Source organism: Narcine bancroftii, unplaced genomic scaffold (assembly GCF_036971445.1).
Source record: "Narcine bancroftii isolate sNarBan1 unplaced genomic scaffold, sNarBan1.hap1 Scaffold_221, whole genome shotgun sequence".
Taxonomy (NCBI): Eukaryota; Metazoa; Chordata; class Chondrichthyes; order Torpediniformes; family Narcinidae; genus Narcine; species Narcine bancroftii.
In genome coordinates this window covers 34,375-94,880 of record NW_027211956.1, presented here as the reverse complement: position 1 = coordinate 94,880, position 60,506 = coordinate 34,375, and the positions used below count along the sequence as shown (strand labels likewise).

The 60,506-nt window shown below is 47.8% G+C and overlaps 1 protein-coding gene, 1 long non-coding RNA gene and 1 pseudogene across 2 annotated transcripts in view; all 3 read right to left on the bottom strand.

Moving 5' to 3' along the window:
- Positions 1-9,490: 9,490 nt before the first annotated feature.
- LOC138750681 (uncharacterized) lies at positions 9,491-32,847 on the bottom strand. The gene is made up of 6 exons (XM_069912753.1): positions 32,823-32,847; positions 32,000-32,069; positions 31,420-31,548; positions 26,674-26,843; positions 18,639-18,736; positions 9,491-9,893 (listed from the first exon to the last, which is right to left on the bottom strand). The coding sequence occupies exons 1-6, from the start codon at positions 32,845-32,847 to the stop codon at positions 9,813-9,815; spliced, it is 573 nt and encodes a 190-aa protein (XP_069768854.1). The 3' UTR covers positions 9,491-9,812.
- A 122-nt stretch (positions 32,848-32,969) lies between these two features.
- On the bottom strand, positions 32,970-33,981 carry LOC138750680 (uncharacterized; annotated as a pseudogene).
- A 25,331-nt stretch (positions 33,982-59,312) lies between these two features.
- LOC138750678 (uncharacterized) overlaps positions 59,313-60,506 on the bottom strand; it is a 16,753-nt gene continuing 15,559 nt past the window's right edge. Inside the window, exon 5 of the long non-coding RNA XR_011349462.1 lies at positions 59,313-59,373. This is a non-coding gene — a long non-coding RNA (uncharacterized lncRNA). The remainder of the gene's footprint in view (positions 59,374-60,506) is intronic.

The window sequence follows — 60,506 nt, the reverse complement described above, 5'->3', positions numbered from 1 at the left end:
CAGCTTGTCCAGACCCCCACCGCATTGTGTAAAATCCTGCCTCACTTCTCTCCTTTCCCCCTCTCATGTTCAATCTAGGCATCGTAGTATTTTTTACATTTCCCACGGGGGTAGGGGAAGAAGAAATCTACCCTCTATGGGACTACAATAATTTAATAAGTTTCAACCAGTCATTTCTCAGCCACCAATGCTCCAGAGAAAACTTTCCAAATTTGTCCAACCTCTCCTCAGAGCTAATGCTCCAACCCAAGCAACACCCTGACAAACTCCTTTTGTAATCCAGCAACCAGAATTACATGAAATACTCAAAATGTGGTCTTAGCACATTTGTACTTTAAGCCCTGCTCAATAAAGAATACTTTCTTTAACACCATACACTTGTGTTGCCACTTTCAAGGAGCTAAGACTTACACTCCAAGGTCCCTCTTTGCAACACTACAGCAAGTCGTCTCAAAGTGCAAGACACTTGTCCAGATTAAACTCCATCTGCCATTTCTCTGCCCACATTCATAAGTTATCTGGTTTACAATGGAGAATACGAGGGGACGTGGGTGAATCAGCAGGAGATAGAATGAAACGTGGGTGGGGGTTGGGCAGGTTACCATTGAGTCAAAGGACTACACAAATGAAATAAGAGACGGTTCTTCTGGATTTGACCTCACCCGGATAGTGGAGGAGGCAGAAGACAAAGGTCAGTGTGGGAATGGAATGGAACTTAAAACAGCTGTGACCATGAGCCAAGATGGCCATTGTGATCAAATGGAGCTCAACCAATCAGTCATTTTCTCTGAATTGGATTTACTGCCACAGAGGAAGATACTTGAAGAGCACGGACATGGTCAGTAGAGATGAAGGTGAAACTTTACCCTGCAAGAGAATGGTTGTTTATGTCCCTGGATGGTGGTGACTGATGCAGGTTGGAGGAAAAAATGCCCAAGAATGGAGAGGAAGGTGTGGGGAGAGATGAGCGTACTAGAAAGTCTGGATGAAAGCAGACCCTGACAAAAACAGAAAGTGGGGAGGGGATGATGCAACTCCATCGTGTTGTAGTTGTCCGAAATGATCAAGTTACTGGCTACAACACATGCTGGGGATTGCATATGGTAATGAGGAGTCTGTAACTTGTTGAAAGATCTGACTGCTAAATTCATCACCAATGAGTAGGAAAGCAGCTTCAGTCCACTCACCCACTCAGAAAGATTTAGTTCATAAACAAAACAACCTTTCAACAGGGACAGGCGCAAAAGGGCTCTTCCTTTTGTCTATCATTCAACATACTTTGAAGCTCCCCACTGTAAATGACTCCAAATTCAATTCTGGTGGAAGAGTAGGAGCCAAGGCATTGCCACATCAGATGAGCCTTATTCTGGGTATCTATTTTGACTTTCACACCATTAAATGCAAGCCCCAGTTGTTGATTCCCAACCATTTTCTACACTTACCCATACCCTGCAACAAATACAAATTATAATTTTGCAACCACCCCACCTGAAATTGAAACAAACAACAGCTAATTTTTCCAGGTATAAATTACATATAAAATAATTTCCCCACATTTTAACTTCACTGTGGCCATTCATGGATAACTTCTGACATCAGGAAACTGCACCAGACATTATTGACTCTTCTCCAATGTTACTGGCAGACATGAGATCATATTTAACACGCACGATATTTCTTTTCTCACTGACCAGAACTCTCAAGCACAGTGTAAAAATTAGAAAATCTCAAGTCAACCACGAGATACGAACTCCCGTCCGCAATGTTGCTGAGCTCATTTGTTACAATATTGAAGTGTTTACGACAGATATTCACAGTCAAGCAATAACAGAAATAACAGAATATTACAGCATATTAGAAGCCCTTTGGCCCATGATGTTGTGCCAACCAAGATATTTCTACCAAAAAAACCAATTCTCTTTCATACAAGTATGCCCAAGAGTCTCTTAAATGCCCCTTACGTGATATCTGCTTGGATACTGACATTGGGCCTGTTCAAAGTAGGACATGGCTTCTACCAGCAGGAGTTTCTATTTGAGGAAAATATTGATAGATGGCTGACCATATACGTTTCCTAAAAATAAATACCCTCTCCCTCTCTACAACACATTCAACCCGTGGCATCTTCCTGCATTGCATTACTGGGATCACCAAAGACCGGACCCATTTCCCATCTCTCCTTGCAATGCCAATATGGCAGCTGCCATTGAGAACTGACCAAACACATTTTAATTCCGCAGGCAAGATGAAATTCATCCTGACATCCTGCTTCAAAATAAGGCTAAACAAACCTTCCCAATTTTGTCACTTCATTTTTAATTCGATTCCCATGGCACATTAACAAAAAATGTCCCATCCATTTGCTCACCAAATGAAGAGCAAAATCATGATCCCTGATCTTGAAATCCCACAACCTTCAATGTTACACAGATAATCAAGGAAGTCTTCTGTCATAAAAGTGAATGAAACCTTGAAAATATTACCCCCTCACAAACGCTGAGATTGGGGCGAGCTGAGCCACCGCGAGCAAACAGTCTGAATCACCGCAAAACGCGGTCAGTCCAACAGGACACAGGCTCCCCTTCACTGCAAAGAAGGAGCCAGCGCCTTGCGCTATGTGCGGGGTAAAGAGCCCTTCACTTCCGCGTTGCAATGACGTCACTTCTGGAAGTTGGGAGGATAAGTCACCAGAAGTGGGCAGGCCAGCGAGCACACACGGGGAATTCAAACGAATAAAGCCAGTCTTTGTTTGACACTCAGCTTGTGTGGACGTCTCTTTATTTGGAAGCGATGCCGCTGCGGACGCTACAGTATGATGGATGAAATTCTTACTTGATGCGACCACAAAGGTGTGCAAGTTACATCAACCTCAATAGAAAAAATGACCAGAAATGCCAGAGGTAATAAACTCAAAAGGATTGGTGAAATCTTTACTATGTTTTGTCAACACCAAAGTCCCTGTCGTTTTCAAGGCATTCTGACAAGTAAGTTGGAAACATTACATTTTAAACACATGATATGTCAGGATAAGAAGAATTGTTCAAGGACACAAGTTTAAAAAATGACATCTAACTTTATTAAGAATGGAATACAACAACAGGAAAAACGGATTGAATCAGACAAATTCTATGAGCATTGTCGAGCAGAGAAAAATGGATTAGTTTTCCATCCCTTACGAAGCTCCCCCATTACCATTGAAGGTACTCCCTGTCTTACGACCGTAATTGATACTGAAAGATCAGTTATATCTCAAAATGGGCGCAAGTTCGAATTTTGTCCCTGTGTGTGCAGCACTGAAGTTTTAGAGCAGATTTTTAAAATCAAATGTCGTATTTGACATAGCTTAACAGGAATACAGGGCACGTCAGAAACAAAATGTGCGTATTTACTTTGTTAGTCAGTGTCTCGAGGTCCATAGGCTGGGTGCAGCCGTCTTGATTCCTGTGCACATGCACGAATCTTCACTTGGTGCTTGCACACTGGGTTCGCTGATTGGAACCCGTCAAACATGTGCCAACTGATGGAGAGCGGGATTTAACTAACAAAGTAAGTACGCACCTTTTAGCTGACGTGCCCTGTATCCCTGTTAGAGTTTGTCAAAAACACTGTCAATTTTGTATTTTTTCTTCAATATATTGATAAAAATTTGGTCGAATATGCGGATTCACGCAAGTCGCATAGGGCGCAAGTCGGGGAGTCCCTGTCATTGCTTTGGAGCAAAGGAAACTGTGGTACCAAGCCAAAAGAGTATATGTTATAGGCCTAGCGAAAAGGAAGAGAGAGTGACTACAATCTCAATCTATTGAATGAATCAGTGGGAGAAAAGAATGGGAAGCAATTCAAGGCAAAACTCTTCATCAGAGAACAGGGTGGGAGGCCTGAGGCAGGGACTCTCACAGAATTGGCAAACCAGGCCAGGGTAAGACACAACAGAAGGAGTCAGAAGGAGTAAAAATAAGCAAGTCTGCAGGCCTAGTGATTGGAGTTAATAATGAAAAGGACTGGAGAAACCCAGCAGTTCCAACAGCACCTATAGTCGGCCAAGATATACGAGCAATGTTTTGGGCTAAGTTATGAACAATTGCTGGCAAGCACCGGAATTAAAAAGGTGGGGACAGGAGGGCAGGGGAAGGGGAGGGAGGGAAGCACAGCTGGACATGGATAATAGGGCAGGACTGAAAAGCTGTGAATCGATGAGGGGACAGGTGGGGGTCTGTGAATGCAGAGCTGGATGAAAGAAGTCAAGAGGGATAGGGAAAGAGAGAGAGACACAGGGTGGGGACTGTTCGAAAGGAGACATGGGGTGAGACAAAGAGACAACAGCAGTGAGATGACAAAGGGAGACAGAGATAAAAGGTCCAGTGGGTAAGTGTGTGAATAGGATGGTGTGGGTGGATAGAAGAACAAAGGCAACCTGTGTGAGAATCTGACAAGTGGAGGTGAGAATGGGAGTAGAAAGAGAGAATAGGTCGAAAGTGAATCCCTGGGCCAAGGCAGTGTCCAACCATTTCACAAAACTCACCAGGCTCGGACTGTTACCTGGCACAGATCAGGCTTCAACTTTATGACAAGTCACTAGAAAATCTTTCTTGTCCTCTTTGGGGTATCCTAAAGAAGAACATTTGATGTATTATCACTGTTGCAACAAACAAAACATCACTGTCCCCTCCACCTTGCCTGGACCCCCTCCCATCCCCTCGCCCATCACCCCTCTCTTGCGCAGCCTCCTTCCACTCACCATCCCCCTAGTCCCCCTCCCCTCCACCTACTCTTTGCACGGCTCCCCCTCCCTCCCTCAATATTTCACATTCCCCCCTCCCTTCTCCCTGCCCTTTCCCAGCCCCTCATCCCCACCCCCAGCTCGTCCTCCCCTCCCCGTCCCCTGCTCCTCCCTTCCCCTCCTCTCCTTCCCCTAACGCGCCCCCTCCCCTGGATCCTGCCCCTCCCCTTACCTTGAGCACTCCTACCCTTGAACCCCGCCCACGCGGATCCCCGTAGACTCCCTCCCATTGACCAGCCATCCTCGGCACTCTCACTCCCCGGCCCCTCCCCTCCCTCTACCCGGCCCCTCCCACACCCCCTACCCAGCCCTTCCCACTCCCCTTGCCAGGTCCCTCCCCTGCCCGGCCCCTCATCTTGCCCAGCCCCTCCACCTCCCCGTACCCCCGCGGCCTCCTGCTTCACCCTGACAGCGACACCATGCGGCGCACCGACGCCTCGACACCACCCCAAATCCCCGCCGGCCCGGCTGCTCCCAGATGGGGCCCGGCTGCCTACGGTTCACCCACTTTCCCTGAACCGCGCGGCTGAGGAAGGTGCCGGTTTCCGCCGCCAACTGCTTCCCGTTCAAGTCCACGGCAACGCGATGGACCTCGAGCAGACGCAGCCGCCGCCAACAATCCGCCTGCCCTCTCGGTCCCGCCCCCTCAAAGGAAGGGCCAATCAGCACGCGAATCCTCACATCAATCCAACCCTGCTTCAGCGACCAATCCAATCGCCGCCTCACTGAGTCAACCCATTGGCTCGTGCCACTGAACCAACCAATCAGCAAGTGAGGGAACTCACAGGTTCACCCAATGAGAAGCTCCAGACAGAAAACAGAGGCTGGCGAAGGAGACCCTTCGGCCCTTCCACCTCAACTACCCCAACAACTCAATCCCATTCTGGTGAAACTCAGTTTCTCTTTATCTGAGCTCCAGGATTCCTCTGATATCAAGAAATACATTGAACTCCAACTGCAAGTGAGACTATTGATTCTCTCCCTTTGTTCCTTTTTATCACCACTTTCCATTTCATGTCTTCTACTTTTGTCCAAGTCTCTGCATTGAAGTTCCATGCATTTGTCCCCTCCAGGAATGTCGACGGCAATAAACTCATCACAAGTCCATGCAAACCAATTTCAAACCTCCCGGATGGAGAATCCCAAGGATATTACATTTTTATTCAAGACATTTCTTAAAGTCGAAGCAGCCGAGAGGTGATTTGTAAATTGGGACACTTAGTTCCCGGCTCCTTTGCATTATCATCACTGGATCTGTGTTGGATTTGTCCTTTCTGGTTTCAAATTGATCAATAATATATGTTTTAAAACGACCAGAGGTTCATCCACAGGACCACGAGGGGCCAAGAGTAACAAAGGGGACTCCCTCCTGCTCCCCGCCCACCCAAATATCAATGTGATCTACCAGGATCGTTTTCAAAATCGTCGAGGACCCCTTCCACCCGGCCAACAACATCTCCAGTTGTTCCCCTCGGGAAAGAGTTCCAAGAATATCAGAGCCGGTACAAGCAGCCCCAGGAACAGGGCAGGGAGAATGTTAAACGATTGATGAATTGTTCAGACAAATACACCACGATTTTACTATTTATTCAACAACACTGAGTTATTCTTCTGAATGGACCTCACCTGCATCATTTGTCTGTATGTGTGTCGATCTGGTTGTGTGTTTACATGGGCTTCCCCCAAGATCCCTGTTTCATCGGGTTGTACTTGTGCAATCACATGGTAATAAATTACCCCAACCCCAAGAATGGATTTTATTCACAAATTATTTCCAAAGAGGAAGACCGTTCCAAGATTTTTCACCTCCTCGTGTTGCATCCAGATATTCCCTTCACTGCACGATGCTGCATACGGACTCTGTTTAGCTTCATTGCCACCACCTTGTGGTTCCAATGTGATTTCCCTGCCTGAACCATGCAGATTTGGTCTGGGTGGATCATCTACACTAAAGTAGACTTGACTCGATTGGTAGATGCCTTGGACTGGATTTTAGACTTGGCTTTTAATTATGATATGGGTCTCCAACTGCAGATACACTCCTTAAGACAAGGGTAATGATGCCCTTCCACATGGTCTGACATGCTGCCTGCCAGAAGCAAAGCATTGTAGAATTCCTCTCCCAGATGTGAACAACATAGCCAGTCTCCCCGAGCTGGGGGTTTCTGTACTGCACCTCATCTCCTGCAATTGGGGCATTCTTCTCCACCAGCCCCACAAGACAACCCAGATTCCTGGACAGAAGGCAGAGTTATGGAGAGATCACGGATAGCTTGAGAAGGGTGGAGTCTATCCAGGAGCCCAATAACAGCAGGGAACCCAAGTGGAAGGGGGATAAAGTGCATTCAATGGTGTGCCAGCAGGACGTTGCTGAGGGTGTGGATTCCCTCGGGCTCTGAGGAGAGAAGGCGCTGGTCGTTCCAATGGTTTAGGTGAGGCCAGGGCCCAAATGCGAAGGGGCGCAGGTCATCAAGGGCAGACCTAACAGTTGACTGGAAGTGTTGTGGGGATACTGAGGGCTGGTAGAAGAGCGTAAGGAGGGTGCAGTTGTGTTTTGACAAGGGAGTGCTGAGGGAGAGGCCACATAGTTGGGACTTCGAAGCAATGCGCCTCTGATTGTCTGCAGGGATGGGACCTGTCAATAAAACTGCAGACATTAAGCACACAACGTCTTTGTCCCATGATCATCAGGAAGGAGATATGTAGGAACAAAATCAGGACTGCCAGGCAGGGAAATAACTTCTTCCCACAGGGTCTGATATGAACAATGCAACGTGAGTTGGATGGGTCCGTAGAATGATAAGGTGTCTTTACAAAAATGAAAACATTTTATAAATTTAATGACAATGGTAGAGAATAAAAGAGACAAGATGTCTGCCAAGCAGTGAACGTTGAAGGCACTTCCTGAAACGGAGACACTGAAATCACACGGATGGTTCTGGCCAGAATGAGGACGCCTTCATCTGGAAGAAGGTGAGGTGAACCAGGGGTAATGCGGAAGGCAGTCAGGGAAAGGGCACAGGTAAGGGGAAGGTGGAGAAGAGGGCTTAGGGAGGGGGAGGAGTGCTGGTGGCGTGGTTGGGGAATGGTTTGGGGATGGTGTTGGGGAGGGGAGGGGAGGGGATGGGGAGGGGGAGACGGAGGGGGAGGGGAGGGGGAGGGGAGGGGGAGGGGAGGGGGAGGGGGAGGGGGAGGGGAGGGGGAGGGAGAGGGGAGGGGCGGGGAGGGGCGGGGCGGGGAGGGGCGGGGAGGGGCGGGGAGGGGCGGGGCGGGGCGGGGAGGGGCGGGGGCGCGGGGAGGGGGCGCGGGGAGGGGGCGCGGGGAGGGGGCGCGGGGAGGGGGCGCGGGAGGGGGCGCGGGGAGGGGGCGCGGGGAGGGGGGCGCGGGGAGGGGGCGCGGGGAGGGGGCGCGGGGAGGGGGCGCGGGGAGGGGGCGCGGGGAGGGGGCGCGGGGAGGGGGCGCGGGGAGGGGGCGCGGGGAGGGGGCGCGGGGAGGGGGCGCGGGGAGGGGGCGCGGGGAGGGGGCGCGGGGAGGGGGGCGCGGGGAGGGGGCGAGGGGAGGGGGCGAGGGGAGGGGGCGCGGGGAGGGGCGCGGGGTGGGGCGCGGGGTGGGGCGCGGGGAGGGGGCGCGGGGAGGGGGCGCGGGGAGGGGGCGCGGGGAGGGGGCGCGGGGAGGGGGCGCGGGGATGGGGCGCGGGGAGGGGGCGCGGGGAGGGGGCGCGGGGAGGGGCGCGGGGAGGGGGCGAGGGGAGGGGGCGAGGGGAGGGGGCGAGGGGAGGGGGCGCGGGGAGGGGGCGCGGGGAGGGGGCGCGGGGAGGGGGCGCGGGGAGGGGGCGCGGGGAGGGGGCGCGGGGGAGGGGGCGCGGGGACGGGCCGCGGGGAGGGGCCGCGGGGTGGGGGAGCGGGGTGGGGGCGCGGGGAGGGGGCGCGGGGAGGGGGCGCGGGGAGGGGGCGCGGGGAGGGGGCGCGGGGAGGGGGCGCGGGGAGGGGGCGCGGGGAGGGGGCGCGGGGAGGGGGAGGGGGAGGGGGAGGGGAGGGGCGGGGAGGGGCGGGGCGGGGAGGGGCGGGGCGGGGAGGGGCGGGGCGGGGAGGGGCGGGGCGGGGAGGGGCGGGGCGGGGAGGGGCGGGGAGGTGTGGGGCGGGGAGGGGTGGGGCGGGGAGGGGAGGGGCGGAGAGGGGAGGGGCGGGGAGGGGCGGGGCGGGGAGGGGTGGGGCGGGGAGGGGTGGGGCGGGGAGGGGTGGGGCGGGGAGGGGAGGGGCGGAGAGGGGAGGGGCGGGGAGGTGTGGGGCGGGGAGGGGTGGGGCGGGGAGGGGAGGGGCGGAGAGGGGAGGGGCGGGGAGGGGAGGGGCGGGGAGGGGAGGGGCGGGGCGGGGAGTGGCGGGGAGGGGAGGGGCGGGGAGGGGAGGGGCGGGGAGGGGTGGGGCGGGGAGGGGTGGGGCGGGGAGGGGATGGGCGGGGAGGGGAGGGGCGGGGCGGGAGGGGCGGGGCGGGGAGGTGTGGGGCGGGGAGGGGCGGGGCGGGGAGGGGCGGGGCGGGGAGGGGTGGGGCGGGGAGGGGTGGGGCGGGGAGGGGTGGGGCGGGGAGGGGAGGGGCGGAGAGGGGAGGGGCGGGGAGGTGTGGGGCGGGGAGGGGTGGGGCGGGGAGGGGAGGGGCGGAGAGGGGGAGGGGCGGGGAGGGGAGGGGGCGGGGAGGGGAGGGGCGGGGCGGGGAGTGGCGGGGAGGGGAGGGGCGTGGAGGGGAGGGGCGGGGAGGGGAGGGGCGTGGAGGGGAGGGGCGGGGAGGGGTGGGGCGGGGAGGGGTGGGGCGGGGAGGGGATGGGCGGGGAGGGGAGGGGCGGGGCGGGGAGGGGCTGGGAGGGGAGGGGAGTGGTAGGGAGGGGAGGGGCGGGGAGTGGTGGGGAGGGGAGGGGAGTGGAGGGGCTAGCTCAGGGGATAGGGTAATTGGAAGGGGGAAAGGCAATGGGAAGTGTAAGGAGAATGGGTGAAAATGGGGTGCTTGCTCGTGGGAGGGGAAGGGGGAGGGGTTCAGGCCGTCATGGGGTTGTCCATCCCTCTTCACTGCAAGGCCAGATGGTTGTAGACACCTGGCTCATCTCCATAGTTTGCTCCTTCTCCTGGGAACAGAAGCATGTGTTAATGAGGAACTGTTTCCTGGACCTGACCACGTTGACTGAGGAGGATCCAAATCACTCCCCCCAATCCCCACACTGCAGCCTTTCCAGTTCCACTCCTTTTGATCAGGTGTGTGTGAGGAACCCACGATCTTGTCTCTTCTGCTCAGGCTCCACTTCATGGCAGCAAAGTGTTGGACAAATCACGGACTAGTTGAGCCCCTTCAGCTGATCCATCCGAACCTACCCCACAACAATATAACCCTTCCTTCCCTCACATGAATTTATATTCACGTACCTATCTTCGAGTCTTTTCAATATCCCTAATGTACCAGTTTTGACCATCACCACTGCAACGCATTCCAGGGACCCACTACACTGTGTGACAAAACATAGCGCTCTCGTCTCCGCTAAACCTTTATCCTCTCATCTTATTTTGGAGTCCTCTGGTATTCTTGCCCCAGAATAAATGTGCTGGTTGTCAACCCAATCTGTATCTCTCCTCATCTCGTGGGCCTCTATTTCAGTCACCTCTCATCCTTCTTTGGTGTCCAGAGAAAAGCCCTAACTCTGCTAACCTTGCCTCATCAGACCTTTTCCAATCCAGCCACCATCCTCGTAAATCTCCTCTGCACTCTCTCCAAAGCTTCCACGTCCATCCTGTCATGAGGCAACCAGGAATGCACACAACAGCCAAGTGTGGTCTGACTCAAGATTTAGAGTTCTGCAACTTTACCTCTCCGTTCTTGAACTCAATTCCCCTGATTAATCAAGGCCAGCACACAATACTCCTCCTTAACCAACCTATCAATTTGCGCAGCAAACTTGAGAGATCTATGGAGATGAACCTTAACATTTCTCTGATCTGCCACACTGTTAATAATGCTGCCATTCACCACGAACTCTGCCCTCAAATACAACCTTCAAAAGTGCATCACTTCACATTTCTCCAGATTGATCACCATCTGCCAATTCTCTATGACAACTTTCTACATTGTCCACAACACCTCTACTTTTGATTCATCCGCTGACGTACCCACCCGTCCATGCCCATCGACATTCATAAAAAAAACCACACAGCAGGGGTCCCAGGACACCGGAGCATTGACCTCCAGGCATCATATGTTCCATATCATCATATAACCATTTACGGAGCGGAAACAGGCCATGTTCAATCTACTACTACTCTCTCCTTTCTGCAGGCAAGTGAATTCTGAATCCAAACAACCAAGGCTCCATGGATCCCATGCCTCAGGACGTACTGAATGAGGCCACTGTGGTGACCTAGCCCAAAACCTCAAAAAAATCCAAGAGTAGCACTTCCACCCTTTTACCTTCCTCAATTTCCTTCATCATCTCCTTGGAAAACTCAATCATGAACATGGGGCGAGCCCGAGGACTGCGGAGTGGAGGCTTCCCTAAACAGGGAAGGCACTGTTCAATGGAGGAGTAACAAGCCTCCACTCATTCTCCAGCCCTGGCCCACACAAAGACAGGAGTGGGGTTCCATTCACAGTCCAGTGACCCATCATCCATCTCAGCCATGTTAACGGCTCCACTCACCAGGAAGTCCCACCCTCCAAACTCTCCCTCTTTCCCTTTCCACTGCCCATCACACCCACCGCGTCCTCCTCCAGTCAGAGAGAAACTTACGCTGTCCTGACCATCTCCCGCTTGCTTCCACCGATCCCCTCATAACCCCCCCTTCTCCACCACCAGCATCCTCCAATCACCTGCCAATGCCCTCTCACCAGCCTCCTGTATCAACCAATCACTTGCCAGTCCCCTTTCCCTGTATCGACCAATATCTAGACCGATATGTCGAGGAACAAACTCGGGAGCAGGCCATTTTAGATTGGGTATTATGCAGTGATAAGGGGCTAATCGACACTCTTGTTGTGCGAGGCTCTTTGGATTGGAGTGATCACAATATGATCGAATTCTCACTCGACATGGAGAGTGATGAAATTAAAACCGCGACTAAGGTCCTGAATTTAAATAAAGGGAATTATGATGGTATGAGACGGGAGTTGAGTAAGATTGATTTGGTGGTTTATGGGGGAGTTGACTGTGGATAGGCAATGGAAAGCATTCACAGATCTAATGGAGAAATTGCAAAAATCGTTTCTACCGGTTTGGCATAAAAATAAACCAAAAAAGGAGACTCCATATAACCACTTACAGCACAGAACAGGCCAGTTCAGCCCTACTAGTCCAGGCCTTAGCAAATCACCACCCTCCTAGTCCCACTGACCAGCACCCGGTCCATACCTCTCTAGTCCCCTCCTATCCATGTAACGATCCAGTCTTTCCTTAAACGTAAACAATGATCCCGCCTCAACCACGTCTGTCGGAAGCTCATTCCACATCCCCACCACCCTTTGCATAATGAAATTTCCCCACATGTTCCCCTTAAAATTTTCCCCCTTCCATCTTCAACCATGCCCTCTCGTTTGAATCTCCCCCACACTTAATTGAAAAAGCCTATCCACGTTTACTCTGTCTGTCCCTTTTAAAATCATAAACACCTCGATCAAGTCCCCTCTCAATCTTCTACGATCCAGAGAAAAAAGCCCCAGTCTGCACAACCTTTCCCTGTAACTCAGACCCTGAAATCCTGTCAACATTCTCGTGAACCTTCTCTGCACTCTCTCTATTTTCTTTATATCTTTGTAAAAATTTGGTGACCAAAACTGTACACAGTACTCCAAATTTGGCCTCACCAATGCCTTGTACAATTTCATCATAACCTCCCTACTCTTGAATTCTATACTCCAGTTTATGAAGGCCAACAATCCAAATGCCTTCTTCACCACACCATCTACCTGAGTATCAGCCTTGAGGGTACTATTTCCCATAACTCCTAAATCCCTTTGTTGCTCTGCACGCCTCAATTGTCTACCATTCAATGTATATGACCTATTTAAATTTGCCTTTCCAAAATGCAGCACCTCACATTTATCTGTATTAAATTCCATCAGCCATTTCTCAGCCCACACCCCCAGATTTCCTAAATCACCTTTTAATCTACGGTAATCTACCTCATTGTCCACAACACCACCGACCTTTGTGTCATCCGCAAACTTATCCAATTCTCCACCCCTACATCCAGATCGTTTATATATATAACAAATAATAGTGGACCCAGGACCGAACCCTGAGGAACTCCACTAGTCACCGGCCTCCAATTGGACAAACAATTTTCTACCACGACTCTCTGACAATTCCCATCCAACCATTGCTGAATCCATTTCACTACCACCTTATTTATACCTAATGCCTCTACCTTTTTTCCTAACCTCCTGTGGGAAACTTTGTCAAAAGCTTTACTAAAGTCCAAATAGACAACATCCACAACTTTCCCTTCATCAACCTTTTTTGTAACCCCCTCGAAGAACTCAAAATGTTTTGTCAAGCATGATGTACCCCTGACAAAACCATGCTGATTACTCCCTCGCAATCCCTGAACCTCCAAATAATTGTAAATACCATCCCTCAGAACACTTTCCATCAACTTGCCCACCACAGACATCAGACTCACGGGTCTAGAATTCCCAGGTTTACATTTAGACCCTTTCTTAAACAGCGGAACAACATGCGCCACCCTCCAATCCTTTGGCACCACCCCCGTGGCCAGTGACATCCTAAATATCTCTGTTAATGGCCCCACTAACCGTCCACTAGCTTCCCTGAGTGTCCTAGGGAATATTTTGTCCGGTCCAGGAGATTTATCCACCTTTATCTTTTTTAACACAGCCATCACTACCTCCTCGGTTATCCTTATATGCTTCATGATCTCCCCACGATTCTTCTTTACTTCAACTGGTTCAACATTTTTTTCCCTAGTGAATACCGAGGCAAAGAAATCATTCAAAATTTCCCCCATTTCCTCTGACTTCTCACTCTGCCTTCTCTCGCTATCTACAAGGGGACCAATTTTATCCCTCACTAAACTTTTACTTTTAATGTACTTATAGAAACCCTTTGGATTTATTTTTACTCTGTCAGCCAATACCTCTTCATGCCTTTTTTTGGCCTTTCTAATTTCTTTCTTAAGATTCCTTCTACACTCCTTGTAGTCCTCCTTCAACTTCTCAGCTCCCTGCTCTTAATACCTCTTCTACACCTCCCTTTTTCTCCTCACCAAATTTCCAATATTCCTCGAAAACCAAGCCTCCCTATGACTTCCAGCCTTTCCTTTGATCCACACTGGGACATAACTACTCTGTACCCTCAAAATTTCTTATTTGAATATCCTCCATTTGTCATTAACATCCTTACCTGAAAATATCCTGTCCCGCTCATTACTCCCCAAATCCCTTCTTATTCCTTCGAAATTTGCTCTTTACCAATCCAGAACCTCAACTTTAGGCCTCTCCTTGCTCTTCCCTAAAATTACCCTTAAACTTACAGAATTATGATCACTAGACCCAATTGGATCTCCAACATTAATGTCCGCCTCCTGACCTAGCTCGTTCCCTAACAGGTTTTCCAGTATCACACTATCCCAAGTCGGTTCTTCTACTAACTGATTTAGAAAACAATCCTGAACACATTTAACGAACTTCAGCCCATCCTGCCCTCTAACCGTATGTGTATCCCAATCAAAGTTAAAATCTCCCATGATCACTAACCTATGATTTTCACACATATTCGTTATCTCCTTACAAATTTGTTGCTCTAATTTTCTTGGCCCATTGGGTGGTCTGTAATACACCCCTATTAGCACCCTCTTGCCTCCTCCACCCCTCAATTCCACCCAAGCAGCCTCACTGGTCGATCCCTCCATACCATCCTGCCACCTCACGGCAGTAATGTCCCCCTTAACAAGCAGAGCACCTCCTCCTCCTTTTTTACCCCCTGATCTATCACATCTAAAACAAATGTATCCTGGAATATTAAGTTGCCAGTCCTGCCCCTCCTGTAGCCAGGTCTCACTAATTGCCACAATATCGTGACCCCAAGTATACGTCCATCCTCTCAGCTCATCTACCTTGTTTTCTATGCTTCTTGCATTAAATATATGCATCTCAGAGAATGACCCTCACATATATTCTCGTTTTTACCTCTACCTTTATCTCCATCCTACCTTTCTTATCTTTTTTATTCCTATCTAGGTGGCATATTCCTTGGACACTGCTCTCACACTCTGTTCCCCACCCCCCTGCCAAACTAGTTTAAACTTTCCCCCACAGCTCTAGCAAATCTGCTTGCCAGCACATTGGTCCCCCTCCAGTTCAAGTGGAGTCCGTCCCTCTTGTACAGGTCCGACCTTCCCCAGAAGAGATCCCAATAAACAAGAAATCTTATCCCTTGCCCCCTGCACCATCTCATTAGCCACGCATTCATCCTCCACATCCTCCTATATCTACCCTCACTAGCGTGTGGCACGGGCAGCAATCCAGAGATTACCTCCTTGGAGGTACTGTTTTTTAACTTCCTACCAAATTCTACATAATCCTGTTTCAAGACCTCATCCCCACTTCTAACTAAGTCATAGGTCCCCACAAGGACCACGATTTCTGGCTGTTCTCCTTCCCCTTGCAGAATTCTATGCACTAGATCAGAGATATCCCTGACCCTGGCACCAGGGAGGCAACATACCAACCTGGAATCCCGATCTCATCCCACAAACCTTCTATCTGCCCCTCTGACTAATAAATCCCTAACTACAAAAATCCTATCCTTATCCTTCTTTCCCTTCTGAACCTCAGGGGAAGCCCCTGTGCCAGATACCTGACGCCCACGACTCGTCCCTGATAAGCTCTTCCCCCCAGCAGTATCCAAAGCCAAATACATGTTGCTGAGGGGCACTTTAACAGGGGTACTCTGCACTGGCCCTCTCCCTCCTTTCCTCACAGTCAACCAATTCCCTGACTCCTGCCTTCTAGGGGTGACTGTCTCGCTGTAACTCCTCTCTATCACTGCCTCTGCTTCCCTTATGATCCTCAGTTCATCCATTTGCAGCTCAAGCTCCCCAACACGGTCACCAATTATATACAAGTGGATGCACCTTTTGCAGATGTAGTCGTCAGGAACAGCTGTGCAGTCTCTGATTTCCCACATCCCACAAATGGAGCACTTAACTACCCCAACTGACTCCATTTCCTCCTTTCTTACTATAATACCCTTGACTAATAAGTTCCTTCTTAGCCCCTGCTCACCGAAGTCCCTCGAGCCAAAGTCCCCACTCCTTCACTGGGCCACTCCTCGAGCCAAAGTCCCCACTCCTTCACTGGGCCACTCCTCGAGCCAAAGTCCCCACTCCTTCACTGGGCCACTCCTCGAGCCAAATTCTCCACTCCCTCACTGGGCCAGTCCTCGAGCCAAAGTCCCCACTCCTTCACTGGGCCACTCACTCACTGCGCCGCTCCTTGCTGGCCGCTCCCTCCTTTTCTACTCCTTTTATTAGCCCCTTACCAATTAACCCCAATTAACTCCCGGTTCCTCCTCCTCCTCCTCTCACCTGACACCAGGCACTGACTCACTGTCTCCTCCGACCCCAAGTCTGACCTGACCGTGGATAACAAGGGAAATTGGAGACAGTATTAGGTCCAAAGAGAGGGCATATCAATTGGCCAAAAAATTACCACAACCAAACACTGGGAGCAGTTCAAGATGCATCAAAGGAGGACAAAGGGATTAATCAAGAGAGCAAAAATAAATTACGAAAGTAAGCTTGCGGCAAATATAAAAACCGACTGCAAAATCTTTTATAAATATGTCAAGAGGAAAAGAGTGGTCAAATCCAGAGTAGGTCCTTTGCAGTCGGAATCAGGGGAATATATAATGGGGAATAAGGAGATGGCAGACCAATTAAATTTTTACTTTAGTTCTGTTTTTACAAGAGAGGATACAAATAACCTCCCAAGGATGTTGGGAAACATAGAGACGAATGCAAGGGAGGAACTGAAAGAAATCAGTATCTCTAAGGACATGGTCTTAGGGAAATTGATGGGATTGAAGGCAGACAAATCCCAAGGGCCTGATAATCTACATCCTAGGGTACTCAAGGAAGTGGACATTCAGATAGCAGATGCTTTAAGAATTATTTTCCAGAACTCAATAGACTCAGGATCAGTACCCATGGATTGGAGGGTAGCTAATGTTACCCAACTATTTAAAAATTGGGATAGAGAAAAAGCAGGGAATTAAAGGTCGGTGAGCCTTACATCAGTAGTGGGCAAACTGATGGAATCCATTATTATGGATGTAATAGCGGAGCAAATGACTAGCAGAGAAGGGATCGGACGGAGTCAACATGGATTTACAAAAGGTAAATTGCACTAAACAAATCTATTGCAAATCTTTGAGATGGACAGGTAAAATAAATGGGGGAGAGCCAGTGGATGTGGTGTACCTGGACTTCCAAAAGGCCTTCGATAAGGTCCCGCATAAACCACTGGCTTCCAAAATCAAGGCTCATGGGTTTGGGGTCAAAGTATTGATGTGGATTGAGAACTGTCTGGCAGGTAGAAGACAGAGAGTGGGGATAAATGGCTCATTTTCTGAGTGGCAGGCGGTGACCAGTGGGGTGCCACGGGGATCTGTACTGGGACCCCAGCTGTTCACAATTTACATTAATGATCTGGATGAGGGGATTGGATGTAATATCTCCAAATTTGCAGATGACACCAAGCTAGGAGGGGTTGTGTGCACGGAAGATGGGGTCAGGAAGCTTCAGTGTGATTTGGATAAATTGAGGGACTGGGCAGATCCATGGCAAATGCACTACATTGTGGATAAATGTGAGGTTATCCACTTTGGTAATACAAACCGGAGGGCAGATTACTATTTGAATGGCAAAAGATTAAGAGATGGGGAAGTGCAGAGAGACCTAGGGGTACTTGTATATCAGTCTCTGAAGGCGAGCATGCAAGTACAGCAGGCAGTTAAAAAGGCAAATGCTTTGTTGGCCTTCATATCAAGAAGGTTTGAGTATAGGAACAAGGATAACTTACTGCAGCTGTACAGGGCATTGGTGAGACCCCACCTGGAGTATTGAGTGCAGTTTTGGTCACCTTATCTAAGGAAGGAAGTTCTTGCAATGGAGGGAGTGCAGAGGCGATTCACCAGGCTGATACCTGGAATGGCAGGAATGACTTTGGAAGAAAGATTGTGTGAATGGGGGTTCTACTCGCTGGAGTTTAGAAGATTGAGAGGGGATCTCATAGAGACATATAAAATTCTGGCAGGACTGGACAGAATGGATGCAGATGGGATGTTTCCAAGGATGGGAAAATCCAGAACCCGTGGCCATGGTTCGAGGATAAAAGGCAAACCATTTAGGACCGAGATGAGGAGGAATTTCTTGACCCAGAGGGTGGTGAATCTGTGGAATTCATTGCCACCCAGGGCAGTAGAGGCAGGTTCATTAAATATATTTGAGAGGGAATTAGATCTATTTCTTCAGTATAAGTGTATTAAAGGTTACGGAGAGAAGGCGGGAACGGGGTACTCAACTTTAAGATCAGCCATGATATCGTTGAATGGCGGAGCAGGCTCGAAGGGTCGAATGACCTACTCCTGCTCCGATGTTTCTATGTTTCTATCCTGACAGTTCCCTCCCCCTTCCACCTGTATTCACCAAGCACCTATCTTGTCCTTTCCCACATATATCCAACAATCAGCTCTCTCACCCTCTCCCACCTTCTGCTGCAGGTCTCATCTGGACGGGCAGGTCTGGGTGTAGGGTAGGGTGAGGTTGGGTCTGACCCACCCCACCACTCCTGACTCAACATTGCTTACCTTGATCATCTCCACCAGCTGCTCCACCCCACTGTCCCAGGGGAAGATGAGCTGTCCCAATAACAGCTCAGCCAATGCACAGCCAGCCGAATAGATATCTGCAAGAGAGGGAAGGCCTCGAATCAATGTCACAGGGTACCGAGGTACGTGAGAGACGGTGGAGTTGAGTGTGTGTACTGTCCCATTGGACAACTCGGGGTCAGACACAGGGTGAAGCTCTGAGATGTGCAGAGCAACAAAGACAGTACCCCGTTTCCGCATGCTCTCCGTAACCTTCAATACCCCTATACTGAAGAAATAGATCTAATTCCCTCTTAAATATATTTAATGACACACTCTGAGGCACCTCACCCTCCCTCTCCCTAGTACCTCTTACCCTATATCACCATATAACCACTTACAACACAGAACAGGCCAGTTCGGCCCTACTAGTCCATGCCGTAGCAAATCCCCACCCTCATAGTCCCACTGACCAGCACCCGGTCCATACCCCTCCAGTCCTCTCCTATCCATATAACGATCCAGTCTTTCCTTAAACGTAACCAATGATCCCGCCACAACCACATCTATCGGAAGCTCATTCCACATCCCCACCACCCTCTGCGTAAAGAAATTTCCACTCATGGTCCCCTTATAATTTTTCCCCTTCAATCTTAAACCATGTCCTCGAGATTGAAGCTCCCACATTCTTAAATGAAAAAGCCTATCCACATTTACTCTGTCTGTCCCTTTTAAAATCTTAAACACCTCTATGAAGTCGCCCCTCAATCTTCTACGCTCCAGAGACAAAAGCCCCAGTTTGCACAACCTTTCCCTGTAAATCAAACCTTGAAATCCTGTCAACATTCTCATGAACCTTCTCTGCACTCTCTCTATTTTCTTTATATCTTTCATATAATTTGGTGACCAAAACTGCACACAGTACTCCAAATTTGGCCTCACCAATGCCTTATACAATTTCATCATAACCTCCCTACTCTTGAATTCGATACTCCAATTTATGAAGGCCAACATTCCAAATGCCTTCTTCACCACACCATCTACCTGAGTATCAGCCTTGAGGGTACTATTTACCATAACTCCAAAATCCCTTTGTTGCTCTGCACGCCTCAATTGTCTACCATTCAATGTTTATGATCTATTTAAATTTGCATTTACAAAATGCAGCACCTCACATTTATCTGTATTAAATTCCATCAGCCATTTCTCAGCCCACACCTCCAGCCTTCCTAAATCACCTTTTAATCTACGGTAATCTACCTCCCTGTCCACAACACCACCGACCTTTGTGTCATCCGCAAACTTATCCAATTCTCCACCCCTACATCCAGATCGTTTATATATATAACAAATAATAGTGGACCCAGGACTGAACCCTGAGGAACTCCACTAGTCACCGGCCTCCAATTGGACAAACAATTTTCTACCACGACTCTCTGACACCTCCCATCCAACCATTGCTGAATCCATTTCACTACCACCTTATTTATACCTAATGCCTCTACCTTTTTTCCTAACCTCCTATGGGGAACTTTGTCAAAAGCTTTACTAAAGTCCAAATAGACAACATCCACAACTTTCACTTCATCAAACTTTTCTGTAACCCCCTCGAAGAACTCAATCAGGTTTGTCAAGCATGATCTACCCCTGACAAAACCATGCTGATTACTCCCTATCAATCCCTGTACCTCCAAAAATTGTAAATTCCATCCCTCAGAACACTTTCCATCAACTTGCCCACCACAGACGTCAGACTTACAGGCCTATAATTCCTAGGTTTGCATTTGGACTCTTTCTTAAATAGAGGAACAACATGCGCCACCCTCCAATCCTTTGGCACCACCCCCGTGGCCAGTGACATCCTAAATATCTCTGTTAATGGCCCCACTGACCGTCCACTAGCCTCCCTGAGTGTCATAGGGAATATTTTGTCCGGTCCAGGAGATTTATCCACCTTTATCTTTTTTAACACAGCCATCACTACCTCCTCGGTTATCCTTATATGCTTCAGGACCTCCCCACGATTCTTCTTTACTTCAACTGGTTCAACATTTTTTTCCTTCGTGAATACCGAGGCAAAGAAATCATTCAAAATTTCCCCCATTTCCTCTGACTTCTCACTCAGCCTACCCTCGCTACCTACAAGGGGACCAATTTAATCCCTCACTAATCTTTTACTTTTAATGTACTTATAGAAACCCTTTGGATTTATTTTTACTCTGTCAGCCAATACCTCTTCATGCCTTTTTTTGGCCTTTCTAATTTCTTTCTTAAGATTCCTTCTACACTCCTTGTAGTCCTCCTTCAACTTCTCAGCTCCCTGCTCTTTATACATCTTGTACACCTCCCTTTTTCTCCTAACCAAATTTCCAATATTCCTCGAAAACCAAGCCTCCCTATGACTTCCAGCCTTTCCTTTGATCCACACTGGGACATAACTACTCTGTACCCTCAAAATTTCTTATTTGAATATCCTCCATTTTTCATTAACATCCTTACCAGAAAATATCCTGTCCCGCTCAATACTCCCCAAATCCCTTCTTATTCCTTCGAAATTTGCTCTTTTCCAATCCAGAACCTCAACTGATCTATCACATCTAAAGCAAATGTATCCACGAATATTAAGATGCCAGTTGCAATATCGTGACCCCAAGTATCTGTTCATGCTCTCAGCTCATCTACCTTGTTCACTATGCTTCTTGCATTAAAATATATGCATCTCAGAGAATGACCCTCACATATATTCTCTTTTTTACCTTCTACCCTTATCTCCATCCTACCTTTCTTATCTTTTTTATTCCTATCTAGGTGGCCATACTCCCTGGACACTGCTCTCACACTCTGTTCCCCACCCCCCTGCCAAACTAGTTTAAACCTTCCCCCACAGCTCTAGCAAATCTGCTTGCCAGCACATTGGTCCCCCTCCAGTTCAAGTGGAGACCGTCCCTCTTGTACAGGTCCGACCTTCCCCAGAAGATATCCCAATGATCCAGAAATCTTATCACTTGCCCCCTGCACCATCTCATTCATCCTCCACATCCTCCTATTTCTACCCTCACAAGCTCGTGACACGGGCAGCAATCCAGAGATTTCTACCTTGGAGGTCCTGTTTTTTAACTTCCTTTCAAATTCTACATAATCCTGTTTCAGGACCTCATCCCCACTTCTAACTAAGTCATTGGTCCCCAAATGGACCACGACTTCTGGCTGTTCTCCTTCCCCTTGCAGAATGCTATGTACTCGATCAGAGATATCCCTAACCCTGGCACCAGGGAGGCAACAGACCAACTTGGATCCCCGATCTCATCCCACAAACCTTCTATCTGTCCCTCTGACTAATGAATCCCCAACTACAAGAATCTTATCCTTATCCTTCTTTCCCTTCTGACCCTCAGGGGAAGCCCCTGTGCCAGATACCTGACACCCACGACTCGTCCCTGATAGGCTGTTCCTCCCAGCAGTGTCCAAAGCCAAATACATGTTGCTGAGGGGCACTTCCACAGGGGTACTCTGCACTGGCGCTCTCCCTCCTTTCCTCACAGTCACCCAATTCCCTGACTCCTGCCTTCTAGGGGTGACTGTCTCCCTGTAACTCCTCTCTATCACTGCCTCTGCTTCCCTTATGATCCTCAGTTCATCCATTTGCAGCTCAAGCTCCCCAACACGGTCACTCATTATATTCAATTGGATGAACCTTTTGCAGGTGTAGTCGTCAGGAACAGCTGTGCAGTCTCTGATTTCCCACATCCCACAATTGGAGCACTTAACTACCCCAACTGACTCCATTTCCTCCTTTCTTACTATAATACCCTTGACTAATAAGTTCCTTCTTAGCCCCTGCTCACTGAAGTCCCTCGAGCCAAAATCCCCACTCCTTCACTGGGCCACTCCTCGAGCCAAAGTCCCCCCTCCTTCACTGGGCCACTCCTCGAGCCAAAGTCCCCACTCCTTCACTGGGCCACTCCTCGAGCCTAAGTCCCCACTCCTTCACTGGACCACTCCTCGAGCCAAAGTCCCCACTCCTTCACTGGGCCACTCCTCGAGCTAAAGTCCCTACTCCTTCACTGGGCCACTCCTCGAGCCAAAGTCCCCACTCCTTCACTGGGCCACTCCTCGAGCCAAAGTCCCCACTACTTCACTGGGACACTCCTCGAGCCAAAGTCCCCACTCCTTCACTGGTCCACTCACTCACTTTGACGCTCCACGATGGCCGCTCCCTCCTTTTCTACTCCTTTTATTAGCCCCTTACCAATTAACCCCAATTAACTCCCAGCTCCTCCTCCTCCTCCTCTCACCCGACACCAGGCACTGACTCACTGTCATTTCCGACCCCAAGTCTGACCTGACCGTGGATAACAAGGGAAATTGGAGACAGTATTAGGTCCAAAGAGAGAGCATATCCATTGGCCAAAAAAATTACCACAACCGAAGACTGGGAGCAGTTCAAGATGCATCAAAGGAGGACAAAGGGATTAATCAAGAGAGCAAAAATAAATTACGAAAGTAAGCTGGTGACAAATATAAAAACCGACTGCAAAATCTTTTATAAATATGTCAAGAGGAAAAGATTGGTGAAATCCAGAGTAGGTCCTTTGCAGTCGGAATCAGGGGAATATATAATGGGGAGTAAGGAAATGGCAGACCAATTAAATTTTTACTTTAGTCTGTTTTTACAAGAGAGGATACAAATAACCTCCCAAGGATGTTGGGAAACATAATGCAAGGGAGGAACTGAAAGAAATCAGTATCTCTAAGGACATGTTCTTGGGGAAATTGATGGGATTGAAGGCAGATAAATCCTAAGGGCCTGATAATCTACATCCTAGGGTACTCAAGGAAGTGGCCATTCAGATAGCAGATGCTTTAAGAATTATTTTCCAGAACTCGATAGACTCAGGATCAATACCCATGGATTGGAGGGTAGGTAATGTTACCCAACTATTTAAAAATTGGGATAGAGAAAAAGTGGGGAATTATAGGGCTGTGAGCCCGACATCAGTAGAGGGCAAAATGATGGAATCCATTGTTAAGGATGTAATAGCGGTGCATATGACTAGCAGAGAAGGGATCGGACGGAGTCAACATGGATTTACAAAAGGTAAATCGTGCTTGACAAATCTATTGGAATTCTTTGAGATGGTGACAGGTAAAATAAATGGGTGAGAGCCAGTGGTTGTGGTGTACCTGGACTTCCAAAAGGCCTTCGATAAGGTCCCACATAAACCACTGGCTTCCAAAATCAAGGCTCATGGGTTTGGGGGAAAGGTATTAATGTGGATTGAGAACTGTCTGGCAGATAGAAGACAGCGAGTTGGGATAAATGGCTTGTTTTCTGAGTGGCAGGCGGTGACCAGTGGGGTGCCACAGGGATCTGTACTGGGACCCCAGCTGTTCACAATTTACATTAATGATCTGGATGAGGGGATTGGATGTAATATCTCCAAATTTGCAGATGACACTAAGCTAGGAGGGGTTGTGTGCACGGAAGAGGGGGTCAGGAAGCTCCAGTGTGATTTAGATAAATTGAGGGACTGGGCAGATCCATGGCAAATGCACTACAATGTGGATCAATGTGAGGTTATCCACTTTGGTAATACAAACCGGAGGGCAGATTACTATTTGAATGGCAATAGATTAAGAGATGGGGAAGTGCAGAGAGACCTAGGGGTACTTGTACACCAGTATCTGAATGCGAGCATGCAGGTAGAGCAGGCGGTTAAGTAGGCAAATGGTATTTTGGCCTTCATATCAAGAGGGTTTGAGTATAGGAACAAGGATACCTTACTGCAGCTGTACAGGGCCTTGGTGAGACCCCACCTGGAGTATTGTGTGCAGTTTTGGTCACCTTATCTATGGAAGGATGTTCTTGCAATGGAGGGAGTGCAGAGGTGATTCACCAGGCTGATACCTGGAATGGCAGGCATGACTTATGAGGAAAGATTGCGCGAATTGGGATTGTACTCGATGGAGTTTAGAAGATGAAGAGGGGATCTCATAGAGACATATAAAATTCTGGCAGGACTGGACAGAATGGATGCAGATGGGATATTTCCAAGGATTGGAAAATCCAGAACCCGGGGCCATGGTTTGACGACAATAGGCAAACCATTTAGGACTGAGATGAAGACGAATTTCTTTACCCAGAGAGTGGTGAATCTGTGGAATTCATTGCCACAGAGCGCAGTGGAGGCAGGTTCATTAAATATATTTAAGAGGGAATTAGATCTATTTCTTCAGTACAAGGGTATTAAAGGTTACGGAGAGAAGGCAGGGACGTGATACTGAACTTTAAGATCAGCCATGATCTCCTTGAATAGTGGAGAAGGCTCGACAGGTCGAATGACCTACTCCTGCTCCGATGTTTCGATGTTTCTATCCTAACATTTCCCTCCCCCTTCCACCTGTATTCACCAAGCACTTCGCTTGTCCCTTCCCACATATATCCACCAATCAGCTCTCTCACCCTCTCCCACCTTCTGCTGCGGGTCTCATCTGGACGGGCAGGTCTGGGTGTAGGGTAGGGTGAGGTTGGGTCTGACCCACCCCCAGCACTCCTGACTCAACATTGCTTACCTTGATCATCTCCACCAGCTGCTCCACCCCACTGTCCCTGGGGAAGATGAGCTGTCCCAATAACAGCTCAGTCAACACACAGCCAGCTGAATAGATATCTGCAAGAGAGGGAAGGCCTGGCGTCAATGTCACAGGGTGTCGAGGGACGTGAGAGACAGTGAAGTTGAGTGTGGGGACTGTCCAATTGAACAACCCGGGTGAACGAAGCTCTCTCTGCACCGTCATATCACACACTCTGAGGCACCTCACCCTCCATTGCCATTGTACCTCTCCCTCCCTCTCCCTAGTCCTTCTTACCCTATATAACCATATAACCCCTTACAGCACAGAAAAGGCCAGTTCAGCCCTACTCGTCCATGCCATTACAAATCCCCTCCCTCCTAGTCCCACTGACCAGCGCCCGGTCCATACCCCTCCAGTCCTCTCCTATCCATGTAACTATCTAGTCTTTCCTTAAATGTAACCAATGATCCCACCTCGATCACGTCTATCGGAAGCTCATTCCACATCCCCACAACCCTCTGCGTAAAGAAATTTCCCCTCATGTTCCCCTTATAATTTTCCCCCTTCAATCTTAAACCATGCCCTCTCGTTTGAATGTCCCCCACTCTTAATTGAAAAAGCCTATCCACGTTTACTGTCTGTCCCTTTTAAAATCTTAAACATCTCTATCAAGTCCCCTCTCAATCTTCTACACTCCAGAGAAAAAAGCCCCAGTCTGCACAACCTTTCCCTGTAACTCAAACCTTGAAATCCTGTCAACATTGTCGTGAACCTTCTCTGCACTCTCTCTATTTTGTTTATATCTTTCCTATAATTTGGGGACCAAAACTGTACACAGTACTCCAAATTTGGCCTCACCAATGCCTTGTACAATGTCATCATAACCTCCCTACTCTTGAATTCAATACTCCGATTTATGAAGGCCAACATTCCAAATGCCTTCGTCACCACACCATCTACCTGAGTATCAGCCCTGAGGGTACTATTTACCATCACTCCTAAATCCCTTTGTAGCTCTGCACATCTCAATAGCTACCATTTAATGCATATGACCTATTTAGATTTGCTTCCACTCTCTGGCACCTCTATCTCTGGCACCTCTCTCATCCTCCCCCTCTCTGGCACCTCTCCCCTCTTTCTCTGGCATATCCCTCATCCCTCTCTATGTCACATCTCTCCCTCGGATAACTCTGCCTCAATCTATCTCTTCCTACCTTGGATGAAGCTTTCTCTATTTTACATGAGAACACTCAACACGCTCCCCTCCCTCTCTATTTGGGACATCACCATCTCAGTCATCATGGGATACTCTCTCCACCTCAATCTCTATGCCCAACACCCCCCAACCCGTGACATCAACTTCTTCCCTACGGGATAACCCTCTCTCTCTGTGCTGGACAGTTCTGCCTTTTTGCCTCAAGTGACAGGGCTGCCTTCCTAAAGTCTGGTTATAACTCACCGGTATTTGAGATGTAGTCAGGAGCTCTAAAGATGAGCTCTGGTGCTCGATAATACTGGGGCCAATCAAATCTATGTGGTGGAAAGCAGGGGTGGATCAACCGAAAATAGCACCTATGGCAGTGGTGGCCATCCTCTTGCAAGAGCAGGGCTTGATGGTGGCCATATTTTCTGTAGAGAACGAGAGGAAAGACTGAGCGTTTGTGTTCTTTGTACCTTTGATAGTGCCCCCACCCCCACCCATCCAGTGTCGGCCAAGTCATCCCACCCCCCCAACAACACACCGCCAAACAGTCGGGATTCCATGCCTGGGGGTCGATGAGGGATCAAACGTTCCATGAAGGGGTTGATGGTCTAAAAAATTTGGGGATGTCCTTGAGACACACCAAGAGTCATAGCCTCCAGTCAGAGAGCCAGTCATCCACAACCACCCTCTGGTTTCTCGCACAAAGCTAATGCTGAAACCAACTTATGCATCACCAGAAATACCAAGCCACTGAACCTTCCTCCCATGTGGGAACCTCTTAAATGCTTTACTCAAGTCCATATAGACAAGTCTTCTCTTCATCAATATTCCTAGTATGTGCACAAAGCCGTGATGGCTGGTCCTTATTTGTCCCTAACTGTCAAAATACTTCTATATCCAATCTCTTAGAGCACCTTCTAATGACTTGTTCACTCCTGATATTAGGCTCACCGGCCTATCATTTCCTAGGTTATTTTTGGAGCCTCTTTTTAAACAACGGGACAAGATGAGCTCCCCTCCAATCCTCCGGCACCTCACCTGTGGCTCAGGATATTATTATATCTATCTGCCAGGGCGCTTGCAATTTCTGCACCAGCCTCCCTCAAATTCCAAGGGAACTGGGGATTTATCCCCCTTGATTCACTTTAAGACTACAAGCACTTCCTCCTCTTTATCTAGGTTCCCTGACCTCACTGCTTATATGCCTCGCTCCCCTAGACTCTGTGCCAGTTTCCTGAGCAAAAAGAGCTTTAAGAAAAAGCTAGAAGATCTCCCCCATCTCTTGTAGCTTCATACATAAGTGATCACTCTGATCTACAAGAGGACCAATTTTGTCCCTCCAGATTTCCCTATTAATTTGGTCCTGCATTTTTTAATCCTCCTCTCAAGATCCTCATTTGCTCCTTGTTGCCTGTATCAGCTGTACACCACTCTCTTCTTTGGAAAATCAAGGTTCCCTCTGCGTGCTAACTTTGCCTTTAATCTTCACATGCAGACCTTGTGTTTCCACTTTGAAAGCCTCCCACTGACTGAACACATTTGCCTCAGAACAACCTGTCCCAATCCATGCTTTCTAGACCCTTTCTCATTTCCTCAAACTTGCCCTTTCTCCAATTTAGAATCTCAACCCAAAGACCAGGCCAATCCATCTCCATAATAAACTTGAAACAAATCACTGGACCCAAAATATTCCCCCCCCCATATACATATGTCCCTCTTGTCTTGTTTGGCAATAGGTGATCCATTACTGCCTTCTCTCTGGTTGGTACCTCTATTTATCGATTGAAAAACTTTCCTGGACACATTTGACAGACTCCAAGCCATCAGTCCCAGTCAATTTGTGGAAAGTTCAAATCTACTATTCCACCCTTATGTTTGGAACATAAGAACATAGGAAATAGGAACAGGAGTAGGCCAAAAATGGCCCATCGAGCCTGCTCCGCCATTCAATACGATCATGGCTGATCTAATTTATGACCTAACTTCACCTACCTGCCTTCTCCCCATATCCCCTAATTCCTCTATCATGTAAAAATTTATCTACCCGAATTTTAAATATGCTTAATGAGGCAGCATTAATACCCCGGGCGGGCGAACTAGGCTAGTCTGGTCACACTGTGTCTTGGTGCAGATTCGCTCGCCAAGAGGTGGCACGGTTAGTGTTGCGGTAAGTGCAATGGTGTTACAGAGCCAGCGACCGGGGTATGAATCCAGCACCGTCTCCCTGGCCTTACGTGGGTTTCCATCAGCTGCACAGTTACCTCCCACCCTTCAAAAACACATCAGGGGTGTAGGTCAATTGGGTGTAATTTGGTCGCAGGGGTTTATTTGATGAAAGGACCTGTGTCCATGCTGCATGTCTAAATTTAAATTTCAGGCTGTCCCATTTCTGAAAAATTGTTCATCCCCATCACCTTGAATCTTTTGCCCTGCAAGACCTTCGTGATGGTTATCAGCTCTCCACCATCCACCAGTCAGGCCTGGTACACCACACCGAAAGACCCACTGCCGATAATTTAAACATCTGTGTAGGGCACCTCCTATTTCCAGTGTGGCCACCACTCTTGTGGCCTTATTGCTATCTTCTGTGGGGCAGAAGCAGTAGCATTTACACACCCAGAGAGCACAGAACTGGCCATTTGTCCAACATGGTGTCTATCCTTCCCTCGAACTTTCTTCCAAACATCACCTCAATGTCAGAATTGATCCTCTGGTGGTTCGTTCCAGACTCTATTTTTTTTTTAATTTTATTGAAGAATTTTACAAAACCAAAATATATCTAATCTAAAACTAACCCCTACAAACTCCCTCCTCCCCCGTCCCCCCTACACCCTCCCCACATCGGAGCCTTTTTTAAAACACAGTCAGACCGATTATGACAGGTTGCTGGATGGTGTGCTATGTCTCTACACCTTTCATCAGAAATAAAACTTTTGTTTAACATCTAAACACATACGTTCCAAATACACTGTTGGCTAAGTCTCCAAAAATTGTGAAGGAAACCAAATTGGCAAAAAGAATAATTGAGTTGATGGGGGGTTTAAATTTGGTTGAAATATGGCGACGGATGAATCCGACTGAGAAGGATTATTCTTTTTATGTAGCTCGTCATGAGTCATCCTCAAGAATAGATTTTTTTGGGAATCAGCTCATTTGCAGGGTAGGATTGAACAAGCTGTGTACAAGAGTAGGATTTTATCAGTCCATTCGTTGTTTTTAATTTCCTGTAATGTTTCCGAGATGGCGGGAATTAACTATCGTTGGAGATTTAATGAGATGTTGCTACAAAGCCCTGAATTTATTTTGTATGTCAACGATCAGATTAAGGTTTTTCAGAAACAAACGCGGGATCAGTTCACAGTAAATTTACGTTATGGGGTTCTTTAAAAGGATTCATACAGGGTCAAGTTATTCGTTACACAGCAAAAGTGAAGAAGCATCTTAAAGCAGAACTTCAAGATTTAGAAAAAGAAATTGCAGTATTGGAGAAGATATTTCAGAAAGATGCAACAGAAGAGAACAAGATACAGTTATCGACATCGAAGCTTCAATTATCATACACAGCAAACTTATCATTATGAAGAACGACTTATCCTTTCCAAATGAATACATGATTGAATTTTGTTCTGCCATCTTTGTATACTCAGTTCAACATCATTTTTCCAAGTGACAGCGGGACATTTTCGACCTACTGCCAACCGTGGACGTATAAATGCAATTTGAGGTTTCTCCAATCGTAAACCTGTCATTATCGTCTTCATATATCCCAATAAACATACCCATGGGTCGATATATAGATCTATTTTGAACAAACCTCACAAAAAGTTAATTATTTGTTCCCAAAAGAGCCTAACTTTTGTACATTCCCATACTGAATCTAAGGAAGTACCTGTCTTTTCACCAAACCGAAAACACCAATCTGACAAACTAAACCCATCTATTTCCAATTTTTCAGGAGTTTAATATAACTGATGCAAAAAGTTATCGTAAACCAAACTATATTGAACATTTATTAACTTCATAACACTATCAAGACACATATCAGATCACTCCTCCACAGATATAGGCATATAGAAGCATATATGTTTTAAATATATCCACATTCGTCATCTTTTCTTGTAGTAACATACATTTCTGAAACAAATCCCTTTTTGCCCTTATCAACAATAAATTTCTCAAAGTTCATTTAACCAAAATATTCTAACAAATAAATCTTGCACTTGATAATATGCATATAAAGTGTTTGTGATACACCAAACTTCTCTCTAAGTAGAACCATCTCCCTGGGGGGGACAGGGTTCAGAGCCATTCCTTTTGTCCACAACCCTCCTTCTCCAAGAGGGTCAGGTCACCCCTCATTCTCCAGCATGCTCCAAGGGAGAAAGAGCATCTGAATTCCTCCCCAACTCCAAAAGCTCAGCAGGACTGAGACCTTCCACAACACAAACGAGACTTCATCCCCCAAGACATCTCATGGAGTGGAAGGAGCCCCTTGCTTCATTGCTAAACGCTGTTGAGTCGCCACACCAGCAACGCTTTCCAGCACCTTGATCTGGGATTGTTGGTGGTGGGATGGGTTGGGGGGGAGGTGGGAAAAGATGGAACAGGTTCCATAATCCGGTGTTGTAGGGTGTGGAAGGGCGATTCTGTCTCACAGTGGGAGAGATCGCATTCTGGGGTGAGGGGAGAGCTCTTTACCATTCCTGTTGGAAGAGCTACCTTCCCTCCCACTCCCGAAGACTGCTCTCCCCAAGATACCTCACCCGCGCCCCACGCCAATTCCTCGATCCTTTTTTCATCTCTCACCCAATACCACACTCCCGGTTCCTCAGTGCCTTCCATCCCCTCCCACCCCAGCCCTCCAGCTCAACCCTACTTCTGATCCAATCTCCCTCTGCCTGTGGTGCACCCCGATATTTTCATTCTGCCCTCCACATAACCTCCACTGCTACAGACCCCATCCCTGTATCCCTGCCCAAGCCACTGCTCTCTCGCACCTGCCTAGAAAGCGCCTTGCATTCAGGATGGAGAGAGGGTGTTAAATGTGGCCTCAATTCTCTCCGGCCACACCGGGTGAAGGATGGTGCTGGAGGAGGCTCTGTCTCAGTAGTGGAGCCGGTGACAGGATCTCTATCTCAGCCATGGGCCCTGGGCGCTTCCAAACACAACGCCGTTGATCAGAGAGGGTCCCTGGAATGTTCCCTCATGTGGGCCTCATTGCCCTTCCAGGAGAGACATCCTACTTGTGCTGCTCTGGCGTGGTGCAGCTCAGCTATGGCAACACATCAGCAGTTGCCCCACTCTGTGACATCATCTCCCCATCTGTGTCACCTCCCCTCTTTGTGACACCACTAGTGTAATGGCCAGGGACATCCAGCTATTTCAATCCTCCTCAATTTTCCCAAGTGAGGGCTGGGGAGGGGTAGTTCAACTTGTATATGTTACTTGAGTTGTTATCTCTTCTACCTCCTTGATATTTGATTCCATTTTGCGGACACTTTAGTTGACTATTTTATTGACATTGCCTGTAATCTCCCTTCATAAGTGACATGATTTTTATTTATCCCAATTGATCTTATACCCAAAGATCTCCCCATTGTCCTCCAGAGTGGAGCGCAACTTGGGCAACGAGTGTGTCAGGTCTGTCAGATCTGTCAGAACATCTCAGCAAATAAATTGAATTTATGCTCTTCCTGCCCTGTTCTGAAAATTTTAATGACTGAATCCTGGCAAATGGCCACGGCTGATGACCCCATGGCTAAACAAAAATTGCGCTGGAGATAGCGGGAAACCCTGCCTTGCATGATCTTTTCAGTGGGAAGGCTCAGGTAATTTGTCCATTGGCCACAAACTTAGCCTTGGGCGCAGGTGAAACACCCTTATCCATTGTGAAAAGTTGGCCACAGCCCCAATTTTCCCAGCACTTAAATAATTCTCCCACTCTAATTTGTGTGAGAAACACAGCTCACTGATTAAATAATTTTGAAGTCAATAGGTGAAGCGATATAACCTTTTTATTCAACGTTCTTGCAAGAGCGGGTCTCCTTCAGAAAGGCACACACACTGCTATTCAACAACCTTTTTTTCTACATTTCTTTGTGTTAATAACCACTCCTCCGTTAGTTTAATTGGTTAGTTCACTGAGTAATTGATAAGTACGTTTAACCTATCAAAAGATGTTCCTCTCCTTGTATTGAAGCCCGCCCTAGTTTCCATCTCCCACTCACCTTATTTCACTACCCCCTACCTTTATTTATTCTCATCCTTATCTGGTATGATGCCCAGTTCTTTTGCAATTTTTTTGGTATCATTTTGGCTTTCTCTGCAATTTTTTGCAGGAAGTGACCTTCCTTGGTATTCTAGCAGACCGCAACCCCCCACCCCCCACCCTCCCCTTAAGGTACCCATCGGCTTTCTCTGGGCAGCCATATTAACTCTCGAGAAACAGGCCTTTGGCTACTTTCCACAATCCCGCCCCTCCTTTTTTATTTATTCTACTGTTTCTTCATCACTGGAGATAGAACCATAAAATGCCTCCAATTTGGATAACATCATCCCACGAGTCTCTTCCATTTTCTAAAGCTTTCAATGTCAAGTAGATACAGATTATCCCGTGTTGACCAATCTTCTATGTCCCTTAAGGGCATTTGTTTCATAATTGCAGTTTCAATAAGCCGCTGTGTAAGCCCGCGCACACAGGGCATATATAATACATCATCCCACACCAGTTAGTACCCCTACCTCCAGTATTAAGGAGGGCAGTATGGAGACGATTACTCCCTCCCATTTTCCAAAGTACAACTCCAGCCACCCAGTTAGTGAGGTGCCCACCCCTCAGCCAGGGTGGAGAGGCACTGCTACACTTTTGTAATAGTTCCATCTGGGCTGGATCGTGTGGGATAAAAGTACACCAATTTCCACTTAGCATTACACAGTCTCCTCCGTTCTCTGCTCAGACCATATCTAGCGCTATTCTGTTTCCCCATGCCACGCGACTGGTGGCATCCAATTGATCAGATATCCCCTTTACAGCATCCAGGATATAATTTATGAACCATTGTTGATTGTAGTAAATATAGTTTATCCAGTCCACGTTTTTTTATGAATAGTTTCCCACCAAAAGATAGTTAACTCAAATTCTGCTGCTATCTGATTGCGTGCGTTAAATTTATTAGGTACTCCCCTTGGCACCCCAATTGAATCAATACAAATTTGGTTACATAAAGACGTTCCCAGGAACTCCCTCTTACTTCTCTTTATCCCTATTACCTTCTCCCATTCTAATTTCAAGGTGAAGGGTATGGCCAATTGAATGATTGCACAGGTACCCTTCCAGTTGGGAGGAAGAATCAGTCTCAGGATCCTGCCTCTGCTCAACCACCATAGATCCATTCGAGGTACATTCAAGGCTGAGTAGTGCCCTCCCCTCTCCTCTGTCACATCTCGTACCTTTATACATATTGTAGATTTCCTACATTCCTCGTGAACTATCTTCCTTTTGTCTAGAAATTCAGGCGGTGTGATTTCCTGACACAGCCGAGAATGCCAGCGGAATCCGGACATCCTTCTTCAGAGCAGGAGGGAAATCAGGGACAGAGATTTACAGGACTGGTTACCCCAGGCCATTTTATCCTGATACAAGGCCATCGTTCACCTCATTCCTTGTCTGTCTTTATCCCAACCCAGCGGAAATGGAATCACCTGTGCTATAAGTGCATGCATAGCAATTGCTCTTTTTTAAACCCTTCACTGTATATTTTAACTATTCTACCCAGACATTTGTATCGCCATAACTTGTCTCAATCGTCTGTCTAAGGTCCTCTACCTCCACTATCTTTACTACTTTCAGATCATTGGATGGAGTATAGGGTTTCTCGCTGGGCATTATTGTGAAGGTACGATCAGTTGGATTAGTCTTGGATCCTTCTACGATTATTCTAAATCAACACGCCAACGGGTCCTTTCCCCTGATGTTTATACCCATTCCAAATTGATTTCTCATCTACCCCTTTTGAGTAGGTTTTTCCATTGATTTCCTCAATCCCTGAGGTTTGTTTAATGGTCATATAGATAGGATTACACTCTTTGTTCCTGCAGTTAATGGCAAAGTGTCCTCTCCAGATTGATATCTGACATTTTAGTACCAGATCTTGTACCAGCCGTCCAGCACCGGGTCTGGGTGGTCCACCATGCATCACACCAATAGGGACAGAGTCTATTAAGACACATATGTTTCTCCTGAACACTATGTCATCTCTGACTCTCAACCCCACCACATTTTATTAAGCTACAAGCATGACATTGAATCACCTGCAGTTTAGAACTCTCGGGGATGGTCATGGTGAACTTTACTGGCCCTGAAGGCTTGAGGGTGGATTCTAATCCTCTCCCTATTGGGGTATGAATCTCATTGGACCCACTCTGGTTTCCAATGACCAACGCTGTCCACCATATCCACCACCATCTCATGTTCCTTACTACCGAAGGAGGAGGGTTGTACATCGCTATTAAATTATCTTTCACAAACTAGTCCAAGTCCTGCTCTAATGACCATCAATGTCTTTTCAGCTGGTTCTTGAGCAGGTCTTTGGTGGGATGTATCTGCCAAGTTGGCGGCTCAGCAGTGGTGTCCACCAGTCCTTTCTCTCTGGTGTGAATTGTCCACCATATTTTGGCAGTTCTTATCGCCGGCTCAATGGTCAGGAGGGTTAGAAATGGTCCTACCCAACTTGGCTGAAGCTTGGAGTCCCTCCATACCTTCACCAGAACCCAATCACCTGCTTGTATTTGGTGGACAGCAAATTCGAGTGGAGGTATCTGGGCCAAAAGACCCTTCTTCCTAAGAACTAATAAAGAAGAAGCAAGAGCCGAGACATCATTCTTTAGAAATTGGTCAGTGACTTCTACAGTTGGCAATTTCCCTTCTCTTCCCAAAAATGACACTCTGAAAAGCATCTCATAGGGGTCAATCCGACATCCCTTTCAGGTGACCTTTGGATTCGCAGTCAGACTATAGTCATTTTGTCCACAGTAACTTTGTTTCTAGCACAAATTTGGACAATTGTTTATTCAATGTCTGATTCTTTCATTCTCACTGCCCTGAGGAAGGGGGATACCATGGGATATGAAAATCACATTTTATTTCTATCTTTTGCTTTATTTCTTGGTATCTTAGAGGTGAAGTGACTTCCTTGGTCAAAGTCTATGTTTCCCACCAGCCCATAGGGTGGTATAATGTGCTCTAAAATAATCTATGATACTCCCTATGAAATGGCCAAGGCCATTGGGAATGCTTCTACCCATCATGTCAGGTGACCAACTGGTACTAAAAGGTACTTTTGCCTGCCTATCTGAGGTCGATCGGTAAAGTCTACCTGTATACTCTGGAAGGGCCTTCTACCAGTTCCCCTTCCTCCCCTTTGGGATACCCTTAGTATCTTTGTGCTAACTTTTTGACAAGTTAGTCACCCTGCACAGATCTGTTTGGCCATGGTGTATACGCCCTTGCATCCCAATTTCCTCAATACTATATCGCACGTCGCTTGTCCTCCCCAGTGACTCCCTTGGTGCAGGGTTGTTTCTCATGATGGGTTTATTTACTAACTCTCTTCCATTTGGGAGAATCCACTTTCGTTCTTCAGTGTTTACTGCCCCCATTCCACAGAATTCCTCCACTTCCTCTTTAGTAAATATTGTTTTAGCTTGTTCACAACCCACAGTGGGAACCAACACGTATAACCATATAACAATTTCAGCACGGAAACAGGCCAATTTGTCCCTTCTAGTCACACTGATCCATGTACCCTCCTCTAATCCCACTTACCAGCACTCTGCCCATATCCTTCCATCTCCCTCCCATCCATATACTTATCCAACTCTTTCATAAATGAGAAAATTGACCCTGACTCCACCACCTTTCCCGGAAGCCCATTCCACGCAGTAACCACTGGCTGAGTAAAGAAGTTCCCCCTCATGTTACTCCTAAACCTTTGCTCGTCAACTCTCAACTCATGACCTCTTGTATCCTTCTCTCCTCCTCTCAATGGGAAAAGCCTTTCCACATCAACTCGATCTATTCCTCTCATTATTTTAAACAACTCTATCAAATCCTCTCTCAGCCTTCAAGTCATTAAGGTTGTCCATTGTCACCAGCCTTGTTTGCATTGGTCAGTGAACCATTAGCTCAGGCAACTCGACAGAATGACAAGGTTAAATGGATAGGAATTGCAGATGATGAATATGAGATTAATTTATTCACTGATCTATTGATTTATTTGACACATCCTTTGAAATATTTAAGAATGTTTAATTACATTTGGGGAGATATCTGGGTAGAAGGTGAATAGAGATAAAAGTGAAATATTGCCGATTTTGGAAGGGGATTATAAGGAGTGTAAAAATATTATAAAATTATGATAGTCTGATAAAATTAAATATTTAGGGGTAACTGTGAATGCAAATTATCAATCTTTATATATTTTAAATTATGTACCTTTATTGAAAAAGATTTAAATGGATTTGATTAAATGGAAGGATCTTCCATTAACGTTAATGGGTCAAGTAAATTGTATTAAAATGAATACTTTTCTTCGTATTCAATACTTATTTCAGTCAACTCCATGTTCACTTTCAAAGGGTTTATTTTCAGGATTTGAATAAGGTGGTGAGGAAAGTTTTATGAAAGGGAAAATTAGCTCGAGTGGCCTGACAGAAATTGACATGGAAATATGCACTAGGTAGACTCCAGTTGCCTCATTTTCAAAAGTATTATGAAGCTGCACAGTTGAAGTTTGTTAGTGGAATGATGGATATTAATCAGCCTCCTAGTCGGGCCAAGGTAGAGTTAGCCTGCATTTCTGAATTTGATCTACACCAGTTTATATACAAGTGGAATTTGAATTTATTGCAGGGATAGGATATGCCAGTATTAAAACATTTGTTGAAGATATGGGATAAAAGAAATGATGTTATAGGAACAAAGGGTAAATGATCAATTCAAACTCCGTTACATCAGCTTATTCCTTTTTCAAGGTTTCATAGGTATTTAAAGATATGGTATTTTCAGGGCATAAAAGTGATTCAGGATTGTTTTGAAGAGGGACAGTTTCTTTCTATAAATCAATTGAGGGAGAAATTTGGGACACCAGTAAATCCTTTATTTGTGTATTACCAACTTAGAGCTTTGATAAGAGATCATTATGGTAAGCAGATGAGTTTACCTAAGTTAATGTAATTGGAATCTTTGATTTCCTTTAAACCAACGAGAGGTTTTATTTCAAATATCTATCAATTGTTACAGGAAACTATGTAAAACCCGAATTTGGAGAAATCTAGAAATAAATGGGAAAGCGATTTAACTTATGCTATACCTCAAGAGGATTGGGAGGTTATAAGTCATGAAGCGATAACTAAACTGACTAAGGTAAGATATGGTTTGGTTAATTATAATTTTTTGCATCAGTTATACTGGACTCCTGAGAAATTGAAAAACTACGGATTTAGTCATTCAGATTTTTTAGAAGTGGGTCAAGTACTGGAACTTTTTTGCATGCAGTTTGGTCTTGAGATAGAGTACAAGCATTTTGGGAAAAGTTAGGTTGGTTTTGGAGAAATTATTGAAAATTAAATTACCATTCGATCCAGAGATTTTCTGTTGGGTGATATGGTTTGTTTGACTGGCTTAGGGTTGGATAAGTTTCAAATAGCATTTGTACGTTTGGCGTTATCTGTGCCACAAAAATGTGTAGCAATTACTTGGAAAGCCAATGCAGAGATTAATATAGTGGGATGGCAGAATGAATTAAGATCTTGTATTTATATGGAGAAAATAGCAATTTACAAAATAATTTCTCTATTTTTATTAAAATGTGATCATTCTATTTCGAATATATGGGTTTGGAAATATCTTAAAAGTGTGAATATGTTTTATGTTTTTTGGCTCACATTGAGGGGGCTGGCTGAAGGGGTGGGAAGTGGGGTTTACTAGATGTATAAAAACCTTTTTTCATGTTGCTATTGATTTCATCTTGTTCTTAAAAGTTTTTTTTTAAAGGTGAGCTGGGTCCTCCACTCAATCATCATGTTTGGACAACTGTGGGCACAAAAGTGCAGGGATACTTAGTTCACTAACCTGCCCATTTACCCACGAGGCATGAACATCACCGCGAGAAGCATGTAAGGGTTACCATACTCATCGCATGCAAAGAAGGATCCAGCTTGCTCCTCTGTCTTTTTGTATGGGGGGGTGCAAGCACACGTGCATCATGCGTGTGGCCAGGGCAACGCACAAACACATCCAAGAATCTGCAACTTAACAAATAAAATGGCCTGTACCTGTGGACATGGGCATGCGAGATGACAAAAAAACAAAAAGTCAGGGCTCTAACTCACCAGAACTTGTGGTCAACAACCACTTGGAGAACTACAGAATGTCACCCTTTGGATTGTAGGAGGCCGTTGGGTCCATGCTGGGTGTAATAATGGGAATCTTTGACCCAGCAATGGCGCCAGCACACATTGGGTAGTACCTTTCTGCAAAGCCATCAATTGTCTCCTGGAGGAGTGTTCCACTTGGCAGGGAGATTAAATGCTTACCGAGGACACCCTTCCAGGATCCTGTCACCTGCCGTACCACCATGCACACAAGTGCTGACACCTATCCCGAGGATGGCACTGATGGATCAATACTCACAAGAAGTTGCATACCACCTCAGAGCCACAGCCAGTCGAATTCCCTGCTCCAATAGATGCTGCGCATCTGGTCTATGTGGATGCAGATAAGGTTCGATGAGCTTCAGCATGTTGTTGGTGCCACGCGTCATACGGAAATGTCTCCTCCACTCGTCATCGTCAAATTTGGTGAGAATGTTACTCCAGAATGCAGCCCCCTGAGATCTGTGCAACCTCCATTAAGACCGATTTGTTATCACGGCTAATTGACTGACAAGCAGCATTCACCTCCGTCTGCGGCACCTACACTTTGCAAGCCTTTCCACCTCGAACTACCGCACTCTGTCCTACAATCTTTGCAGGGATCATCCACTAATCTCACTTATGCACTGTTCAGACCACATTGAGCTGAGAAGAACCTCAACGTATTTCATGGTCTCAATGTAGCACATCTCATCCTGGACACTGACACAGGCTGCCAACATCCCCATAAGCATTTCTCTTCACTCCTCCATGATCCTCATCTTATGTTCCTTCCAGCTTCAGCCACGACGCACTGCAAATGACATCAAGGCAGCATGGGTTTGACTAGGCCACAGTCAACAGGAGCCTGCATTTGCTCGGACACAGTTCTCCATCTGCCTGCATATTCAGGTGACAGAAAGGCATCTCCTCCGTGGCCACCTGAACATCCCAGCTGTACCCACCCAGCCGTGTCTCCCAGCGCATTTTATGCGTCCATGCACCTGAAATATTCGAGATGAATTTTCTCCTGCCACCTGCTAGACTAGTCCTCACACATGAGCAGATAAGTAGATCCCTGAGATGGAGGAAGTAGGCCTTCCAAGCCACAAGGTGGTACGTGCTGGAATCGGGAATCCAAAACAGCAACCTTGAATTTCAGGTACATTAAGACTTTAGAGCATTGACCCAGCAAGCAGGTTCTTGCCCAGAAATCAACATTCCGTTTAACACGAAGCCAGGTAAAATGTTCCTTAACTAGTTTGATTGATGCTCTTCTACCAGGTAGAGAGATAGTGAAGAGAAAATCCTCCCACACAAATGGCCTAGACCTTCTTGTGGAAAGCAAAATCACAGACCAACTTTTCACTGGATTTATCCAGGGTCACATATTGAAGATGGAGACCAGAGTTGATCTGGTGACACCGGATAAGATCGGGATCAATGCACCGTGCATGAGCCATGGCAGTAAAATCAATGGCAGTAGATGTCTGTAATGTTGCACCTGGAGAGGACACCAGCCACAGCATTCACTTTTCCTCAGAGGTTCTGTATGTCCGATGAAAATTGTTGGATGAAGTCCAAGTGCCGAATCTCTATGGGTAAGTAGAGATGTGTGCTTGTTCTTGCAGTATGTGTAAGAGGCTGGTGGTCTGTATAAATGGTAAAAGGATGACCTTCCAATAAAAACCTGAAATACTGGATTGGAGATTGTGCTTCATGAGGGAATTACAAAGAAACTTATTTCTAAATTGGATCTTCTACTTCAGGAGGAATCTCCAAAACCAGATTTCAATAAATCAGAAGATGGGAATTGGATTTGGGAACTGATATTGGTCCTTTTTGCTGGTGTGACATTTCTTGGGACAGAAAGATGGATATAATTAATGCTTTTTTATAGATTAGTTAATCATGAATTTATTTATCAATTATATTTAATGCCACATAAATTAATTTATTCCACATTTTTCAAATTTATATTTTAGATGTGGCACAGAAATTTGTACGTTTATACATTGTAGTTGGTCATGTACCAAGGTAACATCAATTTGGAAAGATGTGGGCAAGTTTTTGGAACAACACCTGAGATTTTTCTTTTGGGAAATGTATATGATTTGGAACCCCAATTCAAGTTCTCAAAAAATCAATTATTTTTTTTAAGTTGCACTGGTGGCGGCCAGGAGATGTATAGCAATTACATGGAAATCTGAATCTCATCTTAAAATTGATTGTTGGAACGAGATGAAAAATTGTATTCCCTTAGCAAAGGTGACTTATAATGTAGAAATGGGAATGAATCATACTTAAATATATGGAAACCATATTGAAATATTATGGGTTTGGATAGCTAATGTTTTCTCTTCTACACCCCACCTTTTCTTTAATCTTAAGGTTGATCCTTATCGTGTTTGTTTAATTCTACTATTTTATTAATATCCTGTCTTTCTTTTTGGGAGGGTAGGGCATGGAGGGGGGTATTTATTATAGTCGATTTGCACATATAATCTATATTCTTTTTTCTTGTCTACGTTTTTCCTCTTCTCACTTTTATGTACAGTACAACCATTTATTTTTCATTCTATTTTAATAATTATAAGTATTAATTCAATTCGATTCTATTATTATATTGCACTGTATACAAAACTATAAATATATATTTTTAAAACTGAAATGTTTCACTGCAAGATCGATACCTAAGAGTCTTCGCACAAAGGTATTATAATTTGCCTGAACCGGTGAGAGCTTGGCTGAAAAAAAACACCAGAGACTCCAAATGCCCTCAGCCTTGTCGTTCTAACACTGATCACACAACACTAACAGATGCATCTGTGGTGAGAGAGCAAGGCATTGGGCTTCTGATGTACGAGCATAGTGGCATTGTAAGAACAGTTTTCACATCATGGAAAGCAGACATAGCATTGTCTCCCAAAGTGAAGGCCTTTTTTGGAAACGGACATCAGATCCCTTTAGAAGTTCAGTAAGAGGTCATAGGGATACTGCGGCATTCACCAGGAAACAGCAATAAAAATTCATCATGCCGAAAAGAAATCACAACTGGCCAAACGTAACAGGTGTAGGAAATTCTCAAATTCCACTCACTTTCGATTCATCAGGAAAAATACCACGTTGCGTAACTCTCTGTCCCAACAATAGAAGATCAGCAGGCCTCAAAACACTTGACTGGGATTGATCACGATGCCAAATTCCTCAAGCCTCTGGAACCATGAGAAAAGGTGGCACTGGTGCTCCTCTTCATCCACACTTGTAACCAGAATCTCCTCGATGAAATCAACCATCAATAAAAGCGAAGGCCAGTGAGTCCGTCGTCCATGAACTGCTGGAATGTCTGAGCTGCATTCCATACACCGAATGGTATTCTCAGAAACTCAAACATGATGAAAGGCGTCATCACTACAGTCTTCGTGACATCAGAAACCTCAAATGGAATCTAATAGTAAGCATGTACTCGATCTATTTTGGCAAATACATATTTGCCATTGAGGTTTGCTGAGAAGTCTTGGTAATTGGGAATATGGTATCAGTCAGGCACGGTCGAATTGTTCAGGGCAGGATAATCACCGCAAAGTTGCCAATCCCCAGTTTTTTTCCAGAACCATATTTAATGGTGAATCCCAGCAGTTGTCAGATCTGTAAACTATGCCCATCTCTTGCAATTCCAAATGTACGATTTTAAGATAATCCGGTGGTACAACGAGCTCCCGTCTCGTATACCCTGAGACTCTATATGGTAGCTTATTGCATGTCTGTATGGCGATACGATGGCGTCACTAGGCGAGGGAAACACTTGAGCAAGGCTTGCAAAGGGTAGAAGCCAGGTTGAAGGCTTGTCAGGTGGCAGATGATATTGGAGGGACAACAAATGCAGCTCACATGCATTCAAGAACTGCAGTCCACAAAACAGTGATTTTTTAAAATACATCAATGAAACATGAGAGAAGAAATCCATTCCCAAAATGGAATTTGCCACATTTACAACTAAAAACCACCAAAACAGTTTGTGAGACTGAAATGAAACACGAGTGACCTCTGGCCACGTTCTCTGACCACAAGGACAGGCCATTTGGCAAACAATGTCTGTGGTGACCAGGAAGCTCATTACAATTCACTCCATCTGTCAGCACATGGTCCATACACATCACCCGTTCCCTGCTTGTTCATGTGCCCAACCCAATGACTCTTAAATCGTGGTGATTGCATCTCCTTTCACCACTGTCCTGGCATCTTGGTCCAGACCCCCACCGCCTTGTGTAAAATCCTGCCTCACTTCTCTCCTTTCCCCCTCTCATGTTCAATCTAGGCATCGTAGTATTTTTACATTTCCCACGGGGGTGGGGGAAGAAGAAATCTACCCTCTCTGGGACTACAATAATTTTATAAGTTTCAACGAGGTCATTTCTCAGCCGCCAATGCTCCAGAGAAAACTTTCCAAATTTGTCCAACCTCTCCTCAGAGCCAATGCTCCAACCCAAGCAACACCCTGACAAACTCCTTTAGTAATCCAGCAACCAGAATTGCATGAAATACTCAAAATGTGGTCTAACCACATTTATACTTTAAGCCCTGCTCAATAAAGAATACTTTCTTTATCACCATACACTTGTGTGGCCTCTTTCAAGGAGCTAAAGGTCCCTCTTTGCAACACTACAGCAAGTCCTCTCAAAGTGCAAGACACTTGTCCAGATTAAACTCCATCTGCCATTTCTCTGCCCACATTTGGAAGTTATCTGGTTTGCAATGGAGAATACGAGGGGATGTGGGTGAATCAGCAGGTGATAGAATGAAACATGGGGGGGGGGGGTGGGCAGGTTACCATTGAGTCAAAGGACTACACAAATGAAATAGATGGTTCCTCTGGATTTGACCTCACCCGGACAGTGGAGGAGGCAGAAGACAAAGGTCAATGTGGCAATGGAATGGAACTTAAAACAGCTTGTGACTATGAGCCAAGATAGCCATGGTGATCAAATGGTACTCAGCCAATCTGTCATTAACTCTCAATTGGATTTACTGCCATAGAGGAGGATACTTGAAGAGCATGGACATGGTCAGTGAAGATGAATGTGAAACTTTACCCTGCAAGAGAATGGTTGTTTATGTCCCTGGATGGTGGTGACTGATGCAGGTTGCAGGAAAAAATGCCCAAGAATGGAGAGGATGGCGTGGGGAGAGATGAGCGAACTAGAAAGTCAGGATGAAAGCAGACCCTGACAAAAACAGAAAGTGGGGAGGGGATGATGCAACTCCATCGTGTTGTAGTTGGCCGAAATGATCAGGTTAATGGCTACAACACATGCTAGGGATTGCATGTGGTAATGAGGAGTCTGTAACTTGTTGAAAGATCTGACTGCTAAATTCATCACCAATGAGTAGGAAAGCAGCTTCAGTCCACTCACCCACTCAGAAAGATTTAGTTCATAAACAAAACAACCTTTCAACAGGGACAGGTGCAAAAGGGCTCTTCATTTTGTCTTACATTCAACATACTTTGAAGCTCCCCACTGTAAATGACTCCAAATTCAATTCTGGTGGAAGAGTAGGAGCCAAGGCCTTGCCACATCAGATGAGCCTTATTCTGGGTATCTATTTCGACTTTCACACCATTAAATGCAAGCCCCAGTTATTGATTCCCAACCATTTTCTATACTTACCCATACCCTGCAAGAAATACAAATTATAATTTTGCAACCACCCCACCTGAAATTGAAACAAAAAACAGCTAATTTTTCCAGGTATAAATTACATATAAACTAATTTCCCCACATTTTAACTTCACTGTGGCCATTCATGGATAACTTCTGACATCAGGAAACTGCACCAGCCATTATTGACTCTTCTCCAATGTTACTGGCAGAAATGAGATCATATTTAACACGCACGATATTTCTTTTCTCACTGACCAGAACTATCAAGCACAGTGTAAAATGAGAAAATCTCAAGGCAACCACGAGATACGAACTCCCGTCTGCAATGTTGCTGAGCACATTTGTTACAATATTGAAGTGTTTATGACAGATATTCACAGTCAAGCAATAACAGAAATAACAGAATATTACAGCATATTAGAAGCCCTTTGGCCTATGATGTTGTGCCAACCAAGATATTTCTACCAAAAAAACCAATTCTCTTTCATACAAGTATGCCCAAGAGTCTCTTAAATGCCCCTTACGTGATATCTGCTTGGATACTGACATTGGGCCTGTTCAAAGTAGGACATGGCTTCTACCAGCAGGAGTTTCTATTTGAGGAAAATATTGATAGATGGCTGACCATATACGTTTCCTAAAAATTAATACCCTCTCCCTCTCTACAACACATTCAGCCCCGTGGCATCTTCCTGCATAGCATTACTGGGATCACCAAAGACCGGACCCATTTCCCATCTCTCCTTGCAATGCCAATATGGCAGTTGCCATTGAGAACTGACCAAACACATTTTAATTCCGCAGGCAAGATGAAATTCATCCTGACATCCTGCTTCAAAATAAGGCAAAACAAACCTTCCCAATTTTGTCACTTCATTTTTAATTCGATTCCCATGGCACATTAACAAAAAATGTCCCATCCATTTGCTCACCAAATGAAGAGCAAAATCATGATCCCTGATCTTGAAATCCCACAACCTTCAATGTTACACAGATAATCAAGGAAGTCTTCTGTCATAAAAGTGAATGAAACCTTGAAAATATTACCCCTTCACAAACGCTGAGATTGGGGCGAGCTGAGCCACCGCAAGCAAACAGTCTGAATCACCGCAAAACGCGGTCAGTCCAACAGGACACAGGCTCCCCTTCACTGCAAAGAAGGAGCCAGCGCCTTGCGCTATGTGCGGGGTAAAGAGCCCTTCACTTCCGCGTTGCAATGACGTCACTTCTGGAAGTTGGGAGGATAAGTCACCAGAAGTGGGCAGGCCAGCGAGCACACACGGGGAATTCAAACGAATAAAGCCAGTCTTTGTTTGACACTCAGCTTGTGTGGACGTCTCTTTATTTGGAAGCGATGCCGCTGCGGACGCTACAGTATGATGGATGAAATTCTTACTTGATGCGACCACAAAGGTGTGCAAGTTACATCAACCTCAATAGAAAAAATGACCAGAAATGCCAGAGTAATAAACTCAAAAGGATTGGTGAAATCTTTACTATGTATTGTCAACACCAAAGTCCCTGTCTTTTTCAAGGCATTCTGACAAGTAACTTAGAAACATTACATTTTAAACACATGATATGTCAGGATAAGAAGAATTGTTCAAGGGACACAAGTTTAAAAAAGGACATCTAACTTTATTAAGAATGGAATACAACAACAGGAAAAACTGATTGAATCAGACAAATTCTATGAGCATTGTCGAGCAGAGAAAAATGGATTAGTTTTCCATCCCTTACGAAGCTCCCCCATTACCATTGAAGGTACTCCCTGTCTTACGACCGTAATTGATACTGAAAGATCAGTTATATCTCAAAATGGGCGCAAGTTTGAATTTTTTCCCTGTGTGTGCAGCACTGAAGTTTTAGAGCAGATTTTTAAAATCAAATGTCGTATTTGACATAGCTTAACAGGGATACAGGGCACGTCAGAAACAAAATGTGCGTACTTACTTTGTTCGTCAGTGTCTCGAGGTCCATAGGCTGGGTGCAGCCGTCTTGATTCCTGTGCACATGCACCAATCTTCAGTTGGTGCTTGCACACTGGGTTCGCTGATTGGAACCCGTCACACATGTGCCAACAGATGGAGAGCGGGATTTAACTAACAAAGTAAGTACGCACCTTTTAGCTGACGTGCCCTGTATCCCTGTTAGAGTTTGTCAAAAACACTGTCAATTTTGTATTTTTTCTTCAATATATTGATAAAAATTTGGTCGAATATGCGGATTCACGCAAGTCGCATAGGGCGCAAGTCGGGGAGTCCCTGTCATTGCTTTGGAGCAAAGGAAACTGTGGTACCAAGCCAATAGAGTATATGTTATAGGCCTAGCGAAAAGGAAGAGAGAGTGACTACAATCTCAATCTATTGAATGAATCAGTGGGAGAAAAGAATGGGAAGCAATTCAAGGCAAAACTCTTCATCAGAGAACAGGGTGGGAGGCCTGAGGCAGGGACTCTCACAGAATTGGCAAACCAGGCCAGGGTAAGACACAACAGAAGGAGTCAGAAGGAGTAAAAATAAGCAAGTCTGCAGGCCTAGTGATTGGAGTTAATAATGAAAAGGACTGGAGAAACCCAGCAGTTCCAACAGCACCTATAGTCGGCCAAGATATACGAGCAATGTTTTGGGCTAAGTTATGAACAATTGCTGGCAAGCACCGGAATTAAAAAGGTGGGGACAGGAGGGCAGGGGAAGGGGAGGGAAGGAAGCACAGCTGGACATGGATAATAGGGCAGGACTGAAAAGCTGTGAATCGATGAGGGGACAGGTGGGGGTCTGTGAATGCAGAGCTGGATGAAAGAAGTCAAGAGGGATAGGGAAAGAGAGAGAGACACAGGGTGGGGACTGTTCGAAAGGTGACATGGGGTTAGACAAAGAGACAACAGCAGTGAGATGACAAAGGGAGGCAGAGATAAAAGGTCCAGTGGGTAAGTGTGTGAATAGGATGGTGTGGATGGATAGAAGAACAAAGGCAACCTGTGTGAGAATCTGACAAGTGGAGGTGAGAATGGGAGTAGAAAGAGAGAATAGGTCGAAAGTGAATCCCTGGGCCAAGGCAGTGTCCAACCATTTCACAAAACTCACCAGGCTCGGACTGTTACCTGGCACAGATCAGGCTTCAACTTTATGACAAGTCACCAGAAAATCTTTCTTGTCCTCTTTGGGGTCTCCTAAAGAAGAACATTTGATGTATTATCACTGTTGCAACAAACAAAACATCAATGTCCCCTCCACCTTGCCTGGCCCCCCTCCACTCCCCTCCCCCACCACCTCTCTCTTGCGCAGCCTCCTTCCACTCACCATCCCCCGAGTCCCCCTCTTCTCCCCCTACTCTTTGCACGGCTCCCCCTCCCTCCATCCATATTTCACATTCCCCCCTCCCTTCTCCCTGCCCTTTCCCAGCCCCTCATCCCCACCCCCAGCTCGTCCTCCCCTCCCCGTCCCCTGCTCCTCCCCTTCCCCTCCTCTCCTTCCCCTAACGCGCCCCCTCCCCTGGATCCTGCCCCTCCCCTTACCTTGAGCACTCCTACCCTTGAACCCCGCCCACGCGGATCCCCGTAGACTCCCTCCCATTGACCGGCCATCCTCGGCACTCTCACTCCCCGGCCCCTCCCCTCACCCTGCCCGTCCCCTCCCCTCTACCCGGCCCCTCCCACACCCCCTACCCAGCCCTTCCCACTCCCCTTGCCAGGTCCCTCCCCCTGCCCGGCCCCTCATCTTGCCCCGCCCCTCCACCTCCCCGTACCCCCGCGGCCTCCTGCTTCACAATGACAGCGACACCATGCGGCGCACCGACGCCTCAACACCAACCCAAACCCCCGCCGGCCCGGCTGCTCCCAGATGGGGCCCGGCTGCCTACGGCTCACCCGCTTTCCCTGAAACGCGCGGCTGAGGAAGGTGCCGGTTTCCGCCGCCAACTGCTTCCCGTTCAAGTCCACGGCAACGCGATGGACCTCGAGCAGACGCCGCCGCCGCCAACAATCCGCCTGCCCTCTCAGTCCCACCCCCTCAAAGGAAAGGCCAATCAGCACGCGAATCCTCACATCAATCCAACCCTGCTTCAGCGACCAATACAATCGCCGCCTCACTGAGTCAACCCATTGACTCGCGCCACTGAACCAACCAATCAGCAAGTGAGGGAACTCACAGGTTCACCCAGTGAGAAGCTCCAGACAGAAAACAGAGGCTGGCGAAGGAGACCTTTCGGCCCTTCCACCTCAACTACCCCAACAACTCAATCTCATTCTGGTGAAACTCAGTTTCTCTTTATCTGAGCTCCAGGATTCCTCTGATATCAAGAAATACATTGAACTCCAACTGCAAGTGAGACTATTGATTCTCTCCCTTTGTTCCTTTTTATCACCACTTTCCATTTCATGTCCTCTACTTTTGTCCAAGTCTCTGCATCGAAGTTCCATGCATTTGTCCCCTCCACGAATGTGGACGGCAAAAAAACTCATCACAAGTCCATGGAGCCCAATTTCAAACCTCCAGGATGGAAAATCCCAAGGATATTACATTTTCATTCAAGACATTTCTTAAAGTCGAAGCAGCCGAGAGGTGATTTGGAAATTGGGACACTTAGTTCCCAGCTCCTTTGCATTATCATCACTGGATCTGTGTTGGATTTGTCCTTTCTGGTTTCAAATTGATCAATAAAATATGTTTTAAAACGACCAGAGGTTCATCCACAGGACCACGAGGGGCCGAGAGCAACAAAGGGGACTCCCTCCTGCTCCCCGCCCGCCCAAATATCAATGTGATCTACCGGGATCGTTGTCAAAATCGTCGAGGACCCCTTCCACCTGGCCAACAACATCTCCAGTTGTTCCCCTCGGGAAAGAGATCCAAGAATATCAGAGCCGGTACAAGCAGCCCCAGGAACAGGGCAGGGAGAACGTTAAACGATTGATGAATTGTTCAAATACACCACGGTTTTACTATTTATTGAACAACACTGAGTTATTCTTCTGGATGGACCTCACCTGCATCATTTGTCTGTATGTGTGTCGATCTGGTTGTGTGTTTACATGGGCTTCCCCCAAGATCCCTGTTTCATCGGGTTGTACTTGTGCAATCAAATGGTCATAAATTACCCCAACCCCAAGAATGGATTTTATTCCCAAATTATTTCCAAAGAGGAAGACCGTTCCAAGATTTTTCACCTCCTCGTGTTGCATCCAGATATTCCCTTCACTGCACGATGCTGCATACGACTCTGTTTAGCTTCATTGCCACCACCTTGTGGTTCCAATGTGATTTTCCTGCCTGAACCATTCAGATTTGGTCTGGGTGGATCATCTACCCTAAAGTAGACTTGACTCGATTGGTAAACGCCTTGGACAGGATTTTAGACTTGGCTTTTAATTATGACATGGGTCTCCAACTCCAGATACCCTCCTTAAGACAAGGGTAATGATGCCCTTCCACATGGTCTGACATGCTGCCTGCCAGAAGCAAAGCATTGTAGAATTCCTCTCCCAGATGTGAACAACACAGCCATTCTCCCCGAGCTGGGGGTGTCTGTACTGCTCCTCATCTCCTGCAATTGGGGCTTTCCTCTCCACCAGCCCCACAAGACAACCCAGACTACAGGACAGAAGGCAGAGTTATGGAGAGATCACGGGTAGCTTGAGAAGGGTGGAGTCTATCCAGGAGCCCAATAACAGCAGGGAACCCAAGTGGAAGGGGGATAAAGTGCATTCAATGGTGTACCAGCAGGACGTTGCTGAGGGTGTGGATTCCCTCGGGCTCTGAGGAGAGAAAGCGCTGGTCGTTCCAATGGTTTAGGTGAGGCCAGGGTCAAAATGCGAAGGGGCGCAGGTCATCAAGGGCAGACCTAACAGTTGACTGGAAGTGTTGTGGGGATACTGTGGGCTGGTAGAGGAGCGTAAGGAGGGTGCAGTGGTGTTTTGACAAGGGAGTGCTGAGGGAGAGGTCACATAGTTGGGACTTCGAAGCAATGCGCCTCTGATAGTCTGCAGGGATGAGACCTATCAATAAAACTGCAGACATTAAGCACACAATGTCTTTGTCCCATGATCATCAGGAAGGAGATATGGAGGAACAAAATCAGGACTGCCAGGCAGGGAAATAATTTCTTCCCACAGGCTATGAGATGGACAATGCAACGTGAGTTGGATGAAAAGGTGTCTTTACAAAAAATGAAACCATTTTATTAATTTAATGACAATGGTAGAGAATAAAAGAGACAAGATGTCTGCCAAGCAGCGAACGTTGAAGGCACTTCCTGAAACGGAGACATTGAAATCACACGGATGGTTCTGGCCAGAATGAGGACGCCTTCATCTGGAAGTAGGTGAGGTGCAGCAGGGGTATTGGGGAAGGCAGTCAGGGAAAGGGCACAGGGAAGGGGTAAGTGGAGAAGTGGGCTTAGGGAGAGGGAGGAGTGCTGGTGGCGTGGTTGGGGAAGGGTTTGGGGATGTTGTTGGGGAGGGGAGGGGAGGGGAGGGGGAGGGGGAGGGGACGGGGAGAGGAGGAGAGGGGGAGTGGGAGGGGAGTGAGTGGGGAGGGGAGGGGGAGGGGGAGGGGGAGGGGAGGGGGAGGGGTAGGGGAGGGGGAGGGGGAGGGGAGGGGAGGGGGAGGGGGAGGGGAGGGGGAGGGGGAGGGGAGGGGGAGGGGAGGGGGAGGGGAGGGGGAGGGGAGGGGGAGGGGGGGTGAGGGGGAGGGGAGGGGGAGGGGGAGGGGGCGCGGGGAGGGGGCGCGGGGAGGGGGCGCGGGGTGGGGGCGCGGGGAGGGGGCGCGGGGAGGGGGCGCGGGGAGGGGGCGCGGGGCGGGGCCGCGGGGCGGGGCCGCGGGGCGGGGGCGCGGGCGGGGGAGGGGGCGCGGGGAGGGGGCGCGGGGAGGGGGCGCGGGGAGGGGGCGCGGGGAGGGGGCGCGGGGAGGGGGCGCGGGGAGGGGGCGCGGGGAGGGGGCGCGGGGAGGGGGCGCGGGGAGGGGGCGCGGGGAGGGGGCGCGGGGAGGGGCGCGGGGAGGGGGCGCGGGGAGGGGGCGCGGGGAGGGGGCGCGGGGGGGGTGGGGGCGCGGGGTGGGGGCGCGGGGTGGGGGCGCGGGGAGGGGGCGCGGGGAGGGGGCGCGGGGAGGTGGCGCGGGGAGGGGGCGCGGGGAGGGGGCGCGGGAGGGGGCGCGGGGAGGGGGCGCGGGGAGGGGGCGAGGGGAGGGGGCGCGGGGAGGGGGCGCGGGGAGGGGGCGCGGGGAGGGGCGCGGGGATGGGGGCGCGGGGTGGGGGCGCGGGGAGGGGGCGCGGGGAGGGGGCGCGGGGAGGGGGCGCGGGGAGGGGGCGCGGGGAGGGGGCGCGGGGAGGGGGCGCGGGGAGGGGGCGCGTGGAGGGGGCGCGGGGAGGGGCGGGGAGGGGTGGGGTGGGGAGGGGAGGGGAGGGGAGGGGAGGGGCGGGGAGGGGAAGGGCGGGGAGGGGGCGCGGGGAGGGGGCGCGGTAGGGGGCGCGGGGAGGGGGCGCGGGGAGGGGGCGCGGGGAGGGGGCGCGGGGTGGGGGGCGCGGGGAGGGGGCGCGGGGGGGGGGCGCGGGAGGGGTCGCGGGGAGGGGGCGCGGGGAGGGGGCGCGGGGCGGGGCCGCGGGGCGGGGCCCGCGGGGGCGGGTCCGCGGGCGGGGCCGCGGGGGGGCCGCGGGGCGGGGCGCGGGGCGGGGGCGCGGGGGAGGGGGCGCGGGGAGGGGGCGCGGGGAGGGGGCGCGGGGAGGGGGCGCGGGGAGGGGCGCGGGGAGGGGGCGCGGGGAGGGGGCGCGGGGAGGGGGCGCGGGGAGGGGGCGCGGGAGGGGGCGCGGGGAGGGGGCGCGGGGAGGGGGCGCGGGGATGGGGCGCGGGGAGGGGGGCGCGGGGAGGGGGGCGCGGGGAGGGGGCCGCGGGGAGGGGGCGCGGGAGAGGGGGCGTGGGGAGGGGGCGCGGGGAGGGGCGGGGAGGGGCGGGGTGGGGAGGGGAGGGGAGGGGAGGGGAGGGGCGGGGAGGGGAGGGGCGGGGAGGGGCGGGCGGGGAGGGGTGGGGGCGGGGAGGGGTGGGGCGGGGAGGGGTGGTGAGGGGCGGGGAGGGGCGGGGAGGGGAGGGGAGAGGAGGGGAGGGGAGGGGAGGGGAGGGGAGGGGCGGGGAGGGGTGGTTAGGGGTGGGGAGGGGTGGGGAGGGGAGGGGCGGGGAGGGGTGGGGAGTGGTGGGGCTAGCTCAGTGGATAGGGTAAGTGGAAGGGGAAAGGCAAGGGGAAGTGTGAGGAGAATGGGTGAAAATGGGGTGCTTGCTCATGGGAGGGGAAGGGGGAGGGGTTCAGGCCGTCATGGGATTGTCCATCCCTCTTCACTGCAAGGCCAGATGGTTGTAGACATTGGCTCGTCTCCATAGTTTGCTCCTTCTCTGGGAACAGAAGCATGTGTTAATGAGGAACTGTTTCCTGGACCTGACCACGTTGACTGAGGAGGATCAAATCACTCCCCCCAATCCCCACACTGCAGCCTTTCCAGTTCCACTCCTTTTGATCAGGTGTGTTTGAGGAACCCACGATCTTGTCTCTTCTACTCAGGCTCCCCATCATCCAAAACCTTGTTCACCACTTCATGGCAGCAAAGTGTTGGACCAATCACGGACTAGTTGAGCCCCTTCAGCTGATCCATCCGAACCTACCCCACAATATATCCCTTCCTTCCCTCACATGAATTTATATTCACGTACCTATCTTCGAGTCTTTTCAATATCCCTATTGTACCAGTTTTGACCATCACCACTGCAACGCATTCCAGGGACCCACTACACTGTGTGACAAAACATAGCACTCTCGTCTCCGCTAAACCTTTATCCTCTCATCTTATTTTGGAGTCCTCTGGTATTCTTGCCCCAGAATATATGTGCTGGTTGTCAACCCAATCTGTACCTCTCCTCATCTCGTGGGCCTCTATTTCAGTCACCTCTCATCCTTCATTGGTGTCCAGAGAAAAGCCCTAACTCTGCTAACCTTGCCTCATCAGACCTTTTCCAATCCAGCCACCATCCTTGTAAATCTCCTCTGCACTCTCTCCAAAGCTTCCACGTCCATCCTGTCATGAGGCAACCAGGAATGCACACAACAGCCAAGTGTGGTCTGACTCAAGATTTAGAGTTCTGCAACTTTACCTCTCCGTTCTTGAACTCAATTCCCCTGATTAATGAAGGCCAGCACACAATACTCCTCCTTAACCAACCTATCAATTTGCGCAGCAAACTTGAGAGATCTATGGAGATGAACCTTAACATTTCTCTGATCTGCCACACTGTTAATAATGCTGCCATTCACCACGAACTCTGCCCTCAAGTACAACCTTCAAAAGTGCATCACTTCACATTTCTCCAGATTGATCACCATCTGCCAATTCTCTATGACAACGTTCTACATTGTCCACAACACCTCTACCTTTGATTCATCCGCTGACGTACCCACCCGTCCATGCCCATCGACATTCATAAAAAAAAACCACACAGCAGGGGTCCCAGGACACCGGAGCATTGACCTCCAGGCATCATATGTTCAATATCATCAAATAACCATTTACGGAGCGGAAACAGGCCATGTTCCATCTACTACTACTCTCTCCTTTCTGCAGGCAAGTGAATTCTGAATCCAAACAACCAAGGCTCCATGGATCCCATGCCTCAGGACGTACTGAATGAGGCCACTGTGGTGACCTAGCCCAAAACCTCAAAAAAATCCAAGAGTAGCACTTCCACCCTTTTACCTTCCTCAATTTCCTTCATCATCTCCTTGGAAAACTCAATCATGAACATGGGGCGAGCCCGAGGACTGCGGAGTGGAGGCTTCCCTAAACAAGGAAGGCACTGTTCAATGGAGGAGTAACAAGCCTCCACTCATTCTCCAGCCCTGGCCCACACAAAGACAGGAGTGGGGTTCCATTCACAGTCCAGTGACCCATCATCCATCTCAGCCATGTTAACGGCTCCACTCACCAGGAAGTCCCACCCTCCAAACTCTCCCTCTTTCCCTTTCCACTGCCCATCACACCCACCGCGTCCTCCTCCAGTCAGAGAGAAACTTTCGCTGTCCTGACCATCTCCCGCTTGCTTCCACCGATCCCCTCATAATCCCCCCTTCTCCACCACCAGCATCCTCCAATCACCTGCCAATGCCCTCTCACCCGCCTCCTGTATCAACCAATCACCTGCCAGTCCCCTTTCCCTGTATCGACCAATATCTAGACCGATATGTCGAGGAACCAACTCGGGAGCAGGCCATTTTAGATTGGGTATTATGCAATGATAAGGGGCTAATCGACACTCTTGTTGTGCGAGGCCCTTTGGGTGGGAGTGATCACAATATGATCGAATTCTCACTCGACATGGGGAGTGATGATATTAAAACCGAGACTAAGGTCCTGAATTTAAATAAATGGAACTATGATGGTATGAGACGGGAGTTGAGTAAGATTGATTTGGTGATTTATGGGGGAGTTGACTGTGGATAGGCAATGGAAAGCATTCACAGATCTAATGGAGAAATTGCAAAAATCGTTTCTACCGGTTTGGCATAAAAATAAACCAAAAAAAGTGACTACATATAACCACTTAGAGCACAAAACAGGCCAGTTCAGCCCAACTAGTCCAGGCCTTAGCAAAGTCCCACCCTCCTAGTCCCACTGACCAGCACCAGGTCCATACCCCTCTAGTCCCCTCCTAACCATGTAACGATCCAGTCTTTCCTTAAACGTAACCAATGATCCCGCCTCAACCACGTCTGTTGGAAGCTCATTTCACATCCCCACCACTTTTTGCATAATGAAATTTCCCCACATGTTCCCGTTAAAATTTTCCCCCTTCAATCTTCAACCATGCCCTCTCGTTTGAATCTCCCCCACTCTTAATTGAAAAAGCCTATCCACGTTTACTCTGTCTGTCCCTTTTAAAATCTTAAACACCTCGATCAAGTCCCCTCTCAATCTTCTACGCTTCTGAGAAAAAAGCCCCAGTCTGCACAACCTTTCCCTGTAACTCAAACCTTGAAATCCTGTTAACATTCTCATGAACCTTCTCTGCACTCTCTCTATTTTGTTTATATATTTCCTATAATTTGGTGACCAAAACTGTACACAGTACTCCAAATTTGGCCTCACCAATGCCTTGTACAATTTCATCAAAACCTCCCTACTCTTGAATTCGATACTCCAATTTATGAAGGCCAACATTCCAAATGCCTTCTTCACCACACCATCTACCTGAGTATCAGCCTTGAGGGTACTATTTACCATAACTCCTAAATCCCTTTGTTGCTCTTCACGCCTCAATTGTATACCATTCAATGTATATGACCTATTTAAATTTGCCTTTCCAAAATGCAGCACCTCACATTTATCTGCATTAAATTCCATCAGCCATTTCTCAGCCCACACCTCCAGCCTTCCTAAATCACCTTTTAATCTATGGTAATCTACCTCACTGTCACAACACCACCGACCTTTGTGTCATCCGCAAACTTATCCAATTCTCCACCCCTACATCCAGATCGTTTATATATATATATAACAAATAATAGTGGCCCCGGGACCGAACCCTGAGGAACTCCACTAGTCACCGGTCTCCAATTGGACAAACAATTTTCTACCACGACTCTCTGACAATTCCCATCCAACCATTCCTGAATCCATTTCACTACCACCTTATTTATACCTAATGCCTCTACCTTTTTTCATAACCTCCTGTGGGGAACTTTGTCAAAAGCTTTACTAAAGTCCAAATATACAACATCCACCGCTTTCCCTTCATCAACCTTTTTTGTAACCCCCTCGAAGAACGCGAAATGTTTTGTCAAGCATGATCTACCCCGACAAAACCATGCTGATTACGCCCTCACAATCCCTCTTCCTCCAAATAGTTGTAAATACCATCCCTCAGAACACTTTCCATCAACGTGCCCACTACCAACGTCAGACTAACGGGCCTAGAAATCCCAGGTTTACATTTAGACACTTTCTTAAACAGCGGAACAACATGCGCCACCCTCCAATCCTTTGGCAGCACCCCCGTGGCCAGTGACATCCTAAATATCTCTGTTAATGGCCCCACTGACCGTCCACTAGCCTCCCTGAGTGTCATAGGGAATATTTTGTCCGGTCCAGGAGATTTATCCACCTTTATCTTTTTTAACACAGCCATCACTACCTCCTCGGTTATGCTTATGTGCTTCATGACCTCCCAACGATTCTTCTTTACTTCAACTGGTTCAACATTTTTTTCCTTCGTGAATGCCGAGGCAAAGAAATCATTCAAAATTTCCCCCATTTCCTCTGACTTCTCACTCAGCCTACCCTCGCTATCTACAAGGGGACCAATTTTATCCTTCACTAATCATTTACTTTTAATGTACTTATAGAAACCCTTTGAATTTATTTTTACTCTGTCAGCCAAAGCCTCTTCGTGCCTTTTTTTGGCCTTTCTAATTTCTTTCTTAAGATTCCTTCTACACTCCTTGTAGTCCTCCTTCAATTTCTCAGCTCCCTGCTCTTTATACCTCTTGTACTCCTCCCTTTTTCTCCTCACCAAATTTCCAATATTCCTCGAAAACCAAGCCTCCCTATGACTTCCAGCCTTTCCTTTGATCCACACTGGGACATAACTACTCTGTACCCTCAAAATTTCTTATTTGAATATCCTCCATTTTTCATTAACATCCTTACCTGAAAATATCCTGTCCCACTCAATACTCCCCAAATCCCTTCTTATTCCTTCGAAATTTGCTCTTTTGCAATCCAGAAACTCAACTTTAGGCCTCTCCTTGCTCTTCCCTAAAATTACCCTAAAACTTACAGAATTATGATCACTAGACCCAATTGGATCTCCAACATTAATGTCCGCCTCCTGACCTAGCTCGTTCCCTAACAGGAGATCCAGTATTACACTATCCCAAGTCGGTTCTTCTACTAACTGATTTAGAAAACAATCCTGAACACATTTAACTAACTTCAGCCCATCCTGCCCTCTAACCGTATGTGTATCCCAATCAAAGTTAAAATCTCCCATGATCACTAACCTATGATTTTCACACAAATACGTTATCTCCCTACAAATTTGTTCCTCTTATTTTCTTGGCCCATTGGGTGGTCTGTAATACACCCCTGTTAGCACCCTCTTGCCACCTCCACCCCTCAATTCCACCCAAGCAGCCTCACTGGTCGATCCCTCCATAACATCCTGCCACCTCACGGCAGTAATGTCCTCCTTAACAAGCAGAGCACCTCCTCCTCCTTTTTTACCCCCTGATTTATCACATCTTAAACAAATGTATCCTGGAATATTAAGTTGCCAGTCCTGCCCCTCCTGTAGCCAGGTCTCACTAATTGCCACAATATCGTGACACCAAGTATCTATCCATGCTCTCAGCTCATCTACCTTGTTCACTATGCTTCTTGCATTAAAATATATGCATCACAGAGAATGACCATCACCTATATTCTCTTTTTTACCTTCTACCCTTATCTCCATCCTACCTTTCTTATCTTTTTTATTCCTATCTAGGTGGCCATACTCCCTGGTCACTGCTCTCACACTCTGTTCCCCACCCCCCTACCAAACTAGTTTAAACCTTCCCCCACAGCTCTAGAAAATCTGCTTGCCAGCACATTGGTCCCCCTCAAGTTCAAGTGGAGTCCGTCCCTCTTGTACAGGTCCGACCTTCCCCAGAAGAGATCCCAATGATCCAGAAATCTTATCCCTTGCCCCCTGCACCATCTCTTTAGCCACGCATTCATCCTCCACATCCTCCTATTTCTACCCTCACTAGCGCGTGGCACGGGCAGCAATCCAGAGATTACTACCTTGGAGATCCTGTTTTTTAACTTTCTACCTAATTCTACATAATCCTGTTTCAGGACCTCATCCCCACTTCTAACTAAGTCATAGGACCCCACATGGACCACGACTTCTGGCTGTTCTCCTTCCCCTTGCAGAATTCTACGTACTCGATCAGAGATATCCCTGACCCTGGCACCAGGGAGGCAACATACCAACCTGGATCCCCGATCTCATCCCACAAACCTTCTATCTGTCCCTCTGACTAATGAATCCCTAACTACAAGAATCCTATCCTTTTCCTTCTTTCCCTTCTGAACCTCAGGGGAAGCCCCTGTGCCAGATACCTGACCCCCACGACTCATCCCTGATAAGCTGTTCCCCCCAGCAGTTTCCAAAGCCAAATACATGTTGCTGAAGGGCACTTCCACAGGGGTACTCTGCACTGGTGCTCTCCCTCCTTTCCTCACAGTCAACCAATTCCCTGAGTCCTGCCTTCTAGGGGTGAATATCTCCCTGTAACTCCTCTCTATCACCGCCTCTGCTTCCCTTATGATCCTCAGTTCATCCATTTGCAGCTCAAGCTCCCAACACGGTCACTCATTATATACAATTGGATGCACCTTTTGCAGATGTAGTCGTCAGGAACAGCTGTGCAGTCTCTGATTTCCCACATCCCACAATTGGAGCACTTAAGTACCCCAACTGACTCCATTTCCTACTTTCTTACTATAATACCCTTGACTAATAAGTTCCTTCTTAGCCCCTGCTCACCGAAGTCCCTCGAGCCAAAGTCCCTACTCCTTCACTGGGCCACTCCTCGAGCCAAAGTCCCCACTCCTTCACTGGGCCACTCCTCGAGCCAAAGTCCCCACTCCTTCACTGGGCCACTCCTCGAGCCAAAGTCTCCACTCCTTCACTGGGCATCTCACTCACTGCGCCGCGCCTTGCTGGCCGCTCCCTCCTTTTCTACTCCTTTTATTAGCCCCTTACCAATTAACCCCAATTAACTCCCGGCTCCTCCTCCTCCTCCTCCTCTTCTCACCTGACACCAGGCACTGACTCACTGTCTCCTCCGACCCCAAGTCTGACCTGAACGTGGATAACAAGGGAAATTAGAGACAGTATTAGGTCCAAAGAGAGAGCATATCAATTGGCCAAAAAATTACCACAACCAAACACTGGGAGCAGTTCAAGTTGCATCAAAGGAGGACAAAGGGATTAATCAAGAGAGCAAAAATAAATTATGAAAGTAAGCTTGCGGCAAATATAAAAACTGACTGCAAAATCTTTTATAAATATGTCAAGGGGAAAAGAGTGGTCAAATCCAGAGTAGGTCCTTTGCAGTCTGAATCAGGGGAATATATAATGGGGAATAAGGAGATGGCAGACCAATTAAATTTTTACTTTAGTTCTGTTTTTACAAGAGAGGATACAAATAACCTCCCAAGGATGTTGGGAAACATAGAGACTAATGCAAGGGAGGAACTGAAAGAAATCAGTATCTCTAAGGACATGGTCTTGGGGAAATTGATGGGATTGAACACAGATAAATCCCAAGGGCCTGATAATCTACATCCTCGGGTACTCAAGGAAGTGGACATTCAGATAGCAGATGCTTTAAGAATTATTTTCCAGAACTCAATAGACTCAGGATCAGTACCCATGGATTGGAGGGTAGCTAATGTTACCCCACTATTTAAAAAGGGGGGTAGAGAAAAAGCCGGGAATTATAGGGCGGTGACCCTGACATCAGTAGTGGGCAAAATGATGGAATCCATTATTAAGGATGTAATAGCGGAGCATATGACTAGCAGGGAAGGGATCGGACGGAGTCAACATGGATTTACAAAAGGTAAATCGCGCTAAAAAATTCTATTGGAAATCTTAGAGATGGTGACAGGTAAAATAAATGGGGGAGAGCTAGTGGATGTGGTCTACCTGGACTTCCAAAAGGCCTTCGATAAGGTCCCGCATAAACCACTGGCTTCCAAAATCAAGGCTCATGGTATTGGGGTCAAAGTATTGCTGTGGATTGAGAACTGTCTGGCAGGTAGAAGACAGAGAGTTGGGATAAATGGCTCGTTTTCTGAATGGCAGGCGGTGACCAGTGGGGTGCCATGGGGATCTGTACTTGGACCCCAGTTGTTCACAATTTACATTAATGATTCAGATGAGGGGATTGGATGTAATATCTCTAAATTTGCAGATGACACTAAGCTAGG

Coding starts and splice junctions, on each gene's coding strand:
- LOC138750681 (XM_069912753.1), bottom strand. CDS start 32,847: ATGGCTGCCCAGAGAAAGCCGATGG. Junction 32,070..32,822: donor TGCCCAGAGAAAGCCGATGG/GTACCTTAAGGG, acceptor ATGTTCTGACAG/ATCTGACAGACCTGACACAC. Junction 9,894..18,638: donor AGCTGGTGGAGATGATCAAG/GTAAGCAATGTT, acceptor TTCTGTTCCCAG/GAGAAGGAGCAAACTATGGA.